The following is a 72,089-nucleotide window of genomic DNA, read 5'->3' as shown; positions in this document are numbered from 1 at the left end:
TGCCCATGCCTGGGCACTCCAAAGGCCCAGGCATGGAAAGAGAAACACTCAGGGTCGGTTCTGTGTTCTCAGGGCGGCCCAAAAAGACCTGAAGACAGGTGGTCAGGACATCAGTACGCTGGAATGCCAAGTCATCCTTGGCCTCGACAGCATGTTTCAGGAGCAGAGAGAAGCCCCCATGCAACCCACATCCTCCAACTCACTCACGACCACTTCAAGTGCCCTTGTGAGAGAAAAACCTCGTAATCCACTCCTACAGTTCAGGGTTATAAAGTAAGCTCTTCCAAAGAGATGCTCAAGATGCTACCTTGGAGTCATGTTAGGTGATAGAATTGAGCTCACTTTTTTTTTTTTTTTTTTTTTGATCTCTGATAAGAGAAAGAGAGAAGAGCATTAAAGTCACAGTGGCAGCTGAGAATGCAGACTCTGGGGCTAGACCGCCTAGGTTTGAATCCTTGCTGTACCACTAATTAGCTGTGTGAATTCAGGCAAATTACTTAACTTCTCAGGGCCTTTTCCTAACCTGTAAAACGGGGTTAATAATAATACCTTACTCCTTGGGTTTGTTGGTGAGGATTAAATGTTACATGTAAACACTTGTAAGAGAACTTGGCACATTGCCAGAGTTCCATCAGTGGTGTTGTTGTTTATCTAATTTTCATTCTTATTAGATAAAATATATGTTTTTAAACAGTGAGAGAAAGGAATTTGGAAAAAAAATACCTTGAACAACAAGAACAATGCACTTTACCCATTTCAAAATCACATTAAGACATTATATCAGCTAATTACTGCCACATAACAAACCACTCCCAAAGTCATTACAATAATCTTTTTTGTTTTTTCTCAGACATCTGTGAACTGGCTAATATAAACTGGGCATCTCTACTCTAAGCTGTGGACCTGGATGAACTTGGCTCTTTGCTGTGGTGTCCACTCAAGTCAGCTCCACTTGTGTATGCTCTAGGACTCTGGCTGGAAAGCACTTCCTGTGGTGGGAAGAAGCCAGCAGAAACATACTGGCACTTCTATCCATATTACTCCAGCCAAAGCAAATGATAAGCCCAAGGACAAAAGGTGGTAAATTCACCGCACAACTAGCGGGGTTGGGGTCTTCTAGGTTACATTACAAGGAGTGTGGATTCAGGGAGGGGTGAAGAAGGAGGGCCAATAAGCCAGTCCACTACACATAGGCCTACTTATGTCATTCCCTATATACTCCTCCCAATATTTGTTCTTTACCTATCAAGCTCATAGTTTTCCATCCTTCCCAGACACACCAGCTGCTTACAGACACAGCTGCTTTGAAGGTCATCTAGGATGGAGACTAGATTTATTCTTTGAAATTTGGGCACCTCCAAGGATCAGAGCTATACTGTGGCACTTGACAAGAAGTCCAGACCATGAGAGGCCCTGCAGCCTACAGAGTATTTCCTGGTGGGCCAGGGCCAGCTCCAACCTCAAGAAGGCTAAGGTTTAGATGGGCTGGCATGGGGGCTGGGACCAAGTGTCCACTGTACCCTGTGCTTGGACAGTAGCTCTCCCAGAGCTGGCCTTTCCCAAGAAGCATTTGACCCCTAACTAAGGGCTTGGCCCCATTTTGAGGACAAAGTACAGTTAATAGCTTTGAAAATGCACAGCTGGAATAAAAACTGTTACCAAAGTGGGTTCTTCAAATTTTAGATAAAAGCAATTGCCTGTGAAAGCTTTAGTCAATCGAGCCGAGCTGAAGGCAGTGAGACAACTTAATGTAGCTATGATAGAGAGTCAGGAACAAGTGTAAGGAAAGGTCAAGGGGACTGTGTCTGGGAGCAAACAGTATCCATCTGTGTTTACCAGCAGAAGACAAGAAGGGGCTCGAGGGGTGGAGATAATGGTTCCCTTCCTTTAGTTTGGTCCCACAGCACATGGCTGAAAAAGGGCTTGACGGTAAGCTCTGGACATGGCTTGGCAGAGATGTCCCCCTGCCCATTTTCTGATGCTACACTGCCCTGTTCATAACCTTTCGTGTTCCTCAGGATCAACAAAACAGAAGCCAGCCTTGTACCCAGTCTGGTCCCTTCATTCACTCTAACCTTTATTCAGGGGCTTCAAGAATGAGACAGATTCTTTTCCTTCAAGAAGTTCAGCGTCTCTTCTAGAAGACAGACAGGCACATCAACTCTTCAATTCAAGTTGATAAGTGTTGTAATAAAGTCCTGTTTCTGGTGCTATGGGAGATTAGAGGAGAAGTACCTGGCCAGAGCAAGATGGGCAGGCCAGGCAGGAAATACTAGAGTTGCCTGGTCAAGGGAGGGGCTGCTGAGCAGTCAATAAAAGAGATGATGCCAGCAAGTTGAGACATTTGAGAACTGTAGGTAAATCTCCATTGGTAGGATAAAAGCTGTGTTGGCTGAGAAGAGAGATGAGACTGGAGGGACAGGCAGTGCCTAGTCCACAAAAAACTCAATTGCAACACCTACAAAAGAATCAAATGGGGGCTGTGTCCATAGTTTGGGTAGAGATATTTCTCTATCAGGTGAAAACAGGATACAGGGTATATCCCTGCTACCCCATCCTCCCCTATCTCCTCCCTAATTCCCACAGAAGGATCCCATATTTCCAATCACCTTTTTGATTTCCCAATCAGCGCTCAGATTCCCCACACCTTCCTGGCACAAAGAGTATTTCAGGTTTGGGGTATGACATTCCAGGGGTGAGGCTGCTGTCCATTTCCTGAAACCATGCCCCCAGGACCCCTTCTGCCTGTGCCTTGAACCAGAATCGGTTTGAACAAGCCTGCAAGTCCCTCCCATTAGACAATGAGTTCTTTGCCGCCTCTATCAAATGCAACATCTAGCCCTTGATGGGATCAGACAACTAAAGGGAGGAATAAGTGGTTGGTGAAAGAACAAACCAATGAAGGAAAACTTTCTCCAGCAATGCAAGATAATAGCAATGGAAATTTTACCCCAAAAGTCATTGGATGAAAAACTACATTCTTGCTGATAAGGGTATAAAAACACTTCATTACAGAGATAGATCCTGAGAGAGGCAGGGTATGGAGACCTTTGAGAAAGAGGCCCTTGAAGGATAGGCTATCAAGAACAGAATTGTTTATTATATATCCCATGGGTGGATGGATACATACACATATAATGAGTGGTTATTTTATCTCAAGCATGTTGGTAAGTATTTTGCATGTGCAAATATTCCTGTAGGAGATATGACACTTTTACCATTTTGCCCATGAGGAAACCAAGGTACAGAGAAGTTAGGAAATTAAAGATTAAAGAAATTAAATGGAGGAAGAAGAGGGACCAGGTACCAATTCAGCTGGCAGACTCCAGCATTTGCAATTCTAACCTCGTTGCTACGCTGCTGTGCTGTACGCACACATGCACACACATGAAACTGAGAAATGGCATGACCTACCCCAATGCAAATCATCCCTAGGAGAGTAAATCACACATAGGTAGAGATACAAGCAGAGGCATAGGTATACATGGAGATAAAATGATGCAAATGGACGTACTGATCATCTTATGAAAACAGATGTTAGGATCCCAGGACCTGAACGCCAATCCTGCTCTATCAAGGTCACCCCTGACTGTGAAGTTCATGAAGGAAATCTCTAGGCAGATAACAAGCTCAGCCAAGTTCTGTTTTATAAGAGCTGGGATCCAGGTTTCAGGTTAGTGAACACACAAAAATGCAGGGAGAATGGTCTACCTGGAAAGGGTATGGAAGTTCTGGACCCCTTCCCCAGACCTTGCTCTTATTCTTTTGATCTGGCTGTTGATTTTTATCTTTTATCATTTCCTTTAATGAAATGATAAATGTGTTTCCCTGAGTTCTATAAGCTGCTGTATCAAATTAATCAATCCTGAAGATGAAGTCTTTGGAACCTCCAATCTGTAGCCAGTTGGTCAGAAGTACAAGTGACAGCCTGGGGCCTGTGACTGGCATCTGAAATTGTGGGGGTAAGGGACAGCATTGTGGAATTGTGGAATTATCCTCTGGAACCTGATGCTGTCTCCAGGCAGACCGTAGTGTCAGAACTGAATTGAATTCTCACACATCCTTCCGGTGTCCAAGAATTGCTTGGTGGTATGGGAAGGGAGGAGCTCCCCCTCCCCGCCCGCCATGTTGAAATTGGGTCTGGGAATCTTAAAAGACTTCTCTACCTGGACAGTTGAGAGGCAGCTCACATTAAATAAGTCTACACCTGAAGGTAGGACCTACTCTGCAAACAAGATCTTCTTCCTATACTCCCTCTTTTCAGCACCACTGCACTACAAATCTCAAATCAAAATATGAGAATCATCCTTGACACCCAAGTTCCCCTCACACCCCAGAACCTGCTCATCAGCAAGTTATGGCAACATTACCTCCAAACAACACTTTCCCCCATTTCCACTGCTGCACCTAAGCTATCATCCCATCTCACCACGTTTGGAGGTCTCCAAAACCAGCACCATATGTCACATTAGAATTCAAAATGTCCTGAGGGAAGCAGGGGTACATGACTTTGCAGACAGGCCAATGCCTTTGTTCTCACTCTCCTGACACGCTGTGGCCTTGGTGTGCTGGGTTCACCATGGTATTTTCTTAGTTGGTATTAGAATCTTCTCGATCCTTTACAACAGGATATAAAGGATACCACCCAGAGATTAGCACCTGTCCGAGTGTATAGGATCAACTAACTTAAGTAATGAGTCATTTTTTCCTTTACAAAAAGGCATGTGCTTCCAATTTGCTGATGTGTGATGGCATGTGGCTATTAATAATATGCTTCCTGGCAGATAGTTTTAAAATATAAACACACTGAATCAACGTCCTTCAAAGTTTAACATTTTAGGAATGAGTGAGAGAAGTTATTTTCAAAGAAATTTGTGCTAAGGAGAGAGCATCTTGAAATAGTATTTAAAAATGTTAATATTATAATATGATTTTGTTGCCAAAAATATGTATTTTATTTCTAAAATTTTTCATGTACACACACATTGAAAAATTGAACATTGACTGTTCTAGCCTGTCTCAAATCTTTAAAATTAAGTATTAAATTTTTAACCCACTAGTTAAAATTACAAAAATGCAAAACTTTTTGATTTAAAGAATAATTGACTTGATATCAAGAAAATAGAAATTTATTTATCAAATCTCAACCAAAACTTTCATAGATTTGGTGGATAGGACTAAAATAATGAGTATCATATTTTAATAAGAGCAGCCAATGATGTCTTTTTTGCATTTGGATCCACATACTGTTGCAAAATGAAATTTCCAGCAATAAACACATAATAAAGTGAATATTGAAATATGTAAGTGATAAATCACTAAATTCTATTCCTGAAAACAATATTACACTATACGTTAACCAACTAGAATTTAAATAAATTTTTTTAAAAGAAACTGTACTTAAAAATTAAATTTCTCTATTGCAAAATGATATGCTAAGATTCAACAAACACTGTGAAGTATATTTAATCTTATTTTTGAATCATTTACAAATCAAATGAAATAAAAACATTTTAAGTATTATTTCATCTTTATGGAAATAGTAGTTTCTATTACACATACACGTATGTCTATTTTATAAGGCACATGATATATTAGTTTACTTTTTAGAAATGAATAAACATAAGTATTTGAGGGAGACCTGCTCAATGTCGTCTTCTTGTGGGAGTGCATAGTCTAACACTGCGGAGACCACTGGCCTGCAGCCCTGGGAAGCCTCCTGGGGTTCCCCACACCAACCCTTGCGCTCCAATCCATTCCCCATCCCACAGCCTGACTCATCTGTTTAAATTCGGCTCTTATTATCGCCCTCAGGACACAGACCCACATCTAATGCCTGTCCTCTCTCGTTGTCTATGGTCACCCCACTCCAGTTCCTTAAAGGCAGGGTCATTGCCCAAGCTGTCCCCTGGTCATTGCCCAAGCTGTCCCCTCTCATTCCTCTCTGATAAAAGAGCCCTGGAAAGCCTCGTTGGTCCACTACCTTTACCACTTCCATCTGCCACCTGGTGCTGCTCTTGTAGACTAATGCAGCACAGTGCCAAAGGTACGTGTACCCAGCACAGCGAGGAGCCAGGCTCCCGGTCTCCACCACAATGGAGGGGGGAGCCCCGGCCAAGACCACAGCCTTGCTCTCATGTTCAGCAGTGGTTCTGTGAACACAGGCATGTTATAAACACTCCAGATAGCAACATAACAGCTTTATCCATCAATGTACCCACAAAGCCCAGCACAGTGCCTGGCATATTCAGTAAATATTCAATCAGTATTTGTCGAATAAATTTACCACTTTGTGGAAAAGTAGGGTCCAGAGGAACTTCTAGCCTCAACTGCATGCTGTATTAAAGCATCCTTCCTTCTGTGACAGGCCTGGGGTTCCAGCTTTGGTACCTTTTTCCTTGATTTTATTTCATTTGAAGGTATGTGTGGCCCTTCCTAGACCCTATAACACACTCAGCAGTGTTCCCTAGGTCCACTTCCCACGAGGACTCTCCATTCCTTTCCCCTTCCCTGAATCCTGGAGTTCCTTACACAAATCAAGCCACCTTCTCCTGTGGCAGTCAGGGAATTGATCACATTACACAGGGTTCTACAATTCCAGGGTAAGGAAGGCCTACTAATCTTTGCAAAACCAGTAGAGACACTCAAGTAATGCTTAGCAACTAAAGAAGGTTAAGTTGTTGTTTTCTTTTTTAGGATTTTATTTATTTATTCATGAGAGACACAGAGAGAGAGAGAGAGAGAGAGGCAGAGACACAGGCAGAGGGAGAAGCAGGCTCCATGCAGGGAGCCCGACATGGGACTTGATCCCGGGACTCCAGAATCACACGCTGGTCCAAAGGCAGGTACTAAACCGCTGAGCCACCCAGAGATCCCCAAAGATTAAGCTTTACATTGATACCTTTAGAGCTGATCTCAGACCCAGGGGATTGGACAGGGGTGCAGATACTCACAGGAAACTGTTGTCAACCTATGCAGCCCGCCAGCCATGTGTAGACAGTGTCACACAGGCTGCTGTTGGGATTGGTCAATCCACAGGAGCACTCTTCCTTGCTAGCAATGTCACATGGCCTTCCTAGCTATGAGGCTCCCTAGAGGATCCAAAGTAACTTTTGAGAATAACAGGAAGGTAGCCACCAGGAAAACAAGTTAAATACCCTTTCCCCAACAAAACATAAATGCTGTGATACACCAGGTGCAGGCACCGAACATACCAGACTACAAATCCATGGGTTGAACAATCTTTGGGTTTACTAAGGGTGGAAAGTGAAGACCACATAGGAGACCAGGCCAGATTCTGCAAAGAGAAGAGATGGTCCTTCCCAGAGGGGTTCTCCTGCCACCTCAAAGATCAGGGTCTTGTTGGAATGCACCCAGAATGGGTCTAGAGACAGGATGAATGAAAATCAGTGAATGTATAGAATTCTAGAAAAACTGGAAAGGGAATGGCCTGGCTAGAGAAGCAAGCCTCCCTCAAGGTCTTAATGTAACATCCCGGGGATAGAATAAACAGTTATCAATGTCTGTGGGTAAGATGAATGGATTTCTAAGCTTGGTGATGGCCAGGAATTGCTTTCTCTACCTAATGCTGGGTTTTCCTACTATGGGGTGTTTTCTGTTAATTCAACTTCTAAATATAGCTATGTGGTAAGATCTTTTTTCCCCCACAGTTCAGACATTCCCCAGGACTGCTTGGAAAGGGGGAGGAGGTATGCCAAATGGCAAAACTCCATAAAACTAATTACCTGGGAAATTTTGTGGGGAAAATGCACTGTGATACAGGTGTTACATGTAGTTTATAAGTCAGGACAAGCCCTGCATTTATGAGCCATAAATGAAAATATTGAATATGCAATGTCCATTAGCCTTGCGGCTCCACAGTCTGAATCACTTGCTAAATGTGCCCTTAACACATGAGTGCCACCATCCATGGTGATTAGACCACCAGCCCCACCTCTGCTCAATTCTGAACCACTGGCCTCCTTTCAGTGTGCATTTTACTTGAGGTTTTGATTTTCCCCCTGGTCCAGACCTGAGTGCATCATCTAGACCTCACCTGGAACATTCCGGTCTGGCATCTGGCCACTCTAGGCTCAAGCTCTGGGCTACCTGTTCATCCCCAACACCGTCCAACACTGACTCTATTAGTTCCCTTTTCCCTTTCCATAAGGATGAGAATACAGAACAAATTAAAGTGATGATATAAACACATTATAATAAATATATAAATATCTATTTGCCATATGACAAGAAATATGAACATATGTTCAAATAAATCTTCAGCATCAGCATCCACTGTTGCTCTTGCTCCTTATCTTGCTAAGAACCCTGACATGGTGAAAGAGAGGCGTTCCCCAAGTTCCGTCCTGTCATACACACAATTGCAAGCATCAGGTTTCCCAGCTACCAGCCTCCCCTCATCCCCCCCACCCCCCACCCACCCCCCATCTCCCCTGCCCTGCCTTGTCATTGTTCTTGGAGCTCAATCTACTGTGGCTGCTTCTGCACTGAGCCTCATCCCTTCTCATTGACTTGAGGACAGTGCTCCAGCACCCTGTCCCTTTCTCTCCTACATCATCAAAGCATTTTCTCTCCGTTGGATTATTCTCATAGATATACATGTTAGACACACCCCACGGTGACCCCCAGTGAGTCCTTTCTTGTGTAATCCCACACGTGGACTGCAGGCAGAATGTGGACTTGATTGTAGCCAATAGAATATGACAAAGGTGATGGGATATATATCCCTGGATTATATCACCTTATCTGACAAAGGTGAAAAGGTCTTACATATGTGATTCAGGTCTCTACTCCTGTTGACTTTGAGTGTCAAAAGGAGGTTATTCTGAGTGGTCCTCACCTAACCAGAGGGAAGCCCTTTAAAAAGGGTGAAGAAAAAAAAGAAGAAGAAGAAATAAATAAATAAATAAATAAATAAATAAATAAATAAATAAAATAAAAAATATAAAGAGTGAAGGCCTTCACTGAGCTGAGAGTTTCTCCCACTGGCCCTGAAGTGAGTTGTCACCTTGTGAGAGGGAACTGTAAGGGGGCCACATGGCAAAGAATCACAAGTGGTACATGGCAGCTAAGTGGCCCCAGCTGACAGCCAGGAAACAGAGACCTCTTCCTGCAGGGAACTGAACTTGGCCAACCACCATGTGAGCTTGGAAGGGGACCCCTGCTCCCAAAAGGTATGAGCCCATGAGGGCAGCTGTGAGAAACTCTGAGCCAGAGGTACCCAGTCATGTGTGCCCACGGAAACTGGAAACCCTCCAGTAACATGTGCATGTGTCTAAGCTGTTAAGTTTGTGGTAATTTCTCACACAGAGGTAGATGTGTGCTGTTACTACCTCCATTCCCCTCTCCTAACCTCACGTCTGTCCTGGGTACCACCCCCCTTTCTCTATTCCCTTGGAGAGTAAAAGCCCTTGAAAGCGTGGGCTGACCTGTGTTTCGAATTTCCTCCAGCTCTCTCTCAAACCCAAGCAGGCTCTCACTCTCATCACCCCTCAGGAACTGCTCCTATCTAAGACATCAGTGACCTCTCTGTTGCCAAATCCGGTGGTAAATTCTCACTTCTCAATGACGGGATCCGTCAGCAGCATTTGGGGCTTCTGACTAGTGGATCACTCTCTCTGTGTGTCAATTCTTTTGTTCTTCATGTCTGTAACACCACAGCTGCTTGATTTTCTTCTTATCTTTCTGCCACCACTCCTGTCCTACTCCTTCTCTTGTCATGCTTTCCTCCATCCTGTAAGCCCTGAAGTGCCCCATCCTCAGTCCCTAGACTGATCTCATTCAGTGTTGTGGCTTTAAGTACCATCTGTAAGTTGGTGGCTCCCAAATGTCCATCTCAGCCTAAGCCTTGCACTGGATTTCCAGACACAGGTATCTGACTGCCAGCTCAGCACCACCCCTGCAAGTCGCATCAGTACCTCACATTCTAAAATGGAGCTCCAGATTCTTGCTCACCAAACCTGTTGCCCCCCCCCCCCCCTTTCTGATCCTGGCAACTCTATCCTTTCAGTGGTTCAGTCCAAATACCCTGGAGTCTGTCTTAACCTTTTCTTGATCTCACATACCATATTCAACCTATGAACCAACACTGCCTTCAAAATATATCTAAAATCTGATCATTCCTCACAACTCTACTGCTATCCCTCTGCCTAAGCCGCAGTACTATCTCTCAGATTACTGCAGTAGGTTTCGATGTGGTTCCTCAGCATTTGCCCTTCCCCACCATGGTCTATTCTCAACACACCAGCCAGAATGAACTATCAAAATATGATATCATATCTCTACTCCAATTCCTCCAGTACTGATCCATCATGCTCAGAGTTGAAGCAGAGACAAGACATGATATTTGTATATCCTTCCATGGAATTCAAGCCCTACATGATCTTCCCCTGGTACATCACTAACTTCAATTTCTCCCACTCTCCCCTTTGCTACTCTCTGCTCCAATTGGCATCCTTGCTGCTCTTATCATTTTCCAGGCAAGTTCCTGCCCCGGGGCCTTTGCACTAGATGCTATAGACTGTCTTTCAGTTCATTCCTTAAATAGTCGATGATTCTCTTTCACAACTTTTTTTTTTTTTTTTAAGAGAGGGAGAGAGGTGGGGTTAGGGACAGAAGGAGAGGAAAAGAGAAAATCTTAAGTGGGCTCCACGCTCAGCACAGAGCCCAATGTGGGGCTCAATCTCACAACCCTGAGATCATGACCTGAGCCAAAATTAGGAGTCAAATGCTTAACCAGTTGAGTCATCCAGGTGACCTCGCTTCCTTCACATCTTTATTCAAATATCACCTGCTCCTCCCAAATGACCTAAAATTTTACTTAAAATTTCAATACCTTCCAATACTCCCTACTGCTCTTTCCTGCTTTATTTTTTCCTTAACATACATCAATTTTTAACACATTCTATATTTATTTAATTTTGTTTAATGCCAATCCCTGATACTGGAACATAAGCTCCAGGAGGGCCTTGTCTTTGTTTTGTTAAGTAATATGTCCCTAGTGCCTAGAACAGTGCCTGGCATGTGATGCTCAATATATATTTGCTATAGGAATTATTGAGTGAATATGAAAACTTCAAAAACATTCTATAGCACAGGAGAGCAAAGTGTACAGCTATCAGAGAAGTGTCCTTCTTAGGAAGTAGATTCACTGTATGGAACAGAAGAAAATTGTAGAAAATACCTTTTTCATGTTTGAAATGAAAATGTGGGAGGGCTTTGTCAACTTTATACAAAATAATTAGAAACTACATGAAGAAACATAATAACTAAATTATATTCCACGCTTGATTCACTACTGTAGAAAATCATTTTTTGGTTAAAGGACAGACTTGGTAACAATCTCTAAGCAGAAGAAACAAAATCTAAAGAGGAAAAAGGATGTGACCCAATTATTTTATATACAAAGACATCAGTCTTTAAATATTCCAAGTTTAGAAAATACATTTGAATACCTCTTCCCTCCAAAAAAAATATTTATTTAAAATGTTCTCCACATCACCGGAATCAATAATCGTGCAGTTGTAGAGGTGGAGGGAATATTCAGAACTCCTAAAGATGAACATCAAAACGAAATAAAAATAGGTCTAAATAATTTGCTTTCAGTGCGGTTATAAAATTGATGAAAAAAGACAGATTGAGATTAAAGTAACACAGAGTAGAAAGAGAGAAAATACAAGGGAACAAAAGCCCCACATTGCTTAGGGAGGTCAGAGTTGTTATTTCTGCTTTGACTTTAAACTATTAGAAATGTAAAGGTTTTTTAAGCTTTAAGGTATCCAATACTTTAATTAAAAACTGGATGTTAAAAAAAAAAAACTGGATGTTAACTCTATTAAATCATTGTAGATGATAAAAGCAAACAATACATAATCTATCTAACAAAGGCATGATTTAAAAAACCTTTGAATACAAAGTTTAACATGCTTATTAAAACAAAGTTATTTATCTATCATTCAAGCCTTCTAAATTCTTGTCATTTAATCTACTTGATCAAACACTGAAAATGGTTTATTAAAATATCCCATTATAATTGTGGTCCTGTCTTATGTAAGCATATCTGATATCTATTGGAAAGTGTTTTTGAAGACGTATTTCAAAAACGAAGAGAGGCTATCTGACCTACCTGCCATTCATTTCTCAAGAAAGGTGATCTATAGCCAAAGGAAGAAATGGAACTCTCTATGGCTCAGCAATGGGACAGAAAGAGTTCCTCTATAGATGTATAGGATACCTCTAGGATACCTCCTAGAGGAGAACAGAAGGTGGGGAGGGGAGTGTAGGTGGCCAAGGCCTGAGATCTAAAAGTATGAGAATGATCATATGTAATGGGAGGGTACAGAGAGAGATGTCAAAGTCAAGAGGCTGAAAGAATTGTTTGGAGGAAGAGGCAAGAATAAGAAGCAGGTCTGAAGTAAATTTTGGGAAGAGGTGAATAAGCAGGCATGGCCTAAAAATGGTCTAGACCAATGAAATCCAAATGGTTTTAGCAGTGAAGCCTTTGCACCAAGGAAGTTCCATAGCAACACCATTAAAATAATTCTTTTTTTTTTTTTTTTTTGAGTGGGGGATGCCTAGGTGGCTTAGCAGTTGAGTGTCCGCCTTCAGCTCAGGTCATGATCCCGGGGTCCTGGAATCGAGTCCCTGTAGGGGGCCTGCTTCTCCCCTGCCTATGTCTCTGCCTCTTTCCATCTGTCTCTCATGAATAAATAAATAAAGAATTCTTTTTTAAAAGACTTTATTTATTTATTTGAGAGAGAGAGAGAGAGAGAATACATGAGCTGGGGGAGACGCATAGTGGGAGGTAGGAGAAGGAGAGGAAGAGAATCTCTAACAGACTCTACTTTGAGTACAGAGCTCAATGTGGGGCTCAGTCCCAGGACCCTGAGATCATGACCTGAGCCTAAACCAAGAGCTAGATGCTTAACTGACTGAGCCACCCAAGCACCCCAGTTAAAAGAATAATTCTATTAAGGGTGAGTGGGAGCCTGGAATGCATCCACTTGAACTTTCTTCTATCCAGGGTAGCCTCAAAGCTACTTCCATTGACCCTCTATGATTCCTAGAACTAAGTTTGAAAACTACAGGCAGGGCTACCCTGAGCAATTTTTTTTATGGAGTCTTACATTTATAAAAAATTTTTATTCTAAAATGTGCTATAGGGATCCCTGGGTGGCGCAGTGGTTTAGCGCCTACCTTTGGCCCAAGACGCGATCCTGGAGACCCGGAATTGAATCCCACATCGGGTTCCCGGTGCATGGAGCCTGCTTCTCCCTCTGCCTGTGTCTCTGCCTCTCTCTCTCTCTCTCTCTCTCTCTGTGACTATCATAAATAAATTTTAAAAAATTAAAAAAAAATAAAAAATAAAATGTGCTATAAAGCTCCATGGATCCTATGTCACTTTCCTGGTTTGATATTATACTACAGCTATAAAAGTAGCTACCATAGGGAGTGTGATGGTTAATTCGTTATGTCAACTTGGACAGTGCTTTTGGATAAGATTAAAATCTCAGTGTGTAAATTGTGAGTTAACCAAATGGCTCTCCATAATGTGGGTGGGGCCTCACCTAATCAGTTGAAGGCATGACTAGAAAGAAAAGCTCAGCCTTATGGAACAAGAGAGAATTCTCCAGCAGACTCCTTTCAGACTTCGTCTGCATCATTGGCTCTTCTGTATCTCGAGCCTGCCAGCTCATACTGCAGATTTTGGACTCACTGTCCTCTGTAATCATATAAGCCAATTCCATATAATAAATTGTATATACATAACATATGTACATGCATACATACATATGCACACACTATTGGTTCTGTTTCTCTGGAAGACCCTTACTAGTAGAGGGGGAAATGGATCAAAGGGTACATGGGCCCTTCTCTGTACTATTTTCAAAACTCCCTGAAATAAAAGCTTTAAAAAAAAGATGAGAAAGAGGAAAGTAAACGAGGGATGGAGGACCTGTTACACATAGAAGAAGACAAGCAAGACATGGCAGCTAGCTACAACTTGTGACCTTTTGCAACAGTTGGAGAAACTTGAAAGGGGTTCCTACGTGAAGAATATGAGTCATCAGTACTCTCCATGTTCTTTTTTTCCCGTAAGCTCAAAATTGTTTTAAATAGAAAGTTAAAAATAATCCATGGATTCATGTCAGGTATAGTGATTTATTGATAAAGATTTAGGACAAGGGCCAGATAATAAATATTTCTCCCAGCTTTGTGGACCATATGGTCTCAGCTGCTACCACTCAGCTCTGTAGTTATAGCATAGAAAGCAGCAAGACAAAATATGCAAACAAGCAGGAGTGGCCAGATTTGCCCTGTGGTGGACACAGGCTGGAGTTTGCCAACTTCTGGTTTTGTATAACAGGTGTTTCTTTATTGCCCAATTAGTGTGCATGAAGATGCTTAAAAAACAAAAACAAAAAAACTACTCTTATACTATAGTGGTGATGCACGTCATTATACATTTGCTCAAACCCACAGAATGTGCAATGCCAAGACTTAACCTTAGTGTAAAACTGTGGACTTTGGGTGATAATGGTGTGTCAATGCAGATTCATCAATTGCAACAAATGTACCACTGGGGGTGGGGACATGTTGATAGTGGGGGAGGCTGCCCGTGTGTGGGAGCAGGGGGCAGACATGAAAATCTCTACACTTTTCCCTCAAGTTAATTGCAAACCCAAAACCGCTCTAAAAAAAAAAATTAAGCCTTAAAAAAAGAAAGATTCTTCGTAAAGTCTGGGGAACATCTCTTCCTGTTCTTCTCAGGTCTAGAAACCAGTTCCTCCTGTACTTTATTATCACGTGTGCCATTCCTGGCTAATTTTACATCTCCCACCTTGGAAAAAAGATAGCCATGTTGTAATTTACTCGCAATGCTGTGGTTCTTTGAAACCCATTTGCATTGAAATAATAAAAATTTTCTTGTCTCTGTAGGTCCCTAAATTTGTGTATTTAATGCTGGTTACATCACTGCTTATGACACTGCTTCATCCACGTGCTTCCCTGAGCACCAGCTCCCAATAACTCTCAGTGTTGCAGTGCTTCAGCAATGATAATCACAGATGCAAGTCTCCCCAGAGCACACAGGAAAATGTAAATGTTAGTTCATTTTCTGGTCATGTTAGATTTACCATTTGGAGTTTTGTAGCATAAATGCAAAACCACACATCTTCCAACTCTATCTTCTCTTGAACTTTTGAAGCCGTAATTACTGAATTCCTCCTACAGGATCTCTTGGTCTCATTGAGCATTTCCTGCACTCCTGTCATTCTATATTACCACATGGGACAAGGATAGGCAAAGGGGCCATGGACAGGGTGAGTAAAGAGGTCTCCTTTACACAAGATTGTTGCTCATTAGGCATTGCTCAAAAGTAACATGACAGTGCACAGCGTCAGGACGTTGATTGGAGCAAGAGAGAACATCCTCAGGACGGTCATTAGCTTTGTGGAGCTTATGTGTCAACAGCCCTCTGAGATGATAGGCACAACCACCCCCAGAAAACTGCCTGATATATGGCACAGGTGGGGTGGGGACCACCTTGCCTGCCAACAGCAGGGATGCACAGTGTAAAAGATACCTGCCAAGGCCCCCATCCCCTTTGAGTGCTGTAGACCAGAAGTAGCACCATAAGCAGAATATGTTTAGGCAAGGGTCAGTGCACAGGCCCACACATGTGACCCAAGCCTAAGGGTTGGTGGTGGACCACGGGTAGCTCAGAACCCAAAACTCATCATATGTCTGACAGGAGAGAGAATATCCCAAAGCCAGTGGTCTAAATTATGGCATCTTAAGAAAGAAGCACCATGCTGGTCAATGGGAGAGATCTACTCACAAGGATGACCTCTGGAGCCAGCTACAGAGACCTGGGACAGCCCTATAGCTATGGAGTCCCGAAGCTACTTGGGTATTGCTTCAACCCTATGGAGAGGACAGAGGACCAGAGAGTGCACCAAGGGGAAAATAAAAGGACTGAGGACCACATGGTCCTGGTCCAGGCTTGTGACACCCCACCCAGAAACACTCCAGCCAACCTTAGTATGGGGGAACTTAGAGTACTAGAAGCGGAGATAAACAGAGAACAGTTTTCCCAGTCTATGTTATACAGCCTTTGCCCCATCCCAAGGAAATCATCACAAAATGTAAGACAAATAGGATGATAACCAACAAAGCAACATACCATGGGGCACCAGGGATAGGGTTACCTACTTCTGCTTAAGGGGTTGGGATAGCTGTATGAATGTAGACTAGGCCTCTAAGTCGGGACAGCATTTGTAGCCAGATACGGCCTGTAGAAGTCCTCCTAGGCAACAAGAATCCTTAGGTAGGGAACTGGGAGGCTGGGCCTGGATGGGCTGTGGGGCTCAGGGTGTGGAGGATCCTAAATACCACCAACTTCCAGGAAGGCCTTGGCACTAGATTCCAAAGATGGCTTGGAAACACCAGAAGAAGAAGACAAGCCAGGAGCAGGAGGGCAGAAGGAAAACTGAGGCACAGCACCACGTGGGGCAGCCATGACCCCAAGCCTATGCATCTGGCCAGAGCTTGTTTGGACACACGTCATCAACTCTGCAGGGAAGGAAGTGAATTCTCACAAGGACTATAACATCAGATAGTGTGAGAACGGAGGATAATAACTGGCCAGGTATTGGGTGTAGAGAAGGGGAAAGGAAGATTAATCAGTGGATTAATCATGGGTTTATTTTTTCCGTATTTTACGACAGTTTGACATCTTAAAACACTTACTGGCAGGACAAGGCTGTCCCTCCCAGGGCTAACCAATTCTTAGATTGCAAAGGACTCTTTGGGAACATACACCCCTTTCATATGAAGGCTATAGCCCCCAACTCATTTCTTTATCTGACACACCACACTGATGTGCCAGGAAACCAGGGACCACCCATATAGCCTAGAGCCAGCTAGAATTATTCAAACTAGATGATCCTCAACTGTTTACTCTGCCCTGCCCCGTCTTTCCCAAAGAAACCCTGGTAAAAGCATCGGCTCACATTTTCCCCGACTCTTATCTTCTACCTCTTGGCCAAAACCTGGCACCTCCCCTGTGGCCTTCTCTAGGACTTGTGAGCATAATAAACTTCTTCCTTCCGAGCCTAGTTCTTGTTTCGTCTTGCACCTGCACTATTGGTACCATAATTACCCAACATATGAACTCTTAGAATAACCATCTAGTCTAATTTATTATTAAATGAGTAAGTAATGTCATGTTCTCTGTACCATCTCTTGAGAGTTTAAATTCTTCTCAGCTTGAAGGGGAAAACTGGAACTTCATCCTCCCCCAAATTCCAACACGTGGTACCCCTTCCTTGGCGCACGCCCTTCTCGACCCCCACCTCTGTGACAAAGCTCCCATGACTCCTTAGCTGACAAACAAGGGCCTGTTGCATGTTCATCCCAAATTAACTCTCCAGCCTCTCCCCTTCTTGAGCCCCCTACTCCAGGGCATGCAAGTCCTCAGTCCTTAAAACCTTCTCCTCATCCACACCTTGGAGCCTTGTATATCCTGAAGGGCTTGCTCTCTCCACTGGGAAAACTTACCCCATTCTTGGGAACAGATCAAATGCATCCTCCTTCCTGAAGCCTTATTTGAATCTTTCGGGAAGTTAGTGATTCACTCTCCTCTCTTTCGCATCTCCTTAGTGTTAAATCTACATTGATTTATATGATTCTTATATTAATATCTGCCTTCTGTGTCTGCATTCTAATCTCCATGAAATCCAGGCCTGACAGCGTGTCTCGATTCTTTGGACTCACTGCCATAACCAGCATACCTCCAGCATGCTGCCTGGAACTCTAGAGAGGTATTTGCTGAATGGATGGATGAGTACCCCCATGGACCTTGGGACAACATGTATTATAATTATTATTTACACTCACCTCCCCCTACTCCTCCAGAAACTAAACACTGCAGCCCAGGGCTAGCTGTCTTTGCAGAGAGACAGTAGAGAGGCACAGAGAGTACACTGGCTCTGGGCTCAGGTTCCCTGACTTTGAGACCCCTCCTCTCCTACTTTCAGTTTTTACCCTTAGGCAGGAAAACCTCTCTAAGCCTTGATTTCCTTCTTTTTTCTTTTTAATGATTTTATTTATATATTTGACAAGGAGAGAGAGAGCACAAGCAGGCAGAGACGCAGGCAGAGGGAGAGGGAGAAGCAGGCTCTCAGCTGAGCAGGGAGCCCAAAGCCAGCTGGATCCCAGGACCCTGGGATCATGACCTGAGCCAAAGGTAGATGCTTCACTGACTGAGCCACCCAGGGGCTCCTAAACCTCAATTTCTTTTTATGGAAAAATGGATTAATGAGAGCATCTACATCATGAGGCTGTTCTGAGCATTAATTGTAACAATTTGTGTGAAGCACTTAGCATAGCACCTGGTAAACACTCAGTCAATATTAATCCGTATTAGTAATCTGGGAGATAGCATTAGCGTTGGTGGCAGCAGAGGTTTTCCCAACACTTGGCAGGGCTCAGGCGCAGTAAGCCGTCAATGATACCCATGTGTGACTGAGTGAGTGAGACAGTCCTCGCCTCCCAGGGCTCTCCGCTGGCGCAGCTCCAGGAACTGCCATTTGTGTTTCCAGCAGCACAGAGAGCTGGAGGGTCCCGTCTCGCATCCAGGCCAAGTGTTTGCAGAGTGTTCCCCCACCCAGGCAACAGCAGCTCATGGCAGAAACTCAACTCTTCATCTTCTCCGTTGACTTTGATTCCGTAGATCCATTGCCCTAAAAGGTTGAAATTACAGTGTTCATATTGTGATAAAAGTCCTGCCTCTGTGCTCCTGTTACTTGTTAAAATACGTAATAGGAATCTCTAAGAACCTTGCATAAGAACAGAGGGAACATACTTGGGCCCATGGCCACCAGCAGGAATTAGGACATCTTCGAGCTCAGGTGAGGGAGCAGGGGACAGGACTGTAGGTTGGGGAGGAGTGAGGAGCACACCAAGCCCTATGCTGGGCTCTGGGGCTCCCTAAGTTGCTGCCATGAGTTTAGGGCCCTGGAAATGGGGGCAGAAAGTGGTGTGGGGGGGAGGTATGAAGTCGAACAGAGAGCTTAACTTCCCAGTTTAGCTCTAGGCAGGGCCTTCCAGGCTTCAGCGCAATTGGGATGTTGGCCCAGATTGCTCATTTGCAGGAGTAGAGGTCTTGCCCCGAACATCACCTAGGCCTGCCTGGCCCACCAGCGCTCCAGACTTTCCCATCCTCCAGCTCCCTCAGAATATATCCACCAGATTTGCTGTGTCATCAGCCAGCTGCTTCTTTGGAAAGCTGTCTGATAAACTAAACTCTTCAAATAACTGTGCCAAAATTCATTTTAAGTAGTAACTCCTGAATTCAGTAATGTCCTACTCAAAGGAATGACTTTCTAATGATGAAATTTTAAGCAGAAGCACACCAGTCCAGAAGAAATTTGGAAGCAGATTAGCCGTTAAGAATAGCTCAAATCACACTGGAAGGAGACTGCTCATCCCTGCTGTGTGTTCACCCAGCTCTGGTTCCTGCAGGGATGGCACAGCGAGGAAATATTAGTGCTATTTTGGAGAAGGGAGGATGTTTCTATATTTAGAATGCCTTGCAAGATGCCCTTCCACCCCCAACCTACATCAAAATTGCAGAGCTATCAGAGAACCAAAGGGCTTAAGGGACCTTTTCAGATGAAGAATCACAAATAAGTTGTGACTTATCCAAGATCACATTGTTCACGAACTGGTGCCCTGACTCTTGGTCAGGTGTTCTTTCCACAAAGTGTGAGACACGGGTAACACCACCTGCAGCAGCAGGGACAGCAGTAATGGAAAGATGCCAAGAAGAACTTTGTCTATTCTGCCCATTTCCCTCTAAATCAAATAGTAAACATTTCCCCTTCACACTTCTCCTGCTAACTACCATGACTTAAAGCACTTCAGCCTAGCAAGGAAGCTAAAAACAGGGAATTCCAAAGGAGTTCTAGGCACGAAGGCAGCTTAAAACGATGGCGCTCACAGCTCCTTCTTTTTTAGTAACCGGAAGAGTCACCCTGACCCACATAAAGTGAAGAACCTGAATGTTACAACCCTGCTTTGAAGAGGATCTGCCGTAGTTGAGTTCAAAGGGAATGAAAAACTAGGTCAGTTGCCCAGGGTTTTAAAAGAAGAAAAAAGGGAAGGGGAAAAAGTTACATTTCTAATGAAATTGATATCTTCTCTCCTCCATTGTCTTGGTTCCTAACCAAAGGAAATGAATGAACTGGTAGGTTTTGAGTTTGCGTCAAAGGTGCAAGCCAAGAGGCCAAGAGTCAACATCTACTTGAAGTCCCCTCTGCCTTGGCCCACCCCTCTTCCTGTAGTTCCCTTGTAGGGGAGCAATCTATACCAAAGAACACTAAACAACACCCTGGTACGTAGGAGAGTTGTACCCTCGCAGGCTAGAGTCGGACCCCCCAGTCCCTCACCTTGGAGCCAACTCCCAACCATGGCAGCAGTTGATACCGTCTTCTCTCCTTTCATTCACTCATTCAACATGCATTCATTCATCAAATGCTAATACATCAACTCCATTGGACCAGGTGCTTTTACCCTGCTCACCCTGGAACGTAAATGCAAAACACATCCTTGAAGAGCCCCTGGCCCTAGCACTTGCACGTGGTGTCTCACTTAGGTCTTGAAGATAGCCTTCAAGCGAGGTGTCACTTTTCCTAGTTCACCAACAGGGCTCAGAGGGTAATTAAGGACCCCAGGGCCCAAGAGCATCTTCTTCCTCCAAAGCCAGCATTCTTTTGGCATTAGGGTACATTTTGGCCTGGTATATGGCTGGTGGCTTCCACATCCTGCCACAGCTGACACACTTGCTTTGTCCCCTTCATCTACCTCCCTGTGGAATTTGTTCGTATGTCTCTCCCACAATGCTGTGAGCTCCTCGGAGAAGAGTGACATGTCACTCAGTTTTTGAATGAATGTCTTTGATGAAATAAAAGCCTCCCAAAAGGTAGGTGACCACAATAGAGCCAGCTGAGAATGAAGAGGGTAGGGAGGTTCTCTTCTGCCCCACACTCTCCCTGATGTCAAATACTTGGGCAGGCTCAATGACACTTTGTACTCCCAGGTGTTCCTCAACATTTGGCATCATTTCCAAAAATACTTGGTCCCACATTATCTTCCTCCCCCAAAAGTCTGGTTCTGTGAATTTCCTTAAGACCTTACATCAGACCCAATCCTAGAAGAACAGATGGCATACTCAAAGGAAAATGTGGTATAGGGCCTATTAAAGGGTGTGGGGTGACAACAGGGGGTGGAATGCACCTAGGACCAACAACAGCAGGAAGCCAGTATTGCCATGGCACCTGGGGGGATAGGGAAAAGACTTCTCACAGGTGGCTGTGAGATAGCAGCCACCTGGCAGGAGCCATCTATGGAATTTAGCCACCTGCAGGAGCACAGACAGGTTTGGAGGGACAGAGCCTGGAAATAAACACCCTCTCTAGCCACTGGATGAATCCACCTGAAGCCAATCAACAGAGGTGTCTAGGTGATGCCGTCCAGGTGAAGCCAGCCTCCAGGACACAGAGCAGACGAGAAAGAGAGAGATCAGGAAGGAGGAGGGATTTGGCTAGTGGAGAAAAACCAGCACGGCCCTTCGTTTCGAGGACTCTCAGACATTCCCAAATGGTGCTCCAGACCTGCATTCTGGGAGGCACACCCTCAATAGTAAGACCCTCTGCTCTCTCACCTCAGGCTTCTAAGTCAACTATCTTGTCTCTAGGCCACCACTGCCCTAATAAGCACAACAAAAGCTAATGGAGGGCAAAGAAATGGTTCTTATCTACGATGTCTCACATCAACAACACTTTATAGAGTAACTACTATGTGCCAGGCATTTATATTCAGATAAATGAGATGTCTGTGGTCTAGGTCTTTCAGGAGTTCATGTGTGAAAAGCTGAATATAAGAGACCAGAGCTGAAAGGCTCGGTTAGGCAGTGCTATGTAGGGGAAAAGCAGCAGACTTGGTTGCGTCGGGCCACCTGGAGGGAAGTCCTGGTCCTGCTGCTCCCCCCCCATGCATGACCCTAACAATTCATTCCTCCTCAGTGTTCCCTCCTGTTAAGAGAGGAGGTGGGCCTGGCTCTGGGGTTCCACCAGTGCTCAAAGGGCAATAAATATGAGCATTCTGTGAATCTCACAGAGCAGATGGCCTGCAGTGGTCAGCAAGGCTCTATACAGGGAATGGGCCTTAAACCAGGCAAAGAAGAATGAGCGGTACTGGGAAAGGCAGAAAGAGCAGCAAAGTAGTGGCATGGAAGCAGGAGGGCCCATGAGATTGGAATAGCAGGGGCATAATTCAACTGTGCCTTGGAAGCCAGGTGGGTGATGGGCAGTCTCTCTGGTGTAGTAGAGTGGGGGTGGAGAGAGGTGACAAGCAGATAAGGCACCCCTATCAAATTATAAACCTGCCCACCACTGAAACCCAAAACTTGTTTTCCTAACCTTTGCTTACTAAGAAGAATGAGATTCTAGAAAATCAAATAAAGCTAACTCTGGAGAATTAACTTGGGAATCAATCATCCTAGACTTATATTTGGAAAACACAAATCAAATTAAGTCATTCTTTTGCTCATAAGCCTTCTGTGATTCCTTTTGCCTACAGAATAAAGTCTGAATTCCTTAACTTGGCATGCAATCTTGCCCAGTCCCACCTGGCAAGGCTACTCATCCCACCCTAAGCAGGCTACTTGCTAGCCCCATTTACCGTTTCTCTGAAACAATCCTCTTCAAGCATAAACTATTTACTCATTCATCCAGCAGGGATTTATGCAGCATGTATTAAGCATTTACTATGGACCAGGCCCTGCGATTTGCAAAGTGATCAAAACAAATATGGTGCTCCTTTTCTTGGCACTTGAAGTCTGGAAAGGGAGATGGGTTCCAAACAATAATTACAACTGAGATCATCGCTAGGAGGAGAAGCACAGGCTGAGGTGGGCTCTGAGATGTAACTGAAGGGCCTACCCCAATTGAAGGGTCCAAGAAAGCTGCCCTCTAGGTGCCTGGAGGGTGACTTGGACTCAGCCAGGCAATGGAAGGACAGGCAGGGGGAACAGCAGGGGAAGTATCCCAGCCAAGGGGAAGAGCAGGTGTGAAGACTGGACCGGGTTTGATGAAGCCACCCAAGCCTTCACCGGAGTGAGCATCAGGGCACATGCTGGATGTGGCTGCAGAGGTCTCCCTGGTAAAGCAGACTGTGTTATTCTGAGGGCAATGAAATGCCCCTGGGGTTGGGTAAGCACGGGAATGGCACAATTATATCTCTGTCCAACTGTTGTACAGAAGAAGACAGAAATGTGAGGGGGAACAAAATTCTTTCTTTTGGAACCTGCTCCCAAGACCTCTCTCCAAATAGCAAATGGTTTGTCTTTCCAGAGTCTACCTCTATTAGGGGGACTTTTCCTGCCCCCATCGGGCCAAATATCCCTCCTTCATTGGCTTCCCATCCTCACCCCACAAACTGAAAATTCCACTTTAATATCTATTACATTGTATTGTGAATTCTTATTCTATCAGTCTCTCCTCAATAGATTATCAGGGCAAAGACTGCATTGTTTGGGGTTTTGTTTTGTTATTATTTTTTTTTTCTAAATCTTTGTGCCCTTGAGATTTAGCAGAGATCCTGGAACCTGGCAGACGGCCAATAAATATCTATTAGTTAACTGATTAAATGAATCAAATACCCAAATCTCCATGGAGTCTCCTGTGGTTGACCTCTCTTTGGAGCTGCATCCTCATACACGTACAGTAATGTCTGAATTTTTATCTCAAAGACTGACGGAGATCCTTTCATACCTGCACTGATGGATTCCCAGTGCAAGCCAGAGCCCGCTGACCCAGAGAAAGAGCTTTATGTTAGCAGGAATAAACAACACAGCTGGGGGTGCAGCGGGGCATGGACTGTTTGTTTTTGGTGCAACTCAAGTCCAAAGGAAAAAACCTTACAGTGAGACTGATACTCAACTGTGAGCGTGTTTAGGTTAAAGAGGGATGGGAGTAGGGAGTCTTTCCAGTGGCCACGAGCAAGAAAAACAAAAGGGCAGATTGCTTCGGTGGCCCAGGTTCAAGGCCAGCAAGCACCACCAGCCCCTTTCATGGCCAGGCTTTCCGCTCTCCCTGTACTGGACCACAGCACAGGGGCCCCGCATGTTCACCTACACGGGGAGGGAGACACACGCCCGGCTGCATTTACATTCCTAGGTGCATACGGTGTTTTCAAGTCCTGGGATGTGATGTTGATGAAAGACAGTTAATTCAATTTCTACGGAGAAATTGATTAATGGACTGGATTAAAAGAAGTCCCTTGTGTCCGCAGCCTTCGCCCGGCATACCAATTCTGTGTTATCTCCCTGGTTTTCTCCTTCCCTTCTCACTTGACACTTTGACAATACACACTGGGCCCCAGCGGAAAGAAGGAGGGAGGAGAGGAAAGATGAGAAGCCACAGATTAGGGCTGGAGCACACCTCTATATTTAATTAGTTCTATTAATATTTTTAAAAAATAATAAAAGAGCCCTAGGGGGGATATACCGATCTGGGGATTGTTCTAGCAATTGACAGCTGTTCTGGAACAGGGACTCTGCCAGAGAGTCCTTCAGCCTTTTCAACTTTTTCTTCAGTGGGAAGGAGGGAAAGCACATCTCAGCTCCCTGGGAATGCAGCAGAAGTCACAGCCTCCTTGAAGCGCCCACTGGTGTGAGGGCAAGACCCAGAGTCACAAAAAGCCCGGAGCCTGCCCTCTCACACCTCCAGGCCCCAGGCTCCTGGAGGACACCTGGGCCACGAAGAGCCAGGCAGCTCGCTCCTGGGCGAGGAGTTGCCTGTGCTCATACTTTCCTGTTGACATTGGTGAGAGCACTGGAGGCAGAGGTGGACCACATGGCCCCACAGAGACCTTCCTGACCTCAGCCTTGGGGGGGGTAGTATTTATATCACCTTTTGCTCTCAGACTAATATTTATAAGATCCTTGCCTTTTTCACAGGCCTCCCAAATCTGTGATCAGCTTTCACTCTACATTCTGAATCACAAACCATAGCACTGACTAGGACCAAGTGCTATGGTATGAATGTCTGTGCACTCCTTTCCCCCGCCCCACAAATCCATATGTTGAAGCACTGACCCCCCAGTGTGCTGATATTAGGAGGCAGGGCCTTTGGAAGAGATGGCTAAGTCAGAGGATGGAGCCCTTATAAATGAGATTAGTGCCCTTATAAAAGAGCCCCCAGAGAGCTCTCTGTCTCTACCATGTGAAGAGCCAGCAAAAGGACAGCTATCTTCGAGCCGGGAAGTACACCCTCACCGGACACCAAATCTGCTAGTGCCTTGATCTTGGACTTCCTGCCTTCAGAACTGTGAGCAATACATTTCCATTGTTTAAGTCACCCAGGCTATGGTATTTTGTTACAACAACCCAGTTGGACAAAGACATGCAGAGAAGTTATTTTCATCCATATAAAGAAATAATAAATATGCTCTCCCTTGTGTATGCACTTGATGTGCCTACTTTCACAATGCGTAACTGATTTCAAGGAAATATTCCTTAGGATAATAACATGTGACAGGCACATTAGTGGGCACCACCTCTTGACTCCACCCTTCCCACCTCCCCATTAGAAATGGAATCCATCAAGTGTCTTTAATAACATAGTCCTTTGTGGCTTTAGTTAAGAACAACTTGCTCTGGCTTTTGATTAATGGTGTTTGCTGTGGCTGTGCTTGTTTCCTATACCTCAGTGGCAAGAAGGGAGCCACAAGAGCTCCAGCAGGCATGGGTTGGTATGTCACTTAAAAAAAAAAAAAAAAGAAGTAGAAGAAGAAAAGGAGGAGAAAAAAAGAAAGAAAGAAAAAAGCTGATGAATAATTTATTCAAATGAGCCTGTGAATGTTAGACAATATTGCATTACAAAATAAATCAATTATGATTTTTTTAAAAAGAGAAAGAAATCTCAGTTTGTTGAAAAACATTGCAAACACAGGCGATTTTCTCTTTATTAAAAAAAAAAAAGAAAAGTGAAATCTCATTTAAATAAGAATCTGTTACAACAGCTACAGAGCCATTTCAGTGACTCCTTAATAGAATGCCCCCCTAAACAAACCACATCTGCCAGATGCCTGCCTTACCTTTTTCAATTAAAATTCTGCTCCTATTGTTGGAAGGTTAACTTTGAACTTACAAGGCTATGTAGCTCACTAGGGTATGGAGTTAGTTGCCTGTAAATATGCATAAATTAGCATCATTTATCCCATATGGGGTTTCTAGCAAGAACTGAGAGTACCTCTGTAAATATCTGGATGGATCGCCTTTCTTCCAATACTAGGAGAAGGAAAATACCATTCAAGAATGCTAAGAATCTCAGGGATTTACATTTTTGAGAGAAAAAAAAGAAACCCAAGAACTTCATTTTGGCTACAGTTAAAACAAAGGAGGTAGTAGAGGACTCAGTCTTGTTTATTAAATAACGAAATCTCCATTCATTCACTCGAGAAGCTGTACGTCTTGCCTTGTCCTGTCCAGCCAGGGCATAGTCCTGAGGCAGGCACTAAGATACAGCAGTGCCAGCCATCAGAGAGCTCACAGGCATTGTCCACTGTCTGCCCCACCAGCCTGCTCTTGGCAGAGGGAAGTGCTATAAAGGGATCTCATAAATCCTAGAGATCTAGGACTCATAATTCACCCTCTTGCATTAAGCAAGGCTCTTTCCCACGTGAGTGTTCATATAAATTACAATGTCTGGAAAGACAACTTGACAGGTGGAGATCACACCCAGAAGCAGGGATAGATGAAGGAAAGGGAAAGCTCATCAAAATAGAGGCTTTGGGGCCATCACTGAAGATAAACTTCATTTACTCTACAATCTTGCTTCAGGTGGATTGGGTTCTCTCAGCCCCTTCACAAAAGAAGTGACTCCAGATAACTGATATATTCTCAACCCTCAGAAAATGAACCACTTGCCCATCACATCGTCCTACCAATCATGAAGCCCCCATTCTGTGTCATGCATGAGAGGGTCAAGAAGTGCGTATGTGCTGAAGGAGCCTATAGAAGTGAGAGATTCAGACACGGAGCAGGTAAGGGAGGAAGCCCCTCACCTCCACCTCCGGGCGTTGTCAGAGGGGAGGCTGGCACCAAGGACAGGAATGAGCCATGGCCCAGCACAGGCAGAGGTGTGAGAGGAGCAAAACACACCCCCACAACCTGCAGTGCAGGTGGATGGCTCGCTCCAGAGCTAAGCAGAAAGAATACAAAAGCAGAGGTAAGGCCTTGGAAAGGTCTTGGATGAAAGTTTAAGGGAACTGGCCCATCTCTGTACCTGGCCAACATTCTCCTCTATCTCCAAACTCTTCCATCTTGTGGTACTTCTTCACCTAAAGGTTTGTAACAATCCCCATACTTTGGTTTCCTCTCAATTTGGCTTTACCCAGAGATTCAGTGGCATGCTGGAAACCACCGAGTTGGGTCTGTGATAGATTATGCACTGGGGAGAAGGGATGGTTCAAACAGAAAATATGCTGGGCTCTCGAAAGCTCCCCATAGGGAGAAAGAGGCCATGATTTATCCTGGGGCATATGAGGGACAGTGAGGACTGAATGTGACCTCCCAGATGTTTCTGCACACTTGGATTGAGGTAGTACAGGCAGTCATCATTTCCAGTTAACTGACATGTGGGTGCAACAGGAGCCAGGGGTCCTTTGGTTGGGGTTCGAGGAGAGGTGTGTCCATCACAGCAGAACTCCAACCAGTGACAAGGGATGGGATCCCAGGTCTATGCTCTGGGGAAGCACAGGACAAATCCAGCAGGCCATGACCACCACCCCCACCATGGGCTGGGGTTCCTGGCCTGGGAAAACCTGGCTATGGCATTCATGTTGCAAATGAGTAGACAGGCCCAGAGAGGAAAGGGTAAAGGGCATTGAATGTGCATATTGTTTCAATCAAACCTTAAACTCCATAAAAACAAGAAACAGCCCTATTATACCTCTTTGAATATCTATATTGCTAGGCACAAAATAATAATCAATAAAGAGATGTGACCTCATCATCTTCCCGCTTAAAATCCTCCGGCAGTTCCCCATTATTCACAGAACAAAGTTGAACCACCCTGCAATCATCTGGATTCTGTCTCTCCAGCCTCAAAACCCCCCCTCTTGGGCATTGTGCTCCCAGCTGCCACCCTGGACCTACCCGCCCCCACCCAAACATGCACACATGGTTATACCGACACCTCCTGCCCACACACAGTCCCTCTCTAGCCACACCTTCCAGTCAAGACCCCACCTTGGACATGCCACAATTTCTCATGCCTCCAAGCTTCGCATGAGATCATCTCTCTGTGCCAGGGACTCTCTCCCTCAAGCAACCCTTATTGTGTTGAAAAATTCCTGCTTGTCCTTAAAGACCCAGGTCACAGGGTACCTCATGGGAATCCTCTGCTGTGCTTTGTTAACTCCTGTCCAACAAACGCCTCTATCACACTATTTATCAACCTGTGCAGCAAGCAGTGGTGTTCTTATCTGTTCTTCCTCCACAGATTTAGTAAAACAACTGGAGCTATGGCTTTCATCTCTGAATAAGCATGGTGATGAATGAATGAATGAATGAATGAATGAATGAATGAATGAATTGCACAAACTTGAGCTGTATTGAATAGTCAAGGTTCAACAATCATGTATCATATGAGAGAAGCCAAAACTGCTCACCCATATGTCTGGACCCAAATGTCTTCCCCCCACCCCCCACCCCCCAGCCCCATTCTCTGGCCTCTCTCAGGGGACTCTTGTGTTTGTGAACAGAAATAGAAGGATTACAGAGTCATCATTCTGCCTCAGCCTCAGTCCAGTCCTGGATGCTCAAGTACTAAACTATATCCTAAAAATGAGTTTGAATGCTCAGTCTATTCCCACTGGCCTTAGCTGCCTGCAGGCTTAGCAGAGGACCCCAAGCCTGCAATACTGAGCTCAGATTCTATTATGGAGAAGGATGCAAACATTTTCAGAATAAATAACATAGAGAAATAAAAGAAATCTTAAGGGGGTCCTTAGGGAAGGATGGGTCACTTTATCTAGAGAGCTTTTCTCCAGATTTGGAAGGAGAAGAAGGAAGGACTATGACATGATGGAGCATTCCCCACATGGCAAGTGCCTTCACGTATGTTCCTCATTAAACAGTCCTCACCACGAGCCTGTGAAGGCAGCCAATTCTCTTTCACAGACGAGGAAGATGAGGCTCAGTGATCCACAGGAGATGATCTCGGGGCACAACTATGCAGGAGGAGCGCCAAAATTCAAACCTACGGGCAACTCCAAAGTCTAAGGAAAATGAATCTTTTCTTGCCAATAATATGGCTTTGCCAAGTGACAGGCTGCAAAGGGACCCTTTATTAAGATACAATAGCACTTCCCAGAGTTTTGTCTCAGCCAGGACAGCCTCCAGGTGGATAAAACAAGCTGGAGCAAGTGGCTTTGGTATCATTCTCGCAAGGACCCTCACCGCAGAGGCTCTTGCATCCCTTGGCCTGCAGCTGCCACTTCACTGGCCCCAAGGAACTCTTACCCATCTTTAGAGCACTGTACAAACATTGGTACAAATGATGACTTCAGTTCCTCCTTGAACAACTGAGGCAATTGGAATATCCAAAAAGACTTTGCCAGCTAGTACAGGAAAATAGCCAAGAAAAACAGGAAGCATAAAAACATGTGGAGACCAAGGCATCGGCTTCTAATTCTGCCAGAGTGAGTCCATATCATGGCTTACAGATCTGTCCCTTTAAGGGAATTCCAGGGAGCACCTACAGGCAAGTAGAGGCCAGGGGGCCTCAGGGAAGAAGGGAATGACCTGGAGCACCCCAGAACACAGAGGACAGCATATCCGGCTCAAGGATGAGACAGGCCCAGTGCAATAGTCTCTGGAACAGAGAGAAAGGCCCAGGGTCAGAGCAGCTGATGAAGGCCCTCCAGGCCCTTAGGACTGGTGCCAATGATGCAAAAACACAGGCCTCATCATGTCCCCCTGAACTTAACATCCTCTGTCCTTCCCCATCACCTTACTGTGCCTAGAAGCCTAGGATATCCTCTTCATATTAGCAGGGAAGCAGGACCTGTAGGATGTGTGTACATGTGTGCATACATGCATACCTGTGGGTCAAGAGAGATTCATTACAAGGAATTGGCTCATGTGATCATGGAGGCTGAGAAGTTCCATTATCTGTAGCCATCAGGCGGAGACCCAGGAGAGCCAAAGGTATAGTTCTAGTCCAGGTCAAAGGCCTGGGAACCAGGAGAGCTAAAGGTGCAAGTTCCAGTTTAGAAGCCAACAGGCTGGAGATTCAAGGAGAGCCAGTGTTTCAGTTCAAGTCCAAAGGCAGAAAAAGCTCTAGCTCAGAGGTAGGAGGACTGTCCATACTCACTGGAGGTCAGCCTCTTTGTTGTATTCAGGCCTTCAGCCAACTGGGTGAGTCTCACCCATGTTAAAGAGGGCCATCTGTTTTCCTCAGTCTGCTGATTCAAGCATTAATCTCATCCAGAAACACCCAGACACACTCTGGGTGTTGACCGAATATCTGGGCACCTGGTGGCACAGTCCAGTTGACACAGAATTAACCATCACACTCCAACTTTGCAGCTGCCTCTCTTCCCACTCCCACAGCTCACATCCCCTGACCAAGGCACCTGGTCTCAGACCTCTGGTCTTTACATACATGTTTCTCTATCTGGGACACTCTTCCCTCCATCCTCTCCCCATTGAACTCCTACACATACATCAAGACCCGGTCCATGAGTGGCTTCCCTGGCTCATCAGTCTGTCTTGCCCCTGTGATGTCAGAACAGCGAAGTTCAGTTCAACAAGCCTTCATTAAAGACTTCCTACACTATGTGTTGTAGACTGAGAAATAAGCATGAATTAAGATAGGTCCCCTGTTCCCTCTGCGTCTATAGTAATAGAAGAAAAAGTCATGAATGAGAGTCATCTAGCCTAGCCTGATGAGGTGAGTGGGGAGGGCTCTCTCTGCAGGAGAAGATTAATGACCCGAGTCTGGAAGTGAGAGTAAGGACAATGAGTAGGAACAAAACTGGCATTTCAAACTTGGCAAGTAACACAAACTTTGTTATGAGCCCACCTGTCTGCAGAAAAGCACAAACAGGTGTAGCAAGTATATAGGGCAGGATAAAAGAGGCTTTTGGGGCAGATGTTGATGCTAGATTCAGGTCATGCAGTCACTTATAAGCCATGCAGAAGAGGCTGGCCTTTCTCCCAGCACAGATAAGGGCAAGGCCTTATGCACGCTGTTGTTTAAATATTTATCCTACTGAACTTTAGGATCTATCCATTTAAGTGCCTTCCTCATGAGAATGAGTTTCTTAGGAACAAGGAAGTTGTCTTAGTCACCCTATTGCCCTACCACTCAGCCCAGCACCCAGTACAATTGAGCTTTCAATAAGGTTTTTATGCAATAGATGGATGGATGGATGGGTGGATGGATGGATGGATGGATGGATGGGTGGATGGAGACAGTGGTCTTATTTGGTCTTTTCAGAAATGCAAGGAGATGAGTAAGGGAGTAGTTCCCATTTTACTGGTAGGGAAACTGAGGCTCAGGGATTCAAATGATTTGCCCAATCTCCTGCACATGTTTCTGTCCGAGTCCCTGCCCAGGATTCCTCCTCGGAAGACATGCTGCCCCTCTGCAGGAGAGACTCAGAAGGCAAGCAACTGCCACAGGCCCTGGCCTGGCACCTGCCCACCAACCCAAGGCTGGTTCCCAGCAAGCTTCTGCACAGGAGATGCAGCATCCATCATGATCAAACTATTTTAGGAGAGACAGGATCTCTGGGTTGCCCACTACTGCCTTTTCCTTTTAGAGACTAGACGGCAGAGCCATGAACATTCCAAAAACATTAAAGGCTTTTCCAGGATTTTTCTTAATCACATATTCGGGTTCCTTTTCCAAAACAGGTGGATTTTCATTATGTTTACCCCCGTTTTCTTCCTTCTTCCCAAGTAGTATTTCCTTTCTCTGTTAGCTACACCTGCCTGTGTCACGTGATCTTTCTCTTTCTCTTTTTGCTTCCTTTTGTCCTCTTTCCCATCCCCCCCTTTTTTTCTCTCTGTCCCTCTCTAGTGTAGTTACCCCCATTGGGCTAAGTTTGCCTTTTAAAACCTCTGGTTCTGCCCTAGCATTTGCCTGACCCTGAAAGAGCCATCTGCTCTCCAGAACCCTGGCCGTGACTTCACCATCCCATGGCTGCCCCTTCCAGAGCTGAGTACAGCCAGGGAGGGAGGGGCCGTTCACAGGCAGTGTTGCAAGGGAGCAGTTTATGCAGCCTGGTCTCCTTATTTCATCTAGTGGAACTGGCCATGTAATTAACTCCTCTCAATGGAGACTACTGGTCCCCAAGCTCCCTTTATACTCAGAATTTTACATTTCAAGGACGTTCCAGAGCCCACATCTGCTCCAGCAGCATGTGCAAGCTACATTCCTGCCACCTCTCAGAAGGACCAGGGTTTGAAATCAGTATCTGCTCTTCCTAACCCAGAGTTTCCTGACCCAGGGTCTAGCCCACCTGAGTGGAGCAACTTTTCCCCAGCTTACATCCAGGGCCTCTACCCAAGTCAAGACAGAGGAGGCAGCCAGAAGCAGCACAGTGTAGTGGAGAGCAGGAAAACAAAGGACTTCAACTCACAGAACTCCCACCCCACCCACTGCAAGCCCCTGCACATCTCAGAAATGGAAATCTTTGGAGTCTTATATTTTTTCTCTTGCAGAGCTCCCAAGAAGACCAATTCCCCCTTTTTGGTCTCTACTTCCTAGATTAGGAATATTTCTGTGTTCTTTTTAGCCTTAAGGGCTCGATATGAAAGTGCAAGGACTAACAGGGGGTAAAGATCTGAGCAAAAAAGTTTAGGGAAAGGGGAGAGCCATGAAGGGCTATGATTGTTTCAGTTTAAAATCATGCAGCTTTGTTCTCTGCATTATTTTTTTATTGGAATTGTACTTTGTTATCGTGCCCTTCGAAAGACAAAACAGGAGGCATACTGTGCTCTATGCATAATAGCAGTGAGTTTGAAGATGTCAAAGTTAACCCTTCAGAAGGATCCATTTCAAGGCAGAAAAGCTGTGCTCTCCTAATAATGTAGGACATGAGTAGGATTATGATCTTATATGTGTATGTGAGACACCTCCTTGTTTTCCCTCACTCCCACTGGCTTCTCTACAAACATAGATGAAGCATGTGACAGAGTCATGGCTTCTGCACCTGCAAGAAATCCTGGGGTGGGGGCTCAAGAGACCATTCTTTCTAGAAGGATCCCTTTCTCTCCCACCCTGTCACATCCCTCAGGCAGAGGAGGACAGTGGGCAAAGAGGTGACAGAGAGCCTGCCCAGTCCATCTACTTGCAGGGGCTTCAGACCTCCTTCCCCACTTATTTTCCTCTTCCCTTCTCTAAAGTCTTATGACACAGTAAATTCTTCAAAGGCCAAACAGTGCTTGAAAATACCCCGAAGGTGGATAACTAAGCTGGTCCACTCATAGAGCCCTGCAGGTCACCTTTGGTTCATATCTGTCAAGCTTCTGAATCCCTAGAAAAATCTATGTCAGGGAGGCTTCCATGGCCAGCCAGAGAAAACATTTGCCCATCTCAGTGCAGTGACAGTAATATCCATCACCCTGTCATTCCAGGCCCATCCGTGGAAATGACTGGGAGTCATGTTTCAGGACTGAGAAGGGCTTCTAGGTTCTACGTCACAGCACAGGCAGCTCAGGAAAAAAAAAACACTGAGGGGAGAAGAAGAAGGAAGAGATCAAGTCTCCTCCTACCCCTTTCAGTGTAATATTTATTTTGGAAACGAGTTACAGGGGGGGAGGATATAAAGAATCTTTGTAGTTGTCATTTGCTTGTTCCATATCTACATATAATAATAATAATATCTTGCAACTTTATTTTATATATGTAAATGTGTATATATGATATATATTTACATACACATATATACATACACATACAGATAAAATAGACATGGTCTTTAATCTGCTGTTGCACATTCTGAACCTCTAGGATGAGGATAGTATATATCTCTATTATTTTACAGTAAAAGAAACCAAGCTAAAGATAATAAACATGGTTTACCAAAGTAACAGATTTACCTGATGGCCAAACTAGGTATCCTGGTTTCCGCTGTAAATACACACACACACCCTCACCACTTCCTCAGCCAATGAAAGCAACACTCACTTTCCAGTCTGTAGCTCTCCTGGGCAGCCCAAGGGACAGTATGTGGTCTGGGTCTAGAAATCCAGAGGCAAAAGAAAATAGATACGGATAGTCAGAGAGAAATACAGAAAAGAAAATAGGAAACCAGGACTTGGAGATCAGAGACAAATTCCTACTGAGTTATTAATGGTGAATCATGCTACTCCTCCTAGGGGCATTGGCTTCTAATCAGCAAGTAAATTTTCTATGTCATTGTTCATTGAATATCTATCATGTATCAGGCCAGTGTTGATCAATATGGGAAAACATGGATGAATGGAGTATATTTTCTAGTCTCAAGGTCATTCTAAAGAAGGAGACAGATACTACTTAGACAAAAAACCACTAATTGTCCCCCTTATATTAATCATCTCCCTCTTTCTTAGAAGTACAATTTTGGTTTTAGCTGGGATTAAAGACCATATTTCCCAGCTTCATGGCAAACTTGAGCCAAAGGAATAAGCTGACGAGATGTGTGCAATTTCTAAAGAATATGCTGAAAAGAAAGGAATGTGTCCTTCCTCCTTCCAGCTGGCTGGAATGTGGATGTGAATGCTGGGCCTCCAGCAGCTACCTTTGACCTTGGGGTGACTTCTGGAATGGAATGTGTGCACAAAACCCAACAAGTCTAGGCCTTGAGGTGGGGATGGGGGGACCCCTCACTATCCCCTCACAACCTCCAGGTTTCCTGTATGAGGGGAAAAGTTCTACCTGCTTAAGATACTATTACTTTAGAGCTTTCTGTCATATTCAGTGAAATGTAAGCCTAATTAGTCAAGCACCCAACAGACAAGTCAGACTCTAGTAAGGGCTAATAGCCTTCTCAGGAGTGCACAGTGGGAGCTGAGCAAGGATCAATTGACTCTGCCCATGCAGGTTAAAAAAAGAATCACAGAGAAGATGTGTGAGTGAGTCTAAAATGAAGTAGGGCTTCCTCTGGTAGACAAGAAGGATGAAGCACTCCAGGTAGGGGAGCGGCATCAGGCAAGTACAGAGACAGGAAAGCACAGTGTTTCCTTAAGGAATGGGAAGTACCTGAATGCTGGTGAATTCCCTGAAGGGGTAGGGGCCTCCTCAGGGCCACCAGTCCTTCCAGGCACTGCTTATGGGTACACCTTCAATCGCCAGCACCCCTGCTCACTCCTAAGTAATTACACTCCCAGTGCCTTTCTGTCTTGCAGCTGTTCCCACCAGCTGTTGTGACTGTTCTCACTCTACCCCTCCAGTCCATGGGGAACAGGCTCTGGGAAGGGAGGGGTGGGGGACTCCAGGGAGAGCTATTAAACACCTGCTGGGCCCCATCAGCAAGGTTTAGGAAGATCATTTCTGGGCTTCCAGGTAATTTGGGTCTTGCAAGGAAAACTACTGCTTTCACAACCACTGCAAGAACTAGAGTCTGAAACCCAGAAAACAAGGGTTCCACCCCTGTGTGGGTGACCTAATGCTGCATAACAAGCTACTCTGAGACCCAAAGGATTAACACGACAACAATCTGTTACTTCTCATGATTCTGTGGACTGGCTGGACTCAGCTCCTTGTGTTGCTGGCTGGAGTTATGCACATAGCTGTAGTCCTAGGGCAGCTCAACTCCTGCTGGATGATCCGAGGTGGCCTCACACACCTGTCTGGTGGTTAGCTCTGCTGTGAGGTAAGCCCCCCACACACACACACATAACTTCCTCAGAAGGATAGCCATACTTCTTTCCAAGGTGACTTATGCCCCCACAAGGTGGGGGAGGGTAGGAGGGAAGTAGGCTGCAAGTTTTCTTCCACCTTACTCCATTGGTCACAACAAGACATAGGGCCAGCTTAGATTCAAGGAAAGGGGAAATAGACTCCACCTCTTATTGAAAGAAATGGCAAAGTCCCATTGCAAGACAGTAAGAAATCATGCACAATGGAAGGATTATTGTGGCCATGTTTAGAAAGAATCTACCATTTGACCCCAATGATTCATATTTCTTGAACATAACATGCAAAACACATATACCTCTGACCCCCAAAGCCTAATCCCACTATAGTATATGCTTAAAGTTCAGAATCTTATCATTATCTTAATCAGATCTAGATATGGATGAGAATCCTTACATGCAATTCCTTAGATGGGAACTAAAAGACCAGTTATTTGCTTCTACACTGCCAACATACAATGTGCCCAGGGATGACAGCCACCAATACCAACTTCCTTTCTCTTCCAGCATCTACTAATAATCTCTTTGCTATCCTTCCAGCCTCTGCCAGTCACATGTTTTAAGATTAGTTATGATAATTATTCATTCTAGGTACCAATTTCTAGAGGCTAAAAAGTTGGTAATTCATGTTACGTAGAAGTAGAATGCTTGGCAAAACCATGTACTATGATGCTGTGGAAGATAGAAATGATTCCTAATTGTATTAGTGTTCTTAAGGAAACATAAATAATAGGAGATATATATCTATATTTGAAGACATTTATTAGGAGTTGGCTCATGCCATTATGGAGGCTGAGAAGTCCAACAATTCACTGTCTGCAAGTTGGAGACCCAGGAAAGTCCATAGTATAATTCTAGTCCAAGCCTAAGGGCCTGCAAGCCAGCAAAGCCAGTGGTATAAATCCCAGACCAAGGAAAAGAGAAGACAGATGTACCAGCTCATGCAGACAGGCAGAAAATAAAAAATGGTGAATTCTTCCTTCCTCCACTTTTTTGTTCTATTTAGCCCCTCAGTGGATTGGATGAGGCCTACCAATACTGGGGAGGACAATATGCTTTACTAAATTCACCGATTAATTTTAATCTCATCCAGAAACATCCTCACAAACATATCTAGAACTAATGTTTAATCTGGGCACCCCTTGGCCCAGTCAAGTTGATATATAATACTGACCATCACACTAATGAATTTGTGGATCTAGTTAAAGAAATTTCTGGGCAGAGGGTAGAAAGTGCCATTTAACTTTTTTTTAACTGCATGAAGTACATGAAGGGAGAAATGAGCTAAGTAAGGAATAATTTTCTGTTTTCAAGAAGAATTTAAGTAAAATATAGAGAGCTCAAAGTAGCCTCTTCAGCCAGAAAAAGACTCTAGAAGTGAGAAATATCCTTAGACAAAAGATCAAATCCATAAAACCCCTTGTTTAGAACATAGGAAGATTGAAGACAATGCATTACATAGACCTTTTTCAGCATGACTAAAGGATTTTTAAGAACTCACAGTACCATGAGTTCCAAAAATTCACAATACTGTGACTCACAGCCCGAGAAAAAGAGAGGTCTGCCTGAGAAGAAATGTTGGTTGTGGCATTTACCAAATAGAGTGGACAATAATCTCATACACGGAAAGCTCACAGAGTCTTTAAAGGAACTGTATTGGTTCTTACAAATAAAGGGACAGTTCAGAATGAGAAGAGGCCTCTGCCCCTATTCTAACTTTCTATAGGTAGGAAGCAGATTGAAAAGCTTCTCAACTAAGAGCATGAGCCACTTCTTCCAGAAAAGGAAGAACATCTCAGAGCATTGAGCCAGTAATCCAAAGGACAGAACCAAAATGCAAAGGATGGAGACAAGAGCTAAGATCAAGGAATGAGAAGACCACTCCAGGGGAACAAAGTTGGGCCCTGACTAAAAGGAAATCCTGTGCTCCTGGAGCTGGGGGAATTGGTAACATGTTTGTACCTGAGTTTCAGGGTTTCTGTGAGCCAGTGTAAGCCTCCTATTCTCTATCTCTTGTCTGGAATGTCTGTCTACTATGACTGTCCTTTCTCTGCCTCTCTATTGTTTGTTGGCACATTGTATACTGGGTGTGTGAGTGGCGGATAACTTGTCTTTTTAATTTGTAGTTCTCTTCATCACTAGTAGCCCCATGGGTGCAGCAAAACACAGGGACCTCATCTACATCTGGATCTCATGCAAAACACAAGATCAAGGACAACTCCTCTGATAGTATGATGGGATGAGGCTTTAGAAGTTTTCTGAATGGAATGTGGTGGAAGTGACATTAGGGAGCTTCTGGGTCCAGGCCTTAAAACATCTCACAGCTTCTATTTCATCCTCTCAGAACCTCAAGTCTTCATATAAAGAAATCCAAGCTACCATGATAGAAAAGCCAAGCAGTGAAAATCCCAGCCACCAACCAACACCAACACAGTTTAAGAGGAAAACTCCACTGTCAGAGTGAGGCTATCTTGAAGGTTGAATGCAGCTACATGAGTCAGTGTAGGCAAGACCAGAGACCTGCCAGCCAATTCACAGAATCATAGGAAATACAAAATAGTTGTTGTTTTGGTTTAAGCCACCAAGTTTTGGGAGTGGTTTATCACATAGTACTTACACAATTCTCCTGCCCATTTTAGAGTGTAACTCTGTGGGTGAGGCAGAAAAATAGTAGATACAGAATGCCATTAGTGGAAAGGGACTCACGTACTAACAGAGAAGATTTCATAATTTATCTCTTCCTGGTGGACTGGGAAGACTCCACATAGTCCCAGTAAAGTCAGAAATAGTCCAACACTCTCATTTTACAGATGAGGAAACAGATACAGAAAATATATCTGAAGGATTTTTTATTCTAATAACTTATGGGCCCAAGTTTATGGCAAATCCAGGACTAGAACCTCAGATTCTAACTTCTAATCGAGGACTCTTCTTGGTAACCACATGGTCTTAGCCAAGAAATTCCTCCACGGGAAAAGTGGAGTATTGAAAGATTGTCCATACATCATCCTTCACCACTTCAAAATATATCTGACTGAAGCTCATCTAAAATCCAACAAACATTGGTTTAAAGAAGTGGAGTTCATTTCTTCAGGTAATAAGATGTTCAGAGGAGGCAGTGCAGGGCAAGTGCAGCTGCTAGAAATTGTCTCCAGGAAACTAAAATTCTTCCTCCTTTTTGCTTTGTCATACTTAATGTAGAGCTTTCATTCTCCTTCTCTGCAAAAATGGCCACACTTTTGATACTGTTTCACCATCACAAAGCAGAAATTAAAGGGATAGGATAAAATATAAGACAAAATCTTTCTTCTTACAAGACTTGCTGTTTTTAACCAAGAATGGAAGCTCTCCCTGGGACTTCTGCCAACACCCAGTTGTCCAGAATGATGTCGCATGGCCACCTGATGACAAGAGAGGCTAGAAATTTAGGTATTTTGCTTTCTAGAGTCTATCAGACAAGGAAGAAAGGTAAAACGGGTCTTGAGTGAACCAACCAGTAACTGTAATATATGTTCCAAAAGAGGGAGCCCAAACAAACAAACCAGGGAGAAGAACAGGTATGGTGCTACTACCCTAATCCTCTATATCTTCATTTCTTTCTCATTATGGAACCCACCTGTGGCTGGCCAGGCTCTTTGGATGACTAGAATGGCCAGTCTCCAAAAGGGAGGGGAGGATACACATAGAAACATCCAGAGGCACAGACATCTGAGAAAGGCCTCTAGGATGTACAATATTAATGCCCTTGTGGATTCATGAAATCCGATGCATTATGCATATGCCAATAAATCATCATTATGTTGGGAGTAAGCAAAGAGAACGCTAAATTTAGAATAAATTTCAAATTAACCTAAATTATACATGCCTGGCAAATGGGACCCTTTTGTGAAGCAAGAAGCTGTGTCTATCTGGAACATTCAGCCCAGGTCTCTGGGGCGGAATACAATTTAAAAGGAACACTCCATCGTCAGAGCTTTGTTCCTCACATCATTCTCTAACAATCCCTATTCAGCATCCAGTGGCCTAACTGGATCCAATCCCCCATCAGTGCCGTTTAGGAGAAGCTCAGAAACTTCTGTTCCTTGGCATATGGTTAACATGTGTGAATATAGAGATGAAGTGTTACCGGAGGGACAGATAGAAGCTGAAGAAAGATCTACTATAAAAACAAAAAAGGAAGAAGACAGCCGGCTAGGGAGCCAGCAATCATCATTGTATAGTTAATGAGGCCAACAATGAAAAAGCACTGAGCTCTGGATGAAGACTAGAAATTAGCCATGTTCCAGCCCAGGGAGCTCAGGCCTGACTTGGAGGCCAGTTCTGGGACAGAGGCTCGGGTCCAGGAGAATAAAGAACCACCATATCTTCTGAGGACCCTTTTCTGGCCCTTGGAGTTGATAAGTCACAGTCACCTGGAAAATCTGGCTGTGTAGAGAGTATCACTTCTAAATTATAAACTTGGATGTCTTGAGGCATGCAGGTGTCCTGCCTCTCAATTCCCCTCAGTACCTCCACTCTCAGGAAGCTGCCATAACCTACCATCAACTAAATAGTACTACTTGCCCAGCTGCAAGCCAGACAATGAACCAGGAGGGCTACTAGAAAGGCTTCAGGCCTCATCTTCTCTTCCAGGAGCCAGCAGTCCAGCTGGGGCAGCCAGACACATAATGTGCAAAGATAATTAAGAGTGAGCCAGTGGAAGTAACACTGCCCAGGTCAGGAGACATGACTTCTCATCTAGCTCTGTTGCTAATTGGCCATATGATCTTGGAAAGGTCAGACCCTCCACCTCCCTGGACCTCAGTTTCATTATTTATAAAGTATGATGGCTTAACTAGAATCATTGGTTTTGAGACTTTGTTTAAAAGTAGGACCATTTTTTCCCCCAAAGGGATGTTTTCCAGGAAAGCAATATTTAAAAAAAAAAAAAAACAGAGAGAAGTGAAGCTGATCTGTTTGAAGCAGCAGAAGGAGCCCAGAGCTGGGATGCCACAGTCTCCCCAGAATATGGTTTGGAAAACACTGAAATAGGGTTCCTCACAGCTCTGAGTGGTCTGTAGGTCCACCAGGCTTGCTATAATGCAAAACGCATGTGCTAAGTACATGGAATAGCCTGGGGGTACTACATAAGGTCAGCGATCTAACCTGCAAACAAGCTGAGCAGAACAATATTCTGTTCCAGGTCCAAAGATTTAGAACGGCACTAACCAATTACCAATAGATGCAGTATCCAGCTTTCCAGCTTCACCCAGCTTAGTTGATAAATCTGTGGGTGAGAGATTTCCCATTTTGGAAGACTGTCCTTGCTCCCAGGTCCTAGCCTGCTACTGTGTTAGGTTCTCTTCAACTACCCCAGAGCAGTGCTGTACAATATAACTTTCTTTGGTGAAGGAAATATTCTGATTCTGTGCTGTGAAATACAACACATTTAGCCATCCTTCACCGTATATTGCTATTGAGCACTTAAAATGTGGCTATTTTGACTTAGGAATTTGATTTTTTTAATCTCATTTCATTTAAATATAAACAGCCACATGAAGCTAATGTCCACGATATTAGACAGTGTAACCCTGAAGGATCTGTATCTCCTTTTCAATTCCACCTTCTCCCCACCTAATCTAAGTCAAATTATCACTGAGAACCCCACTTGGAAAATAGTAATTTCGGTGCTGTCCCCCAGTCCTTACTCCCAGGGCCAACAGAGTTCCCTAGCCCCTGGCTACACCAAGTATGGTCCTCAGACTAGCAGCAGCAGCATCACCTGGAGCTTATGGAAAGGCGGATCACAGACCCCACCCTATACCTACTGTGTCATAATCTGGATTTTAACAAGAACTCCAAGTGACTTTTAAGTTAGACAGCGCTCATGAGGACCCTGAGGTCCAGAAAACGTTCACATGGCCAAGAATGGGTTGAAATCACATTGTCTGATTTAGATTCAGTGGACAGCTTACAGATTCTCTTTATTTATCTGTCCTTTGTGCCTGCTCAGGAAGAGCCATTATCAATTTTTTAACAGGAGTCATTTAGTCTCCCAGACTGCCTGCTTACTCATTACCCTTAAACTGTTAACACTTCAGTCCAGCCATTAATGAAGCTATTTAGCATAAACAGAAGGCAGCATCCGGCCCCCAACCTGGAGTTAGTATAGCTAGACCAGTGGTTTCCAACCTCACATGGACTTCAGAGGCTTTGCAAACATTTGATTCTTGTTATAAATATATATACGTATATATTAATACGTTAAATGCATAATGCAAAATAGCAAGAGCATTAAAATGTGCAACATAATAAATTTTAGCACACAGAAGACCTCCACCAAGTAAATTTGTGATGCCAGGTTAAATCATCTTTGTTTAGACCTCAGAATAATTTCTGCCATCTGTGGCAAATATTTAAACTTCTGGTGAATGTGTCATTGATTAGGAATGTGGTTTTGCTCTGGGGTCTTTTCTCGTGTTATTTTTTGTTTTTTGTTTTTTTTTAACTTAGATCTCCACGTGTGTCATTGTGTGAGGCCGTCAGAGAAAACATGTTGTGGGTGCATAGGTGGGCAGTGACCAGTTCAACACAGGGCAAGGCTCAGAGTGTGCTATCGGGAGTGTCCTCTCCCTCTCCCCACACAATCTTCATGCAATCACCAGTGAAAAGAGACTCACAGCGTCATGTGGTGATAGTTGAAGTGCTTACAATAATTTATGTGTGATTCTTAATTGGTATTTTGGGTCGTTTTTATGGAGGTGAAATTTGCATACAATGAAATGCACAGATCTTAACAGTTTAATTGATAGTTTTGACAAACATACACAGGCCTGTGGAAACATAGGCCTTGGGAAACCCAAATTAAGTATAGAAGATTTCTGTCTATACTCAATTTCTCTCATGCCCTCCTCTAGTGGATCTCCATCTCCACATGCCTGATTTCTATTATGGTAAATTAGTGTTGGGGTTTTTTTTCTGTTCTTGAACTGCATTTAGATGGAATCACACAATTTGTACTTGTTTGTGTCTGCCTTCTTTCACTCAATATATTTTTGAGACCCACCCATGTTATTAATATAGGCCTATGAGCATTTCTTTTTCAATGCTGACCAGTATTCCATTATGTGAATGTGTCACTTTTTCTTTATCCATTCACATGTAGATGGGGGTACTTACGGGTTGCCTTCAGTTTGGGACTACTATGAATAAAGCTATTATTCATGTATAAGTCTTTTTACAGACATGTGTTCTCATTTTTTTGGATAAATATCTAGAAATGGAATTTCCGGGTCATAGGTAAGGTGAGAGTTTAACCCTATAAGAAACTCCCATTTTTTCAAAACCAGTTGGAACACTACACTGGCAAAGTATGATAATTCAAGTCAGTCCACATCCTTGTGAGCATTCGGTGTTGTCAAATATCTCTTTTATCTTTTCTCCTATGTATGAAGAGGCTACTAGATACATTTGATGGTTTTGGTTTTTGGTTGTGGGGCATATTTTTTCTTTGCTTATTTTCCATATCTTCCTTTATCAAGTTTCTGCTTGAGTCTTTTATTCATTTCTTGGAGTCTTGCTTGTCTTTTTACTCTTGATCTATTGGGTTGTTTTTTTTTTTATTCTGGATACAAGTTCTTTGCCAGATATGTGTTTTATGAAAATTTTCTCCCAGTCTTGCCTTCTTAATGGAATGTTCAGGGGCTTTTTATTTTGAAATATGCAAATTGTGTTATATACTGTTAGTATTTCACTTTGATATAACAACTTCCTACACTCCACCTTCTTTTTTTTAAAAAAGTAAATGAAGTCAGGCATTGGGAGAAGGAGAGGAAGATGAATAGTCAGAGCACAGAGGATCTTTAATGCAGTGAAACTACTCTATGATATAATGGTGGATACATGTCATTAAACTTGTATCAAAACCCATAGAATGTACAACACTAGGAGTGAACCCTACTATAAACTATGGACTATGGGCAGTAATAATATGTCAGTGTAGGTTCATGGATTGTAACAAATGGACCTCTCTGGTGGGGTTATTGATAATGAGGTAGGCTGCTGGGAGGGGGCCAAGGGATGTATGGGAACTCTGTACTTTCAGCTTAGTTTTGCTGTGAATCTTAGACCATTGCTAAAAAATAAAGTCTATATTTAAAAATAAATAAAATAGGGGCACCTGGGTGGCTCAGTCAGTTAAACATCTGCCTTCACCTCAGGTCATAACCCCAGGGTCTTGGGATCAGCTGGCCCCCAGCTCCTTGCTCAGGGGGGAGTCTGCTTCTCCCTCTCCCTCTGTCCTTCCTGCCCTACTCATTCTCTCTCTCTCTTTCTCTCTCTCAAATAAATAAATAAAATCTTTTAAAAATAAATAAACAAATGCAACCATTACCATTTGCAAGCATGTATTCATGTAAACATAGATTTTATAACTATTCCCATTTACCAATTTTATAAGTAAATGATTAACATTTTCCAATAAAGCAGTACTTTATACTTTGTATATATCATAACTTCCTACTGTACTTTATTTATCTTAAAGTCTGTTATTAAAACAAAGAAAACAATTTTTAAGAAATCTAAAAAAATATAGATATGCAGAGACTACTGTGTTATTCAGTCCACTCTGATTTGCTGTAAAAAAATATATTCATTCTCTTTATGCTTGCAATTCTCTGATCAACCATCAACCAGATAAAAACACTTCTATACTTATGCACACTCTACCTCACCATGTAATTCAATTATAGAACACGAAGTGGCAAATGCTCCAGGAGGCCCCTGGAATCCCAATCAGTTTGTATGGTTCTTGTGTCCTTGGATCCTTTATTAAGTCATTCAATGCCAGTCATTTAGAACCTGAGGAGTCCCTGAATGCCTTGGCAAGGGCAACTACTGAGTCCCACACTTCCAGAACTTCTTACCAGGAAAGATGAGCCCTCCTGACTGAGAAAACCTGTTTCAGCTAAGAGCACTAACTCAGTGCTTTGGGGATGCATTGATCATAGATCAAAAAGGGGTAAAAGCAGTCCTCAACCAAATTTTGGGGGTCTCCTCTCTCAGAAATCTCCCATGACCTATTGAAAATTTAAGCTCCCAAACAGAAGAGCTGGCTTGTTGGGGTGTGTGTGTGTGTGTGTGTGTGTGTGTCACAGGTATATTCTAAAATCAAATGAGAGAGCAGAAATTGAATATGGGCAATATTACTATTGCAAATTCCTTAAATTTTCTCATTGTACAGTGTTTAGAGAATGTAGCTCTGTACATTACTACATTGTTACAAATGGATAATAAATCTACACATCATTTTTATACATATGTGTATATGTACATCACATACATATATATTATGTATAAATCACATATAAAACTTTATATATACAATACAAAGTGATGGTGCAGAGGATGTGGAGCAGTGGAAATTCTCATACCTTGTTGATGGCACCATAAATTGGTACAGCCATTGTGACAGTTTGGTATTACCCAGTAAAGTTGAATAGGAACATATCCTATGTCCCAGAAAGACCCCTTCTAAGCACTAGCCCTAGATAAACCTTGTACTTCTACACCAGGAGCCATGAAAGAGTGTCCACACTAGCACTGCTCATGGTGGTAAAAAAAAAAAAAAATGTAAGACACACAAATGTCTGTCAACAGTAAAGTCAGTGAGTAAACGGTGGAGTACTCATGTAATGGAATAGTAGGCAGCAATAAAATGAACTGACTATAGCTCACAAACCCATTGAGAAGCAAAAGAGAAAAATCACAAAAAATACTTATAACCCCATTTATATAAGGTTCAAAGACACACAAAACCTAACAATATAATATTTAAGGATATCTGAATAGACAGAAAGACTATAAAGGAAACCAAGGTAATGTTATTACGAAAGTCAGGATAGTGTTTGCCCTGGGGGAAAGGACGGAATGTTTTGGGGAGGGAGACTTCATGAGATGCTTTTTTTCTTCTTCTTTAAGTTGTGTGTACGTGTGTGTGTGAATGTGTGTGCTAGCCTCTATACTCTGACATATTTTACAATATAACATATATAGCAACGCATAACAATGCTTCCATATAAGCTCCAACTTTACAAGACTATTTTTACACACTAGAATAACCTGCAAACAAGGCACAGCTCACACTCTGGGGTGTATGAGGAAGGAAACCCTAAGAATAACCAAGAAAATAGCAGTTCTATAAGTTCACTGTACACATGAGAGACCTTCACAGTTACAGGAACCCTGGTCTGCATAGCTGCTTAGACAGCCATCCATGTGCGTAAGGGGCCCCAAGGTCCACATGCATTGCCAGCAGGGGACAGACTCAGGACTCTCAGACATCTTTTCCCTCCAAGGGCAGGTACTGCTGACTTAAGCCAGTCATACTAATATACATAATAAACTCATGTTCATTTCTTCCATTTCCCGTGGTTCTATACTTTCTCTTTGCAATAAGATACCCACAGGTAGCCAGAGAACAGCTCATTGAGGACTGGCACTGTTGTCTTTATATTTGCACCTCTGGTCTAACACAGGTGTGGTTCTGCGCAATGGCGCTCTTCACTGCCTGTCTGGTGGTGCAACAGTCTCCTAGGCCTATTTCTGGGTGACTTTATTGTCCTCTACTCTCTTTGAAGCCCTTCTTCTCACTCCTGCCTATTTTTTCTCTCCCTTGTTTCCCCTCGTTTCATTTTCCCACTTCCTGTGGACCTTATCAGCAATTTTCTGACCCTGAGTGGAGTCTGCCCCTCTCATTTATTGAGTTTTACTCTGTGCCAGTTCTGTATGAAGTGCTTTCCATGCCTTAAAATTCAATTCTCATCAACCCACAGAGCAGGTGTTATTATCCACACCTTGCAGAAGAGGGTATTAACATGCAAAAGTGTATAGTAATTTATCCACCTATGGCATTTTCTAACCCAGAGCTAACTAATCCTAGAATCCACGTCACTCTCCTGCTTCTCGCCACTTGTACAGAAAGTGGTGCTGTGCCCCCAACACTCCTGCCTCTGCACCTGCTGGCCCTATACAACTATCTCCTCTGTGAGAAAAGATCTACCTGGCTTGCTATGAAAACATCTGGTGAGTGGCCAGCAACCTATACTCCTACCACATCTCCATCTTACTCTGACATCTGCCTGTCCAAACCCCGAGTGATCTGCATTTTTTCTCAGATCTGCACACACTATACAGTGTCTTCCTATACACACTATACACACTATACAGACACACTATCTCCCAGAGCCAGCGTTTCATTTCTTGAAGAGAATGAACACAGCCTTTAGCCTTGGTCCAGTCTATTCAATCACCTCAATTTCTCCCAGTGGCTTGGTCCTTTTCCTCCTGATACAGTGTCCAAAATAAATCCAATTTCTCTGCTGATCTGAAGCTCACATCAAACTCTTTTCTTCCAGGCATGTGAATTACCACAAATACGTCCCTTGGGTTCATCCCAATTGAGCTACCTGACGCTCCACGCTGACAGCTTCGTCTCTTAGAAAGAAAAGGATGTAAGAATGGAGCTGCTACTCTGGACTTAATTCTGACCAACAAGGAAGAACAAATTGGTAAAGTAGAAGTGACGGGAACCTTGGGAGAAAGGGACCGTGTCATGTTGGAGGTTATTATTGTGAATGAAAGAAGCATTAGATATAGTCAGACATGTCACTTTTGAAATGTAGGTTTCAAAACATTCAAATCGGGCTAGTGCCATGGACAGACTCTAAAAGAACGGTGACTGTATTTCCAAACCAAAAATCAGGACACGTCACAGGCCAAGAGATTTTATATGGCAGCTGGTGCAACGGGCAACTCTGAGGAAAAGAAACCTAGATGCCAAAACGATGATTGTAGCACACATTTCAATAGTCTATGGGAATAACAGGACAGGTTATCTAAAATACTGGATGCCTGAAATTTTATAACACTGGAACACTGAAAGATGTTGGAAGGCCATACAACAAGAAATTCTTGGGATACAATTATAGTTAATACCATTTAAAAAGACATGGAGACATCTACAGAAGTCAACACATCTGCACAGGGAGCTCTTTGATGAATACAGATTTCAAAAGAATGTCGGGGTAAGGGGACAAAGGAAGGTGTTAGAAAAAGGATGACTTGGAAACCCAGAGGAAGCAGCAACTCAAATTAACTTAAAGGGGAGAAACATATTAGAAAAACTCACTTTTCAAAGTGGGTTGGCTACAGGCATGTCTGAGAGAGACTTTTCCAGGACTTCCTCAGTCCTGCCATCCCCTTTGTGCTAGCTTTACCCTCCTGCTGGGTGAAATTGGGTCCTCCCTACACCAATCACTAGTGAAGAATTGTTTCATAAAATTATAGTAGAATCATCACCTAGGATATAATGAATGTTGAGGAATCCACCAGAATAATCAGTACGGATGGGCACATTGCCAGGGAGAAACGCCACCGTGGTATGTACTGATAAGAACACTATCTAGAGGTCACAGCTAATAACGAGCTGAGGTGATAATGGAAAGGACAACACCAGTGTTCTCTCAGATACATTTGTATGAATAGGACAAGGAAGGAACCTGCTCGAGGTAAACAGTGCAACGTCAGCCAAAGACGCAGGACGGGGGGCATTGCCACTCAGTCTCTGCTTTGCCTCTGTCTTCATCAGAAAGATGGAGCAATTATGGTTCAGAGGACATCTGTCAAAAGATAGCGTGACATGAGAAAAGCATCCCCAGACACTCCCAGTGAGCTCTGGGGGTTACATCCAGGCTGTTTCATCACAGAACACTGAAAGAAACGTCTAATTGGGAGGATACGGCCTCTACTTGTATATTTAAAGATTCAAAGAATAGAAGGACACATTGTCTATTTTCCTAAAAACTTCAGGAAAAGACTTGACCCATTTACGTGGACCATCAGCTCCACTCTGGCCGTAGTTCTCTCCTTCACCAGCAAACACCCCTCCCTCTACATCATCCCCATTGGCTTACAAAAATTCCCTAGAATCTGCTGTTCCTTAAAAACCCTCATTTGGTCTTCTCTCTTCTCTTCTGTCCTCTCCTGTCTCCCTCTCCTTTCCCCTTTCACCACCCTGGCCCTCTTTCCTTTCTCCTCCAATCTCTTCCCTTCTCTTTCCCCCCTCCTTCCTCTCCCTGCCCCCCACCCTCCCTCTCTTCTGACGTCCTATATTGACATTCTCTAGGATTCCATACTGTTGCCCACTTTTATCTCTCCATATTCTCTTCAATCACATCTATACAATAAATATGACAAAAAATTTGTAGCTCTAGCCCAAACCCCTGTTTTAGACTCCAGATCAATACACCCAATAGTCCAGTTGACATGTCATTTGAATGCCTCACAAATATCTCAAACCTCACATTTATGAAGGAGAGCCATTCTTTTCTCCCCTAAAATCATATATTTTTCCTTCTCTCCCATTGTTGTAAATGGAACCCCATTTACCCAGTGGCTAAAGCAACATATCTGGGCACCATGTTTGAGTTCTTCTGGCCCATTACACTGACATCTAATCAATTAGTAAGTCTTATCATTTTACTTCCTAAATGTATTTGGAATCTGTTTACTTCTTTCAATTCCCCATGTGAACTCTTACTCAAGCCACTTTCTTTCATCCAGGTTAATTCAACAGGTGCCAACTGGTTCCCCTGCTCCAACCCAAGTCTTCATATAATCCATTCCCTGCACAGCAAGCAGAGTGAGGTTTTTTAAATGTAAATCAGATTGCTTTACTTCCTTGCTCAAAACCTTTCAACGATTTCCTTTGTATCTTGAATAAAATCCAAACTCCTTATTGTGGCTTAGCAAGCCCCACATGCTCTGACTTAGCCAACCTCTTGGTGGAGGGAAGGGCTCAGGCAAACCATAGAGTGCAAGCCAGAGTTTCTGCAGCTGTGCCGAGTCTAAGAGAGAGATGCCACCCCCTGTGAACTCCACCCCCTTTTTTTAAGGCTCTTGTGAAAGTATCTTTGAAGGAGGTTGGATGCTAGATGCTCAGGGGAGTTGCATGCTACTGCTGAGAAAGCCAGCAGCTGAGTGTTGATGGCACCTGGGGGTCAGCACAGCCTTCCTACTGAGGGGAACAAAGTCACCCACCAGGTGGTTGCAGGCAGCATGCAGAGTGCCCTGATGGTCACTCAGAGTTAATCCTGCTTGTCTCTCCCACACTCTTCCACTTTTACCCTTGGATGCTCCTCCTTGCTCCTACTGCCCCAGCTCACCTAGCCTCCTTTCACTTCTTCAAATCCACCAAGTTGCCCAGCAGGAGTTTCACACATGCTGTGCCCTCCTGGACTTTCCAGATGGCCAGCTCCTTGCTATCGCTTCTTGAAGAACCTGTCACTTCTTTTCTGGCCTTTTCTGGTTGCTTCCATTATTTGCACTCCTGTGCCTTATTTGTTTCCTTCTTAACAAGTTTCATAACTTGCACTTTGCATTTTATTCCTTTGTTTCTCTGTTCAAAGTCTGGCTCTCAATAGACTGTAAGCTCCATGAGGGCAGGAACTGACCTATATGTTATGAAATAACAGTTATTAGCACTTTTTAAATATCTTTCTTTTACAAAATTAAAAGAACTCTGTTTGTATCACCCCTTATTATTTGTATTAGGACTTTTACTGATCCATTAAATTAAAATTTCCAAGAACCAGAAGGCTAGATTATAGTACATTTTGGTATAAATATAATCTAGCTGAATGCCATAGCATACAACAGTAAATAAATTGATTTATGTAAACCTAGATGGAGAAGCATAAGGAGCTTATGGTCAGGAGACATTTCTTGTTCATCATTTATGTCCCCAATGTAAGACAGGTTGCCCAGCAGATATTAAGTATTCAATAAATATTTGTTGAATTAGTGAGACTAATGAGGCACGGCTCCTAATGGCATGCCTCAACAGCCTGTCTCTACCCTTGTCCTGCTCAACAGTTTTATCAACATTGACCCAGTCCTATTTAATATTTTTATCAATAAATTGAATAAACATAATATAAAACTGGAGGATAATGCGGCGAATGAGAAATCAAGATTCAAGATCTTGTCAGTTTCGTATAATGGGCCAAAACCAACATGATAAAATTAACAGGCTTCCTTTAGCTTTCAAAGATAAGATACACAGAGCAACATGTCAGGGATATGGTTTAATGAGTTACCTGAGGGAATGATCCTGGTAGATGGAAAAGCTTGAAGGTATGATGTGACTATCAGGACAATGGAATGGGTAGCTGAGTGCCACTGATGTGTTAAAGAACAGTGATAGCTCAGCGAGCGTCACCTCCCATTCACAAAAAAAAAAAAAAAAAAAAATAAGAAAGAAAGAAAACCAGAGGGTTTCCTTGGTAGCATTTAAGAACACCGTAATTGACTGCAGCAGCTGGGCAAACAGCAGGGAGAACCATGCTCATGAGCTCAGCAAAAGAAAGCCCTAACAGGGAAGGCAGAGAACCCTGAAACTTGAGATTTGGGGTATCTGAATATTTACATTTGAGAATTTTGAACCCCCAGATTCCCCAGAACTTGCTAGGCATGCAGAAGTAGTCCACTCTACCAGAACAAAATGAAACCCCCTTGCTTGAAAATCACTCAGGAACCTTAAATGAGACTGGTGCCTTACAAGGTAATGTGTGTCCCTCTTGGAACCTCCCATTACCCTCCCTCCTACTAAGCAGACCAGTAACAAGGATCAGATCACACAACAGATAACACACCAATTAGACACCCATTCTACTGATGATGTGGATGAGTAGGCCGAGGCCAGCACGCTGGAGGTCTTCTGCAGACACACCCTTCTGAGATTCAGTAAAGCTTTTAGGGCCCAAGGATTTGGGACATGCTTCACTCACTCAAAAGTAAAGGGCAGATTATTGTGTTACATAAATGTCCCTAATTAAGAAAGACTTCTCTGGGGATCCCTGGGTGACTCGGCGATTTGGCGCCTGCCTTCAGCCCAGGGCGTGGTCCTGGAGTCTTGGGATCGAGTCCCGTGTGGGGCTCCCGGCATGGAGTCTGCTTCTCCCTCTGCCTGTGTCGCTGCCCACTGCCCCCCCCCTTTATGTCTATCATGAATAAATAAATAAAATCTTAAAAAAAAAAAAAAAAAAAGAAAGACTTCTCTGAGTTCAGGAGACCGCCTATACAGCCCATTTACTGGGTGACACAGAAGGCTGCCAGCCCAGCGGTGCTGAGAACAAGAAGGGACTCTACAAAAATGTCAAGGTACCAGCTTCCTTGTTCAGGCCAAGGTGCCTACCCCCCAGCTGCGAGATATATCAGTTGCCGCATTGCTCACTGGGACTAGCCTTCAGCCATAGGAAACGGACTCATCCAGAGACCAACCCAGGGCTGATGATGGGCTGCACTAATGAGGGGAAGCAAAGGCTTAGCTCTTTTCTTTCACTTTTGTAGGGCCACCCTATTCCAGAGCTCCACGTGGAATCTGCTCAGACCTCAGCTGCACCCACATCGCAGGTCAGCTTCCCTCTGCCCAATCCTGCCTGTCTCCCTAAGAGGGGTTGCTTGAGAATATGCCAGTAAACCTTCTGCATGCATCACTCCACCTCAGAGCCTATTTATAGGGAACCCTGTCAAAGACAGCAGTGTCTATTACCTTCTCTATAATCATGATTATATCACTCCACTTCCCATTTTGTTTACTATGATTTCTTGAAGCCACTGTGTCATTGTTTTCAGTTAGTTTCATCTTATTTTTATTGCTTTTAATGTGGCTTTCATCTCCATAATGTTTCTGTTTTATCTTCCATTTTTCTTCAGGAGCTCCGCTAACTTACATGCCATTTCTTTCTGTTGTCTTGTTTTTTTTTTTTTTTTTCTTCAAACCATCTACTTCCTTTTGAGCGCGACTTTTGAGAGATTATATTGCCTGTAACTTCTTTTTTTTTTTAATCTTTTTTATTTTATATATTTTTTAATTTATGATAGTCACACAGAGAGAGAGAGAGAGAGGCAGAGACACAGGCAGAGGGAGAAGCAGGCTCCATGCACCGGGAGCCTGATGTGGGACTCGATCCCGGGTCTCCAGGATCGCGCCCTGGGCCAAAGGCAGGCGCCAAACTGCTGCGCCACCCAGGGATCCCTTGCCTGTAACTTCTGTAAGAATTTGGAAACCTATTCAGATGGGACCACATGAATTTGTGTTTTTGTGAGTCAATAATGGTCAAAATCAAAAATTTCATGCACTTGGACCTAATAGTCATCTGAAATTTTTTGTAGTTTTTTGCTCATTCCTCTGGATATGTTTTTCATCTACCTGTAGCTTTTTTATTCCTGTCCACCCTACTCAATCTTCATTTATTATTCCTATACAAAGATTTTGTATTTGCCTTTTAAATAAAATAATAAAGTATACGTAAATGAAGTTAATTACCTTCTGAAGAGTAAGGTAAGAGGAAGTGGGAAAAAGAGCTTTTAAAAAAATCAGCAGAATTTATACACAGCAGGTGCCCTCAAAGCAGAGACAAGAAAGGCAATTCTCAAGCAAAGGACCTGTAAAGGAGTGGAGGAGGTTGGATAGAGCAGAGGATGGAGTTTCGGCTGGAATCCCACTGTCAGCCTGATCCTGGGGCAGGACTGGTACACAGAATGGCCCAGCACAAGGTTCCCTCACATTAGTCGGTTGGTTGGGAGCTGGGAGCTCCACCCAGGGTTCCGGTGTAACCTCCTAAGCATCTCTGGATGAGGCAGCTCCTCTTATGTTGTGAGAAGTTCTCTGGAGAAGGGCAGCTGTGGGTCATAGCACCCAACACTCCCAGCAGTTGCAGAATGGAAGCATGGTCCCGCTAACAGGAATCTGGGACCTGTGGACCATCTCCTCTCCCTTTCAGCCCACTGGGGTTTAAGCAGTAGGCTGGAATAGACAGCCAGATCATCAATAAGCCCGTCATGGAAATGACCAGCATCAACTCCTCCTTCCGCTCCCCTTGTCTTCTCTTTCTGCAAAGTCATGCAGTATGCTCTCCAGGAACATCCTACATCTCCTGGGGCCGAGTCACACCCCTGGGGCTCACTGTTCCAACCAAAGGATCATTATCTTTCAGGATGGAGACACTGGTCTTCAGGGAAGTCTGCATCCTGCTCATAGCCCAAGGTGGCAAGTGTCCGCTTTCAGCGTACTTCCTCTGCTCAGTTCAGTGTCCATTTTTTGATACTGATACTTCATACTTTGTTGTGAGGGGTTGGGAAGTTCCTTGTTTTAGTAAATGTGGTCTTTTTCTTTTTTTCTATTTTCCTTTTTGTAATGTCATCAGGAGCCTGGGGAAGTGAATGGTAACACTTCACAATTTGAAAGAGGAGGTTTCTCCGTAAACATTTTTCCTCTTTTTTTAATTGGAAAATGTATCACTTACAAAGTATATATAAAGTTTAAAGTATAAAAATAATATGATAGGGACACCTGGGTGGCTCAGCAATTGAGTGGCTGCCTTTGGCTCAGGGAGTGATCCTGGGTCTAGGGATGGAATCCTGCATCGGGCTCCCTACCAGGAGCCTGCTTCTCCCTCGGCCTATGTCTATGCCTCTCTCTGTCTCTCTCATGAATAAATAAATAAAATCTTTAAAAAAATATATAATAACAAAATGCAGCAACCTGTAGCTATTACCTAAATTAAGAAATAGAATGTAATTGGTATCATGGGGATCCCCATGTATGCCCCTCTTGAATTCATAGTCTCTTACCTACTCCCTAGGGAGACTACTACTTTGAATTATATTCACCATTACCTTGCCTTGCTTTATAGTGTTACTAGATATATCTTTAATTCCTGAACAAAATAGTATTTAGTTTTTCCTGATTTCACTCCATATAAGTAGAATTATACCCTATTTATTCTTCTGCAAATGTTTCTTAGGCTCAATATTATCATTCTGAGATTCCTGCATAGGGAACTCTGAGCCATAATTCACTCATTCCCATCACTGTATAGTACTCCTTTTATGAGCACATCAAAAATGTATTTATTCATCTTGCTGTCAATGCACATTTGGGTTGTTTCCAGTTTTGTAACATTAAGAACAATGCTGCTGTTAACATCCTTGTACCTTTGTCCTGATGCACATTTGCAAGAATTTCTCTAGACTATGCATGTATGAGTGGAAATGTTGGATACCCTACTTTCAACTTTACTAGGTAACAAGTTGTTTCCCAAATCAACCGTAGCCATTAATACTCCCACCAGCAGTGGAAGAAAGTTTCCTTGGCTCTACACTCTTACTAATTCCATTTGGTATTTTTCAGACTCTCTGATTATTGTTTATTTAGGCAGTAAGAAACTATACCACAACATGATTTTAATGTGAATTCCTTGATTCCTAAAGAGTTTGAGCACTTTTTTTTTAAATTTTTTAATTTATTTATTACAGTCACACAGAGAGAGAGAGAAAGGCAGAGACACAGGCAGAGGGAGAAGCAGGCTCCATGCACCGGGAGCCCGACGTGGGATTCGATCCCGGGTCTCCAGGATCACGCCCTGGGCCAAAGGCAGGCGCTAAACCGCTGCGCCACCCAGGGATCCCCTGAGCACTTTTTTTTTTTTTTTCCCCTGAGCACCTTTTTATATGCTTATTAGCCATTCACACTCTATGCTGAAATTTCTGCTCATATCTTTTGTTCCACTTTCCTTGGAGCTGTTAGTCGTTTCCTTATTTATTTAGAGAAGTTGTTTATTATATTCTGGACCCTGAACCAGTGCCAGTTATGTATACTGCAAATCTCTTCTCTCAGTTTGTTGCTTATCTGTCCGGTTTCTGTTGTTTTCTGATAACTAGAAATTATTAATTTCAGTCTACCCTGTTTTTGCAATCTTTTTATTTATCATTAGGGTTTTTTGTGTTGTTTTAAATAAACACCACCCTTAGGTCATAAAAATATTCTTTCACATTTTCTTCTAAAAGTCTTAAAGTTTTGCCTTTCACATATAAGACCTTAGTCCATCGGGAATTAATTTTTGTGTATAGTGTGAAGTGGGAATCCATTCTCATTGTTTTCCATCTGGATAGACTACCACATATTGAAGAGCTCATCTTTTCCCCACTGACTCACTCTGTCACCTCTCAGTTTCCGTACATGCATGGGTCAGTTTATAAGATTTTTATTGTGTCTATCCCTGCGCCAAAAGCACATTCTTTATTTTTATAGTACTAGCATTTTATGTTGTTATCTGATAGTGCAAATATCATTCTTCTGCCTTGTTTTTACTTTTGGGGAATGCACTGACTCTTCTTGACCCTTTGTTCAACTATATAAATTTTATAGTTAACTGGTCAAGTTCCACGAAAATCCTGTTAGGATTTTGATTGGAATTCCAATGAATATATAGATCAATTTTGGGAGAATCGGGATCTTTATAATATTAAGTTATCTTATCCATAAGCATGGTATGCCTTTCTATTTAATTTTTTTATGTCTTTCAATGAAGTTTTGCTATTTTTTCCAAAAGAAAACTGTAGAATAGTAGTTAAGAGCACATACTCTGAAAACAGATGCTGCATTTGAATTCCTACTCTGCAATTTACTAACCATACAATATGGACAACTTACATAATCTCTTTGGTTATCAGTTTCCACAGCCATAAAATGAGACTAATTTATAGCACTTACATCATGGCATTGTGATCGGATTACATAGGTTAATATAAAAAGAATGTTTAGAATAGTGCATAGTCCATGATAACTACTATGTAAATCTCTGTTCTTATTGTCCCTAGATACATTATATTTTGTTTTCCTACCATGACAAGCATTTTTAATTGCATTTTCTGATTCTTTCCAAAGTATACAGATACAACTGATATTTGTATTAAAACATGACAACCTACTAAATTCTTTTATTATTTTGAATCCTTTTTTACAGATCATTTTGAGTTTTTTATTGTATTATTTGCAAATAATACTATCTCTTTCTTTCTAGTCCTAATGGATTTTTTCTTAATTTATTGCATTGGCTAGGACTTGCAGTGTATTATTGATGTAGTTGTGGCAAGGATCCTTTCTTGTTCTTAACCTTAAAGGGAATGCTTTTAATGTTTTGGCCACTAAATATAATGTTGGCTATAAACTTCAGGTTGACGTAGGTATCTGGCTAAGGAATATTCCTCTGTTCTGAGTTCACTTAAGACATTTACCATAAATAATTGATTGTTTTTATCAGATGTTTCAATTTGCCATTGTGGTAAATTAAATCTACTTTTTTAAAATGTCAAACTAACCTTGTCTTCCTGGAACAATATAAACTTGGTCATAAAGTTATCATTGAAAAAAAATAAAAATAAAAATAAAAATAAATAAAAAAAAATAAATAAAGTTATCATTGGTTTTGGATTCACTTTTCTAGTATTTTGTTTAGGATGTTTACAGAAAAAGCCATGAGTTAAATTGCCCCATAACTTTCCTTTCTTCTACTAGCTTTGTCAGGATTTCATAATGAGGATATGCTTGTCTCTTTTCGGCTCTCTGAGACATTATGTAGGTTTGGAGTTATTTGTTCCTTGAAAGCTTTGTAGAACTCACCTTATTGATAGAGCTGTCTATGACTGGTGCCTTCTTTGAAGACATTTCTAAATATTGAGTCAATACCTTTCTACAGAGTCATTTCTTCTTAAGGTGATTTTAGTGATTTTTTAATTTTCCTAAGAATTTATACAAATTTATGCAATTTGTATGAGTTTTGAAATTATTAGCATGAATTTTTTATGATATCCTCTTATTACTTTTTAATCTCTGCTGCCTCAATGCATAGTTGAGCTCCTTTTCATTCCTAATGTTTATTTGTTTCTTCTCACTGTCATGCTTGGTCAGTCTTGCAGAGGTGTGTCAATTTTATTTGGACATTCAAAGAAGAAATGTGTACCCTTGTTGCTCCTTTCTATTGGACTTTTGTTTCTCATTTCTTTAATTCCTGACCTTTCCTTTATTATATCCTTACTTCTTTCTTTGGACTTTTTCTATTATTATTTTCTACCTTTTAAAGTTGGATGCTTAGCTGCTCATTTTTTTTCAGCTTCTCTTTCTTTATAATAAAAGCATTTGAGGCCATAATTTCATCTGTGGGTACCAATTTAGCTGTGTCCCACAAGCTTTGATTTATATTATTTTCATTATTGTTTTTCCACTATATATTCATTATAGAATTTCATTAATTTCTGTTATATTGTCTTATTTTTATTTAATGCAATTGCATCATTGCCTAAGAATATCTGTTAGATAGACTCTTTTAAATGCATTCAACCTAGTAATCAATCAATTTTTTTGTAAAATTGTTCTATGTGTGTTTGAAAAGAATGTATATTCTCCAATTATTGGTGCAGTGTTCTACATACATCCCTTAAATCATGCTTGTTAAATGTGTTATACAGACCTTCTCTGCTATTATTGATTTTGATCTGCTTGACCTATCAGTCTCTGAGAGCAGGATGTTAAAATCTCCCACTTAGGTGGTAAATTTGTCAATTTGTCCTTATAGTTGGATCAATTTTTGTTTTATATATTTTGAAGTTATACTATTAGATACACTCAGACTTAGTATTGTTACATATTTATAGCAAATTGAAGCTTTTACCAATGGATACTGAGAGGATTTGCATTTTTTTTAAGATTTATTTATTTATTTGAGAGAGAAAGAGAGCTGGAGGAGGGGCAGAGAGAGAAAGAGGGAGAATCTCAAGTAAGGCACAGAGCTTGACTTGGGGCTGGACATGGGGCAGGACATGGCGCTCAATCCCAAGACCCTGAGATCATGACCCGAGCCAAAATCAAGTGTCAGGTGCTTAACCCAGGCACCCTAAGACAGTGGGGTTTTTTAATCTCTAAAAATATTATTCTAGCTTTCCTTTAGCATTTGCCTGGTGTAAGATTTTTTCCTAGCCTATTCAACCTTTCTGTATCTCTGGGTTTTGATCTTAATAACTGGCATATATCTAGACTTTGCTTTGTTTTGCTATGCTTTTATTTTTGTTTTGTTTTTGGGGGTTTTTAGAAAGATTTTATTTCAATTCTAGTAGCTAACATACAGAGCGATATTAGTTTCAGGTGTACAATATACTGATTCAACACTTACATGTAACGCACAGTGGTCATCACAAGTGCACTCCTTAATCTCCATCACCTATCTCATGCATCCTCCACCTACTTCCCTTCAGGTAACCATCAGTTTGTTCCCTATAGTTAAAAGTCTATTTCTTGGTCTGCCTGTCTCTTTTTTTCCCCCTATGCTATGCTTTACAATCGAGTTTAGTAATCTTTATCTTTTAATTGGAGCATTTAGCCCATTTACATTGATTGTGATTGCTCATACATTTGGGTTCATCTCTACCATCTTATTAAAAACTTAAAAAAAAAACCTATTTCTCCCTTCTTTTAGATTAACCGAGTTTCCCTTCCATTCCATCTTTTCTTATGCTGGTTTTAAAAGTTATTCACGCTATTTTTATACTTTTAATAGTTGTTAAATTAACTTTAACAAATTAAATTAAATTAAATTAGATATTAAATTAAAGTGATAACTTAATTGTCTTAGTTTGAGCTCCTTGATTAACAGAATATAAGACAAGGACTTGGATATTTAGCAGGCAACCTAAAGAAGCAGAAGTAAGAGAATGAGGATATAGGGAAGAGAGAAAGCCCTGATAAGGGTCTTTATCAAGGCCAGTGACATGGCCAATGGGGTATTGATTCTACCAAGTTTTCTGAGGAGCATGAGAAATGAATTCTACAATTAACCATCTGAAAGATGGGAAATGTGGGCAGTTATCTATAACCTTCCATTCTTCATTAGTTGAGAATTGCCCCCAGGGACAATAACTCACCCAAACCTCCGTCCTGCTTTTGCACATGAACCTGGTGGTCACCCATAGGTTTGGAGAAATCCTTGCAGCCCAGAGAGAGAAGGAGCATGGTGCATCAGGGGAGGATACTGTCAGCATGAGTTTGAGGTCACGGATGACCGTGCAGTACAACTATAGTATCTATTACATAAATCATCTTTACTAATCCTCCTAAAAAACAAAGATCTTGGAATGTTTTAAATCCCATCACTTCCATCCTGACTTATATGTAATGGTCCAGGATTTTTTAAATTTTTTTATTCCACAAATTAGGCATGATTAATATTACTTTACACAATGTTCATTTCGATCTATCCACTTATTATTTCCTTTGGTCACCATTCTTGTAATATTTTAGGCCCTCCTTTTGAGATTTTAAGGACTTCAAGATTTCCTTCTTCCTAGGAACTCTCAGAAATTCCCTAAGTGAAAGTTGTCAGTAAACACTCCTACTTTTTGGTTGTCTGAAAATATTTTTTTGTTCTCCTCATTCTTTTTTTTTTTTTTTGTTCTCCTCATTCTTAAAAGAAGTTTTGTTAAATATAGTGTTCTATGTGACAGTCATGTTCTTTCCAAAAGGTGAAGAGCTCATTCTCCTAGTTTCCTCTTTGATTGTTAGCAAGAGAAGTTATCTATTAGCCTCATTTTCTTTTCTCTGCAATAGTTTGTCCTTTGTTCCTGGCTGTTGTTAAGATCTCTTTTTCTTGGTGTCCTGAAGTTTCACTGTGTTTCATGGACTTAATGAATTTAAGCCTTAGTGTCTCTTGTCAAATTTGCAAAGTTCTCAGTCATTTTATACCCCAGTGTAGCCTCTCCCTTATTCTCTCTTTGCCTCTTTTTTTTTTTTAATTCCAATAATAGAAATGCTGGATGTTGTCACTGTGCCATTGATATTCTCAAACTCTCTCCCAGACCTATCTTTCTGTTCATTAACCCTCTCTGTGACTATCCACTAAGTTTTAACTTAATTTATAAATGTTTTTCATTTGTAGAATATCTATTTGGCTCCTTTTTAAAATCTTTCTGATATATTTTTATAATTTCATGATTTGTTTTTCAACAAACTTTTATTTAATTCCAAGGATGTATTAAACATCCTGGCTTTAAATTCTCTATCTGCCAATTCCAATATCTGCAGTCTTTGCAGCTCTAATTTTGTAGTTGGTTGTTTCTGCTGACTCTTGCTAATGGTGGTTTGTGAACCCATGTGTTTATTGATTTCTCATTGTGAGTTCATGTTCCTAAGACCTTTATCTGAGAGAATTCTCCAGCCCTGCATTTAGAGTTTTTCTCCAGAGAGTGTTTATATTTGTTTCTTCCAAATGCCTAGGGGCACTGCTAACCTGGGACTATTTAAAACTAAATTTTCAGAACACAGTTTTTTAGGTCACCTGTAATATAAATCCAGACACCAAGTCTACATGATGGAGAGTTTGTGGATAAGAGTTCTCTGGGGATATATGTTCTTTTATTCTGTAATATCCAGAGCCTAAGGGCATACTTTCTTATCGTCTCCCTTTGTGGGGTGTGTGATTTTTTAGGTCACCCACTGAGATACCCCAGCTTTATGTATGGGTATTCCCACTTTGTTTAGATCCCAGTCCCTTTTTCTTATTTCCTATATGTGTAATCTAAAAGAACATATGCCTGCTCCAGAGCCTAGATTAATTCAGACTTTCTTGCATTTGGTCTCTAAAGAATTCCCTTACTTTCCTACCAGCTCATTCATGCATTTGAAAGACACTTTTTAAATCCAGCATGTTTAGGTAAGCTATACTCAGGGGAGTTCTGAACATCTTTTTTCCATTCTTGCTCTCTACAGACATCATGTGCCAAGTTTCTTAACATACCAACAAGACTCCTATACAGAAACCAAAAAAGTAATATTCTTTCTAGTGTGCTATCGAGGGTCACAGGACCCATGTGCACCCAAGTTACCCCCCAGTCCTAAAGTTCTTACCATCAGAGACATTCTTCTTTAAAATCAGGCACTAATCTCCAGAAGAGCTGCAGAAAATGGGGTTTCCTGGGAGGAGCAATGTCTGAACCATTGATACCTGTTCACTCAGCAAACATTAGGTAGCTCCTACTAGCCAGATCTCCCCACAATATTTAGATTAGAGGAGGCAAGGAGAAGGCAGGAAAGCTCTGGAACCTAATGCAGTGCCTAGAGAGCAAGTAAGGGTGGGAGATTAAGGAGAAAGACACATGTTAATGTTAGGAGGCTGGATGGCTAACAGGTAGCATGAGCTCTCCTAGAGAAACTGAGAGGAGACTGGGGAAAGCAGAAAGAAGAGATAAGTTAGATGCTAAATATAAACCATGGGGGGTCTTTACTAATTTGCTAAAACCCAGCCCTGCACTTAGGAGAAATATAAATAAAAGAAATGAATAAAATTTGCATGTTACACATTTCAGCCATAGAATTAACTAGTCTGAGTCTATCTGATGAAGAAGCAGAGCCCAGACAGGTAATAATGTTTGTCTAAGATCACACTGTAAGAGCTCAAAGCCTAGGTCTTCAGCGTCCTAATTCCAGCATTCTTTTTGTCTCCCAACATATTCCAAGACATGTTCTATTCAACCAGTTCCAGAAGACACTGCAAGGGCTACATGAGGAGAGAGATCAATAGCCAGATATGATTGGGAGACACTGACGTGGACAGTGTGTTAGATATATTTCAAAGGATTTTTTGAAGGATTTTTAATCCCTTTTAATATGCAACTCTGTTTTGTGATGCTCAAAGACAAGGGTGTAGAATATAGAGTCTCCTAAACTTATATGACTACAGACTTGGTTTTTTAATTGAACATCCTAAGAGATTAGTGCTCAGCAGAAAACAATTTGGAAGATGTTAGACTATGTCATGCTGCTCTTAAATTCTGTAGCTCTTCCACAAGGTTGGTTGAATTCACAGCAATAAGTATTTATTAAGCACAGGCCATGTGCCCAGCATCGTGCTGAAGCAGCAGAGGATACCAGGATGAATAAGGTTCCCAACCAACACCAGGATGCTTATATTGTCCTAACAACAGTCAAATACATGCAAAATTAATTGCTATCCTGCACAGAATATGATCAAATTGCTTTTGAAACTTGCAGCATTGTTTTGGGGCCTGGGGGTTACAAACATCACAAGTGGACAGAATCTTCAAATCACTTCATCTCTTAGATGTCTGACAGGTACTAAAGGGAAGTTCTTCAAAACTGAGCTTCTAATATCCCCTCAACCACTTTTTTTCACAGTCTTTCCCATCTTGATCATCTTTTCATTTGCTCGGGCTAAAAACTGCATAATCACCCTTGACCATTCTCTTGCCATCACACCTCACAACTAATCTTTCAGAAAATTTGTTGCTCTACCCTCAAAAATATTTGGATTGTTAACAGTCACCACCACACAAGCTAAACTATCATCATGCCTCCCCTAGATTACTGCCATAGTGAAGTCTCCCTACTTCCACCTGTAGCACCCCTATATCTTCATGCAACACTGCAGCAGGTATAATCCCGTCAAAACCTAAGTCCCTTGGCTCAAACCATTATAGTGGTCTGCCATTCATCCAAGTGCTAGCACAAACTTTACGATGACCTGTGAGGTCATAAATAATTTGGCCCCATTACCTCTCTGGCTTTCTATTACTGGCCTCCCCTTGAATCTCTTATTTTATTTTATTTTTTTAAAGATTGATTGATTGATTGATGATAGACATAGAGAGAGAGAGAGAGAGAGAGAGAGAGAGAGAGAGGCAGAGACACAGGAGGAGGGAGGAGCAGGCTCCATGCTGGGAGCCTGACGTGGGACTCGATCCCGTAACTCCAGGATCACGCCTGGGCCAAAGGCAGGCGCCAAACTGCTGAGCCACCCAAGGATCCCCTGAATCTCTTATTTTAGACACACTGGCCCCCTCACACTTCCTTCGACTCTCTAGGTACATTCTTACCTCTGCACCATTGTGTGAACTGTCTCCTCTCTTTGGGCCATTTTTCAGTCAGATACTCATATGTTCTTACTCTTGCACCTCCTTCAAGTCAGCATTGAAATGCCATCTTCCAGTAAAAGAACACCTGTTTCTAATTGTAATCTCCACTTGATCCTTGGCATTTCTTTCCTGGTTTTATTTTTCCTCATTTATCTAATTATTCATTTGTTCATTTTTTTCTCTCTCCCCAGTAGAATATAAGCTTCCTGAGAGCAAATATCTTCACATATTTTCTCTCCTGTTGCTTCCTTAGAACATAAAACAGTGCCTCATACACAGGAGGAGCTCAATACTTGTTGAGTAAAAAATGAACAAAACCTATTTTAAGTGTTGAAGGATCTCCCTAATGAAGGACATGGTATTTAGGAAGAGTCTTGGAAGAAGGAACTGAGAGAGAATACCGACCGAGCTCTCAAAGCAATTGTATCCTGGTTCAGCTCTGCCAGTGACCAGTGTCTTACCTTGGGCAAGTCTCAGCCTTCCTCAGTTGGGCTTTGCTTGGTCATAGATTTCAGGCCTGTGACTTGCAGAGCCCTGGAGTTCCTGACAGAGGCTTCTGGGTCTGGGGAGAAGAGGGAGCACATGGCATCACCTTATTTCCTCCAGGATAGCTTTTCTCTTCTGTCTCAGACATTTAACATTCTGTACAAAATTTCCTTTGAAAGAGCTGCGCTGCTGAAAATGAAAGGCTTGAAAACCATTGCCCTTGGTGATCTCTGAGGCACCTGATCATCCTGGGACATGAGGAGACCATGCAGACAGTTGAAGCAATAGGATAAGGGTGGTGAAAGGCACACCCTTCATGAAGCAGAGCCCTTCGGGTCAATCTAATCCAAAGGGGAAGGAGAGATGCCACACCTACAGAAAGAAGCCTCTGTCTTGAACCCAAAATTCTGGCCTGGCCAGCTGGTCTCCCCAAAGGCCAGTGTGGGAGAACTGCAAAGCCAATATCCCACAATTTAGTTTAGTGGGTGAGGAATGGAGCAGACAGCCCAGCTTGGGGAATCAGCAGGTGTCAAAATTCAGTCCGTGCAACTTTCTGGATAAATTCAGATCCAGGATTCCAGCCTCACACTTATTAAATCATAAGAGAAAATGATAGAGTGAAGAAAGAAGACACTGGAGTAGCTGAAAGCTGCTGAAAGTCTGTGCTAATGATAGCTGATTCTACATTAACATGAATGCTTTTGGTTAACAGGAGAAATGTGCTGAAGCAAAGGCTTTTGTCAGGCCAAACACATCTGTGAATAATTGAACAATATTCATGTCGAAGAGTCAGCAATTTATCACCGGCTTGGCCTCTACTTTTAGAAGGAGTGAATAACTTTTTGAGTGAGTAGATTAAAAACATGTACACACAACACACACACACACACACATGCACGCACTACTCTTATTGCAAAAGTTCAGAATCTAACAACGCTTGTATGTGACAATTTGAAATCATCTGAATTTTATCTTTGCAGGATTTGGAATCAGATGCAACTAACTTGAATGCTCTCTGCCCCCCTCCACTCGGCCCTGCTCGACTCACCCCCCCCCCCCAGGGGCCCTCAGGTTCCTGGGTCACTGCACAGGCCCGGAAGGCCCTTCCTGTGGTGAGGTGCTGTCAGGTGTGCCCCCTGCCCCTCAGACCTCACGGGGGCCACTCTCCCCAGCCCTGAAGCAGCCAGAAGAGCTGAGAGGAGCCAGGCTGTGAAAATCAAATCAGTAACCAGAAAGGAAGCCAGGGGTCAAGACAGAGAACCTTAAAGATAGGCAGAGAAGTCAACAGTGGCTGGTAAGAAGCCTGGGATCAGGAGAAGGACAGTGACTTGCCTGAGATGCAGCAATGACAATAGAGTGGTGCTGCAGCTCGACTTCCTCAGACCTTCCAGGCAAATGGACTCACACACCCTCTGCAAACTGGGAGACCCAAACAGGAGAGGCTTGGAAGCATCAGGAGGAATGGAACTGCTGACCTCTTGAGCACAGTAGTGCCCTCACCCATGGGGGATACATTTCAAGACCTTGGTGGAGGCCTGAAACTATGACCGTACTACACCCTATATAGAGTTTTTTCCTAAACATGTGATAAAGTTTCATTTATAAATGAGGTTTAATAAGAGACTAACAACTAATAATAAAATAGAACAATTATAACAATATACTGTGATAAAGTTACATGAATGTGGTTGCTCCTTCTCCCCAAATATCTTATTGCACTGTACATATCCTTCTTGTAATGACACAAGATGATAAAATACCTCTGTGGTGAGATGAGGGCAGGGGAATGACACAGGCACTGTGACTTCCTGGCAGGCAACTACTGACTTTCTGATGACGCGTCAAAAGGAGGATCATTCGCTTCTGGACTTCAGTTGATGGTCAGTAACTGGAAGCGCAGAAAGTGAAGCCACGAAGAAGCGGGGGGCGGGGGGGAACTGCTGTACACTGTGGAGCCCTAGCAGCAGGCTTTCCTGTGTCCTGTGGGAGAGCTTGGACTTCAGCTTCAGCTCCAGAGTCAGAGGAGAAAAAAGACAGCCTGCTCTGTGTGTGTATGTGTGTGTGTGTGAATGTGTGTATATACATGTGTGTACGTGTGTATGTATTTGTATCTTTGGTCATTTCTTTCAGAAGGTCAGAGACAACTAAATCAGACCTCAGGGGGCAGAAACTGTCTTCCTCCAAGAGTGATTCTGAGCTTAGATCAATGGATTGATCTATGTGAATGCTCATTTTTGCCATTTGGGGGTTGGAAGCCACCCCAAGCAGAGCCCTCTCTCATGTCACTCCCCTGACTGGCTCTGTCCGTCCTGACCACCAACCTATAGCCAATTTCCTTCCAGATCTATACCTGGGCCATCCTCACACCCAGCCACTAATGAAGCTCCACTTCACCCAGAGGGAAGGATGAGAGGCCAAGAGGAGGGGGCGAGTTCCAGATGGAGCTGGGAAGCAAGTGACAGAAGAAAAGTAGAGCTGGCAGTGGCTTGCTTTAAAAGTGGACCCCAGGTGGGGTGCCTGGGAGGCTCAGTTGGTTGAGCATCTGACTCTTGGTTTCAGCCCAGGTCATGATCTCAGGGCCGTAAGATTGAGCCCCGCATTGAGCCCTGTAACAGGGCTGCTCAACCAGACTCCTTCTGCCTCCCTCTCTCTCCATCCCCCCACCCACCTCGCTCTCTCTTGCACTCTCTCTCTCTCTCTCTCTCTCTATCAAATAAATAAATAATCTTTTTTTTTAAAGTGAAATCCTAGGAGGGAACACAGTTGTGACTGGGTAGGATCCCTAAGCCCCCAAATCTTTCGTTTAAATTCCACACCCCTGAGCCCAACTCCACCCCCAGGACTGTCTGCTGCTCTATTAGAAAGGCACCAACGCTAGTGGGTTTTGCAGCCTCAGCACCCCCAACAACTCCATGCCCTGGAAAAATCCAATTAAAATAAAGAATTCATCACTGACACACTGTGTGGTCTTGGATAAGTCATGCTTTTTTCCTGGGTCTCTAGTTCTCCAGCCACAAAACGGGACAAGCAGTTTGCAAGGTTCCTGCCAGTTTTTATACTCTTTCGCTTTTTAAATCATCAGTAGTATGTTGACAGGTGCACAGAGAGGAGCTACGCACTATGCTCCATCCCCTGCTCCCCCAGCCCCATATTAGCTGATGAGCAACTTTCTGAAGTCATTCAGAAACAGCCTCAGGTTAGCAAGCATGGGTCTCTCTCCTAGGCCTCCTTTGATACCTTTTCTCCTCCAACTCAGTTGCTCAATTCACCAAACTGTGGTCAGCACAGCACCATTTAGGACAGCTGCAAGTGACATAAACTGTGATGGAAAGGAGAAAAACACTATCTATTTCCTTCCTCACCTGCCAAGTCCGAGAGTTGACTAGCTTCATGCCTGGACTCATCCAGAGGCTCCGGTGACTTTATGAGGACCCTATTCATCATTCACCACCCTAACCTTCCCTTGTTCAGGGGCCACCTGCACATAGGCTCTTTCGTCTGGGGGCTAATAGGTCACTACAACTCTTCTGTTCTTACTGCCTCAATTCTAGGTGGCTATCCAGGGTTTTTCTTCCAAGAGTTCCCACAAAGACCATAGATTTGAGCTGTGCAGATCAGCCGAGATCAGGAGTCCAGCCCTCATGAGAGGGAAGACGGAGGATGTAGCAAAGTTTGGGTAGAGGTGGATGCTGTGTTTCCTAATACCTCAGGAGAGCTGGGAACCCAGTGTAAACAAGCAACCACTGAAAGGAGATATGAAGACCATTTTTCTGCAATTTTAGTTAACACAATCTTGCATCAATATAAAGTGAAATGTCCTGCCTCTACTTTCTCCCCCTTCTTTGTCTCCTCCATCAGGGAAAGGTGTCATAGCTACCAAATGAGGCTTGGAAAATGAGAGGTCTACTTGATTTGTGCTACAGGGAGTAGGTTGGAATTTCTCAGGAAGAAATATGGGAGTAGGCACACACAACAACACCAAAGAGCATACACATGTGTGCATGTGCACGTGCACGCACACACACACACACACTACAGAGTACATGCTGCCCAGCCAGGCTCACCAACAAGAGCACTGCCATTACTCATCATTGTTCATTACTGCAACCAAATGGTGTGCTTCCGACCTGGGAGGGCTGGATCCCAGGAACACCACACTAAAGGCTTCACTGCCCACTCTCCTCCTTCTGGGTGCCCCATCCTTCACCATTGTCCCTCACAGCCTTCCCTCCTATCCCCAGGTGGGACCATTCTCCTCCAAAGGCATCTGCAACTGCTAGCTGAGTGAATCAGAACATCAGATGCCTCCTCTTTGCCCAGAAATCTCAATTTGTTTTCCCTCCGAACATTATAGTTTGTAAATAACATAAAATAAATATATGTTATGTTTTTTTACACTTAATACCATGACAGGTGAAGAAAGCTGGAAATGGCAGTCTGCACCAGGCAGGTGCTTTCCATCTGGAAAGGCAGGGGAGAAAGCAGAAAACACATTGTAGCAAATCTATGATAAGGTTAGAGAAGGCTCATGGTCACTCTCCCTGTCAGCCCCTACCAGCCCAGAGCTCCTCCTCACCACCTCAGCTCAGATCCCCCAAATAGGAATCTCAGACCTTCTGCCAACAGAATGTCAGGAGATAGATTGGATGGATTTCATCCTTGTCCCTTCCTCATAGGTCAACACACACAAGTTCTCTTTCCCCATCCCCTCCTCTCTCTCTCTCTCTGGCCCCTCAAACCTTGTCCCTGATGTTTCCATTCTTCCTGTCTAAAATGCCCGTCTCCTTTACCCCTTTGAATCCCATCCCTCCACGAACACCCAGATCCAGTGCTACTTTCTGCAAGAAGTTTCCTCTGCCTCCCCAAGCCCAGGAGAGCTTTATTCTTCAGAACACCAGCTGCACCTCATGTGTGTACCCCTCACACATGCCTCACCGTGTTGGTTTTTCCAGGACTGTTATGTGGCCGGTAAGAAGCAAGAGAGCCTTGACAGGCAACATGCGGTCCCACCAGTTGGGTTTGACTCCCGGCTCTGCCTTTTGATAGCTTTGCACACTTGGGCAATTTACTTAACCTCATTGTGCCTCAGTTTCCTCATCTGTAACATGCTGAGGATGATACACCATTACCCAGCTGCTCAGGTTGTTACCAGGATTCAGTAAGTGACTGCCGGTCAGACACTCAGAACAGTACTTAGCACATATGGCATATAAGACAGTTAGCATGTCCCCTGCAATGCATGCTCAATACATGTTTGTGAATGAGCATCTGCTGTATACTTGGGAAAATAGCTTTAAGAAGCCACAGTGTTGGGGATCCCTGGGTGGTGCAGCGGTTTGGCGCCTGCCTTTGGCCCAGGGCGCGATCCTGGAGACCCGGGATCGAATCCCACGTCGGGCTCCCGGTGCATGGAGCCTGCTTCTCCCTCTGCCTGTGTCTCTGCCCCTCTCTCTCTCTCTCTCTCTCTGTGACTATCATAAATAAATAAAAAAAAATTAAAAAAAAAAAGAAGCCACAGTGTTATGGTATATGTTGGCAACTTGAACTCCAATAATTTTTTTTTTTAAAGAAGCCATGGACATAGGGTTTGCTGTAGTATGGGAGCCCTTGCAGACCCAGGCCCAAATGATCCAGCCTAACTCCCCTTCCCCTTTCTGCCTGGTAGCCCCTCTCTGCCTCAGGGAGGAAGGATGGTCCTCACAATATTCATTTTATAAGTTGTTTTCTCTGTGTGCACCTGGGCTGTCCCATCTCAAGCCCACAGAATAGCAAACACACTTTTAAAAATGAGCAGGCTGTCTGTGGAAACAATATTCATGACATTCAGTAGAGGAGGCAGGAGGTAAATGATGAAATTAAAGATATTCATGGCGGGAGCCAAAGAGCAGAGAAAGCGTGGAGCAGTGCACACAGGCTGCAGCGGGGCTCGCCCGGCCGGTCTGTCTGAGCTCTCCAGCAAGTACACATCGCAGGGGATCGGCTGGCTGCAGAGGCAGTCCAGGAGCGCCTGCAGACACACTGGGGACATGAGGTGAGGGAGGAGGGTGAGCAGAGAGAGACAGGAAAAGAGGGGAGATAAGCAGAAATTCTCCGGCAGAAATTTGTGTTTTAGATTAAAGGCCAGAAGGGAAGAACCTTCCCCCTTCTTTCCATTCCCTTGCAATTAGGTCTTGATAGGATAGAGTCCTGTACGGCCATACCACCCTGAATGCACCCCATCTCATCTGATCTCAAAAACTAAGCAGAGTTGGGCCTGGTTACTACTTGGATGGGAGACCACCTGGGAGTACCAGGTGCTGTAGAGGGACGCCTGGGTGGCTCAGCGGTTGAGCATCTGCTTTCAGCTTAGGGCGTGATCCCAGGGTCTGGAATCGAGTCCCACATCGGGCTCCTTGCAGGGAGCCTGCTTCTCCCTCTGCTTGTGTGTCTGCCTCTCTCTGTGTGTCTCTCATGAATAAATAAATAAAATCTTGGGCATCCCTGGGTGGCTCAGCAGTTTGCACCTGCCTTCGGCCCAGGGCAAGATCCTGGAGACCTGGGATTGAGTCCCACGTCAGGCTCCCTGCAAGGAGCCTGCTTCTCCCTCTGCCTGTGTCTCTGCCTCTCTCTGTGTGTCTCTCATGAATAAATAAATAAAATCTTTTAAATAAATAAATAAATAAATAAATAAATAAATAAATAAATACTTGAAAAAAAAAAAAAGATACGGTATGACCTGAGTGTGGGAAAGGAGGTGGTGGGCAGGTGACAAACTGGGAAGCAATGAACCTGAGTTCCCTTGAAATTGTTACAAAGACTAAATTAGTTGTGATATTGAAAACACCCAAAGCACATGGTCAGTGTTATTTCCCCGTTCTGGTCATCATCATCACTGCACTTATAAAGGGGACACTCGTTCACCCTGGAAAGCCGGCACTGGGGAATGCAAGTAAGCAGAGAAAGCCCCCTCCCCACGATGGGGGAAGAAAACTGTGGACATGAGTCAGTCACCAGACAGGTGAGCTGGGAGGTAGGCGTCGGAGCAGGGGGCCCCTAACTCTGCAGAGGCCCGAACATGTGAGTCGGTCTTGGGGGATCCGTGTTCTTCCTCTTCTGTGCCACTCGGGCCTGCAGGGGCTGAGGCGGGGCCGCGGGGGGCAACACTGGGCAGCTCCGCATCTCGGCCTGGCGCTCGGAGCCGGTCTGAGCAGCCATCCACCTCGGGTGAGGCCTCCTCTTATCAAGGTCGCTTCAGAAACTCTGCCCTCAAATTGTTCCCCAGGTTCAATCAACTTTCACATTCATAATACAACAGAGCTCTACAGGGCCGCCGAACAGAGAGCGTCTGTGGCTTTTCATTTCCTGGCACGATTAGGGGGATAATCACGGTGCCTGGAAAAATAATAAAGCCGGAGTCTGAGGTGGGATCCAAGCAGAGGGTCCGGCCACATGCACTGGCCTGGAGCCGCTGTGACCCGCAGGCCCCGGCCTTCCCCACGGGGTAGGACCGGGGAGAGGCCCTCGCATCCAGCCCACTGTAGCCTGCTCAGCATCAGCACCAGCCGCACCACTGCGGAAATGTCATGCTGGGGGTGCAGAGAGCTGAGCCCTGGCTGGTGGTGGTGGTGTGGGGTGGGGAGGTGCAGACACATCTCCCAAAAAGGGCGGAGGAAGTGGACATGGGAGCTGCTGACTGTCACATGCTGCTCACAACTGCCCCTGCTGCCCAGGAACAGCCACCCTCCCTGCCCAGGCACTGGGAGACACACATGGCTCATGGGTGCTGGACACCAAGCCTCAGTCTGGCCACACCAAGCAGTTCTTAGGA

The 72,089-nt window shown here is 43.3% G+C and overlaps 2 long non-coding RNA genes and 1 pseudogene across 3 annotated transcripts; 2 read left to right on the top strand and 1 right to left on the bottom strand.

Annotated features, from left to right (window-relative positions):
- Positions 1 to 18,107: 18,107 nt before the first annotated feature.
- On the bottom strand, positions 18,108 to 39,951 carry LOC144296084 (uncharacterized). The gene is made up of 3 exons (XR_013363209.1): positions 39,864 to 39,951; positions 34,202 to 34,342; positions 18,108 to 18,764 (listed from the first exon to the last, which is right to left on the bottom strand). It is a non-coding gene; the product is annotated as an uncharacterized LOC144296084 (long non-coding RNA).
- A 4,897-nt stretch (positions 39,952 to 44,848) lies between these two features.
- LOC144296083 (uncharacterized) lies at positions 44,849 to 65,937 on the top strand. 2 transcript variants are annotated; one of them, XR_013363207.1, is made up of 5 exons: positions 44,849 to 44,996; positions 47,392 to 47,544; positions 52,385 to 52,447; positions 64,995 to 65,128; positions 65,263 to 65,937. It is a non-coding gene; the product is annotated as an uncharacterized LOC144296083 (long non-coding RNA). The 2 variants fall into 2 exon arrangements; XR_013363208.1 differs by lacking the exon at positions 52,385 to 52,447 and having other exon boundaries at positions 65,263 to 65,935.
- A 4,531-nt stretch (positions 65,938 to 70,468) lies between these two features.
- On the top strand, positions 70,469 to 70,587 carry LOC144296643 (5S ribosomal RNA; annotated as a pseudogene).
- The last annotated feature ends 1,502 nt before the right edge of the window (positions 70,588 to 72,089 follow it).

Source organism: Canis aureus, chromosome 24, assembly GCF_053574225.1.
Source record: "Canis aureus isolate CA01 chromosome 24, VMU_Caureus_v.1.0, whole genome shotgun sequence".
In the NCBI taxonomy this organism is placed as follows: Eukaryota; Metazoa; Chordata; class Mammalia; order Carnivora; family Canidae; genus Canis; species Canis aureus.
Note: the sequence above shows the minus strand (reverse complement) of the source record. Positions and strands in the feature narration are given on the sequence as shown.